Consider the following 72,089-nt stretch of genomic DNA (forward strand, 5'->3'; position numbering starts at 1 on the left):
TAGACAGACAAATAGAACTCCTTCAACATGCTATTTTCTTTTAGTTCACTCATGCAACTATGGTATGGTTTTAGTCACCTGAAAAAATCTTTAGAAGTGAAAGAGTTAACAAAGGATATGTTCAATCCCTCCAGCCTGCAATATCACTCCTAATCAGAATCAAACCATCAAACAGAAACAGGAGTACAAAAAGATGGAGGTCAACATATTAAATGGGCTAATAATATTTCACCAAGTCAATATTATACTGCAACGGGAAAAGTGAAAACTAGTAAAAACTAAATGGCTGCAGCAAGAAACTTAAACAGAATCAAAAGAAATTGATTATAAGAGTGGTATGGGATGAGGGACAGAATACTAGACATCCACAGCCATGAGAGAGTTAAATATAGATACCTGGTACCGTACAGATAATGTGACGAGCTGCTAAACAAACTGACATGACAGACCTGGTGCTCACTCACTGACTGCACCCGGTTCAGCATTGTCACCTCCCGTACCTCAACCAGGAGGTCTGCCTTGGCCTGCTGGTTGGCCCAAACATAACACTGTACAGCTTCCTGATGGCATCTTCCTCCAGGTCACTCTCAGGTTTTGTGCATCATTTCTGAAATATAACATGGTGGGGATATTTATACATCTCACTTATGAACACACCAGTAAAAAACACAAAAAGTTGGAAACATACCAGATGCACTGTCTTGTTTGAAGGGAAATTATATGAATGTACCATCATCCACTCACTTGATGTAGTGCTGCCTACTTCTTCCGTAGCCTGTATCATTCTTTTTCTGCGCCTGTCCTCCTCTTCCTATTTCTCCCATCTTTCCTGTCACTTCTTATTGCTTTTCTTTCCTTTACAGGTGGCTTTACATTGAGTGACAAGCCTAATGGTTTCCTGTAAGCCAAGAAACCATTTTACAACGCTGGGTGGTAACCATATAACCAAACCATACGTGCTCCCTATGTGTCAACGAGTGGGTTGGTGGAGGGTTAGTGTCCCTCCACGTAAAACAACTAACTCAAAGTCAAATGGCCACCCCTTACGGGATTATGGCGTCTGGCAGTAGATAGATAGATAGACAATACTATAGAGAAATGCTACTACTTTACATCAGTAACAGTTTTGTCTAATGGTAGGTGGAGTAAACTAGGATGAAATTTAGTATATAATGAAGGCATCTTGAATTGGTCTATTACTGGTATCTGGTTTTCATTTTTCTTGGAGGGAACAATTTTGCCCACTTCAAGCCTTTGGTTCCTACTTCCTTGCATTAAAAGAACTAAAAGATATAATATACTGTACATGAAGAAAAATGCACTATGAACTAGCTGCCTTAAATGTGGAAGCACATACAAAATTGTAAATCATCTCTAAAAAATCCTATCACCATACTACACTGAGAAATACACTGAGGTGGTCTGGACATGTGGAGAGAATGGAGACTGAATGACTAAGAGAGTGTATGCAGGTGTGATGGAGGGAGGAAGAGACCAAGGATGAGGTGGAGGGATGAAGTTGAGATGTATATAAGGGAGGGGGGAGTGAGCTAGGGGGGAGGGCAGTCAAATGGTGGGTGACAGAGCAACTTGGAGGCATTTCATATGGGACCATCCTTTCCGGGATTAGGGCATTGGGCTATTGATAGATAGACAGATAGATATACAGAACTGTAAATCATCTATAAAAAAAATCCTAAACTGTAAATCATCTATATAAAAAATCCTATCACCATACTGAAAGGGATTAACCCTTGCTAAACTACGAACTTCATATAAGGTACAATGAAGGTGTGCACGGGCCCAGCTGCAAGTCTGGTATGAGGTACAGTTTACACTGGCTATAAAACAATGATTCAGAGGAGGTAACCTATCTTACAAGCAATCAGTGTGGCAGGGGTTCATGCTCTCCTTCTCACTCTACCTTCCAGCACTCTGTCCACATGTAGCCTATACATCACCTCAGAGCCACTCTCCTTATCCAACCCACATCACCAATTCATTCTCCATCATATAAGAACTCATAAGATTTGATTGTTAGGAAAATTAATGAAATTTTGCATAAATTTACAGTGTGTTGGTAATTTCATCACTTCATATGAACTAAACTTTGAAGTAATAATTATATGTCCAAACAACATAGCTCATCATTTTAATAATGGAAAAGAGAAAGGAAAATGTCTTAGACTTCAAATCTGCTGCTGCTCTTAATACAATTGGATCTTCCTGCTTCTTGCAGCAAATGTATGGAGAAATTCATCCATATTAATTTTCTGAGTGTATTCAGCGAGAAATGAGAGTAGTACAAGGTTACTTTTTCTTTTATGGGTCATAGATCGTCTGTAAGGTGTTAGTAACGTGAGAGTGTTGAAAAGGATTTTTCACATACATCATTACTAGAGCCAAATGTGAGAGCAGCTGCATACAATTGGTAGACTTCACTGAATCCTTTTCTATAAGGAAGAAGAAGCAAGCACAAGTCGTTTAGAGTTTTGTGTACTTTGTCATCAAACTCTTTTTCAATAAAGGTCCTTGCCACTTGACATTCACTTTGGAGCAGAGATGAGTAAGTATTAAGACCTATGAGATAAGCTACTGGGGCAATTTTTTTAGGATCTAAGAAACTCACACTGGGTTCTGGCCAAAGGCATGAGATTGCAGCAGTCACTGCACTACTGCATTCACCAAATCTAGCATCAAGCTCCCCAAGGCAGTTATCTACAATGCTGCAATAAATCTGCCTGAAAAGTGTTGCTTCACTTTCTGCATTGCTAGGATCTTCTGAATGTCCTACACTGGCCTCAACAACTGAATCTTTTGACAAATGTGCAGGCAGTTTGCGGCTCCGCTTTGGAACCTTATGTACATATTCAGGTTCAGAGAGATTATGATCTGCAAGTTTTGTAATGATTCCCTCAAAAATTTTTACATCATTTCTCATGTCTTTTACACTGCAGACCACAGATTCAATTAGTCTAGTTCCAGTCATCAAATCACAATCACTTGATTGTAGGAGCTTATCAGCAGGTTTAATTAAACTCAAGACTGTCTGAACACAATATGCAATGAACATATACTTCCTAATTCTGATCTGCTTCAATAAACCTGCTGCCTCAATACAAATTACAGCATTACATCCATTTTCTTCACAAGATTCAAGTGCATTCACTATCCTTTCATGGTTTTCTAAGATAGCAGACACAGTATCTAAATGACCTGACCATCTCTGTTCCAAAAGTCGTTTGAGTTTTGTTCCATCATAAATCCTGTCTAGCTCTGGACGGTGTAGAAAGTCGTACACTCTATCGCACATGGCACACAACAATTGTACAACATTCTGCATTTCAACTGAATGTACCACAACCAAGTGCAGTTGGTGATTGAAACAATGTACATATGGGATTTCCTTCTGAAGTTTTTCTTGTAGCTTTTTTTGAACACCTCCATGCTGACCAGACATCACAGATGCTCCATCATAACATTAAGATAATATATTACTGCAATCAAGTCCACATTCATTTAGTGTTTTAAGTATTAATGAGGCCAGGCTTTCTGCATCAAAATAATCTGTTGTTGGCATACCAATTAGACTCTCATTTACTTTATCACCCTTTACATATCTTACAACTACAGATATATTTTCTGTGTTGGTAGGGTCACGAGTTCCATCAGACTTAATGCTAAAAAATGGTATGTCAGCCTCCTTGATATCATTAACAACATTCTCTATGACAGTGTCTTTCATAATGTCTATTATCTCATTCTGAATCCTAGCAGAAGTATAGGAGGCATTCTTAGGAATCATTTGAATAATCTCTGAGAGCTTCTTATCTTTAGACAATGTATACTGAAATAACTTCATAAAAGACCAGATGGCTCACCTTGAGACTCACTACTTGTATCGAGACACCCTGCTCCATTCTTACCATCTCCACGCATAGGTAGCTCATTCACACATAAAAACTGAATTACCCCTACCACTGATTTAATACAGTACCTGTTTTTCCCCAACTGCTTTTCATTTACCATTGTACTGACACTCTGGTTCTTCTCTATGCGCATTTTTCTCTCCTGCCATATAACCATAGTTTCTACATGAGTTTGAGAATTTTCGTGTTTTTGGAAACCTTTGTGTTTGTCTAATGCATGGCACCAGTTTGAGTAACCCTCTTTAGTAAATGTACGGTCTTTAGAAGAACTTTTAAAATGACTACAGGGAAAACAAAATGCCGCCCCCTCTTCTACTGAATACTCAAGCCATGTGCATCCATTATACCAGGATGCTGAGAAGTCTCTCTTACTATTACCATACTGCTTTGGATTAAAAGAAGCAATCTTAGGCTGTACTGGTTCATGATCAGCCTCCCCTAAATCTGAAGGAATTTTGATATCACTTGGTCCTGATCCATCTCTACCAGTCTTGTTTTTCTCCGGTTCTTTTTCTTTCTTATCAGAAGATGAATTTGGTTCCGGTTGCTTCCCATGTGAACCAACAGGCTTGAAGTATGAAGTAATAGACATTGCTGATAATTTTCTGAAGATTCTTCACATAAATCTATCCATATGGTCACAATGCTCCTGACCTGTGGATGAGTGACACCAAGCTCTTAGTAAAATCATATTATGGTATGTGGTAAAAAAATGTGTGTGTGTGCACAGTGGCAGAATGGCAGGTAAGTCATTTGGCTTTTTGTGAAAAATTAACAGAACTGGAATAGGCTAGGCCAATGTCCTTGGCTAGACAGGCTAGTTTAATTAAAAAAAAAAAAAAAAAAAGGGTAAATTACCCTTTAGCACAGAATAGGAATTACCAAAAAATAAATAATAGAAAATAAGTAAATAAATAAACCTTGTAAAAGTATAGGGGATGATAGTACAAAGTAAAATATTACCAAACAATAACATATTATATATAATAAGAATTCTGTAAGTCGGCCAAAATCCTTTGGCCTACCCTTAATAAAAACAGGACAAACCTTAATGTTATGGTTATTATTAACTTTATGTATCAATTTACTTGAATACAAGCTGCATGCCTATACTGTATCTAGGCCTAAAAAAAACTAGGCTAGACCTAAAATTAATGAAAAAAATAGCCTAGGCCTATCCTAGCCTGACCTGACCTCATAACAATGGTTAAGAAATCTTGACAAAACTTATGAAAATCATTTATCCCATACTTAACATAACCTATTTTGAAGCAGCCTAACCGTATCTAACCCTACCTAATCCTACCCAGTCTCACTTAACCATACCATACCCGACCTAACCCAACCAGTCAAGCCTAAAATGACCTAATCCAACCCAGCCTAACCCAACCAAATAAAACCCAACCCCAAAACCTATCAAAACCGACCTATTCTAAAGCAATCTAACCTAATCCGTCTATATCTAGTCGAACTGAAGCCAACCCAACCAAAAATTACCTAATCAGACCAAACCCTGCCCAAAGTGACCTAACCTAACTTTCGATCGGCCATAAACTCGCCAAGAAATTTTGCTGCCTGAAAGTCTACGAATGTCACAGTCCAAGTTTCGCCTCTTCTGTGTACACGTAAACAGTGTGTGTGTGTGTGTGTGTGTGTGTGTGTGTATATTTACCTATTTCTAGTATACAGGAATTGAGCAATGCTCGTGTTGTCCTGTCTCCATATCCACATTCATCAAGTCCACCTTTACACACATGAATGTTTTTCTCATGCACCACCTCTTTGTCTAAGTCGTTCCAAATATTTAAGTATTTACCTAATATACCTAATTGTGATATACACGGAATGTACTATGCTCGTGGGTTTCCGTCGCTGTTTCTCAATAAGTCGAATTTAGCTTTAAACTCGTTTAAGTTTTTAGACTGGACGATCTCTTTGTCCAGGCTATTCCATAAGTCTATACTTCTGTAAGGAAAGCTATATTTCTTGATATTCTTCAAGCAGCTTGACTTTTTCAATTTCATTCCGTGTCCTCTTGTTGCTCTCTTATCCCATACAAACAGATCTTCTCTGTCAATTTTATCTACTCCCACCATGGTCCTGAACACCGCAATCATGTCTCCCCTCTTTCTCCTTTCCTCTAACGAAGGCAAATCCAGTTTTTCCAGCCTCTCTCTGTATGACAGGTCTGTCAGACTGGGGACCATCTTGGCTGCTGTTCTTTGTATTCTCTCAATCTTGTTTATATCTTTCTTTTTGTGTGGGGACCACACTACCGCTGCATATTCTAACCTGGGGCGGATCATGGCCACTATCAATTTTTTCATCATTTCCTCATCCATATAATGAAATGCTACTCTTATGTTAGTCAAGAGTTTATAAGTCTCTCCAACTATCTTGTTAATGTGCTTTTCTGGTGACAAACTATCTTGGACCAGCACTCCCAAATCTTTCTCTTCTCTCCTTTTTGTGATTAATTCATTACCCAAAAAATAATTCAGTGATGGTCTCCTGGTACTTTTACCCATTTCCAATATTTTACATTTCTTTACATTAAATTTCATTTCCCACGTCCGGCTCCAATTGTGTATCCTATCCAAATCCTCCTGCAGTATTTTACAATCCTCCTCAACCTCTGTCTTCCTCAAGATCTTTACATCATCAGCAAACAGACTTGCATAACTGTTCACTCCATCTACCATATCATTTACGTAAATCAGGAACATTACTGGCGCCAACACTGAGCCTTGAGGTGTGTGTGTGTGTGTGTGTGTGTGTGTGTGTGTGTGTGTGTCTGTCTGTGTGTTGAGTCGTGTGTGTACGCAGGAGAGCCTGTGTTTGCGTCAGGCAGGGATACTGAGTGTGGAGGGATGGCTGAGTTCATATTAAGCCTGTGTGAATAGAGGTTTTTGTATGCATGTTAGTAAATGTGTGTGTGTGTGTGTGTGTGTGTGTGTGTGTGTGTGTGTGTGTGTGTGTCTGTCTGTCTGTCTGTCTGTCCGTCTGTCTGTGTGTGCTGAGTCATGTGTGTACGCAGGAGAGCCTGTGATTGCGTCAGGCAGGAATACTGAGTGTGGAGGGATGGCTGAGTTCATATTAAGCCTGTGTGAACAGAGGTTTTTGTATGCATGTTAGTAAATGTGTGTGTGTGTGTGTGTGTGTGTGTGTGTGTATGTGTGTGTGTGTGTGTGTGTGTGTATTTACCTATTTGTATTTACCTATTTGTAGTATACAGGAATTGAGCAATGCTCGTGTTGTCCTGTCTCCATATGCACATTTATCAAGTCTACCTTTACACACGTGAATGTTTTTCTCATGCACCACCTCTTTGTCTAAGTCGTTCCAAATATTTAAGTATTTACCTAATATACCTAATTGTGATATACACGGAATGTACTATGCTCGTGGGTTTCCGTCGCTGTTTCTCAATAAGTCGAATTTAGCTTTAAACTCGTTTAAGTTTGTAGACTGGACGATCTCTTTGTCCAGGCTATTCCATAAGTCTATACTTCTGTAAGGAAAGCTATATTTCTTGATATCCTTCAAGCAGCTTGACTTTTTCAATTTCATTCCGTGTCCTCTTGTTGCTCTCTTATCCCATACAAACAGATCTTCTTTGTCAATTTTATCTACTCCCACCATGGTCCTGAACACCGCAATCATGTCTCCCCTCTTTCTCCTTTCCTCTAACGAAGGCAAATCCAGTTTTTCCAGCCTCTCTCTGTATGACAGGTCTGTCAGACTGGGGACCATCTTGGCTGCTGTTCTTTGTATTCTCTCAATCTTGTTTATATCTTTCTTTTTGTGTGGGGACCACACTACCGCTGCATATTCTAACCTGGGGCGGATCATGGCCACTATCAATTTTTTCATCATTTCCTCATCCATATAATGAAATGCTACTCTTATGTTAGTCAAGAGTTTATAAGTCTCTCCAACTATCTTGTTAATGTGCTTTTCTGGTGACAAACTATCTTGGACCAGCACTCCCAAATCTTTCTCTTCTCTCCTTTTTGTGATTAATTCATTACCCAAAAAATAATTCAGTGACGGTCTCCTGGTACTTTTACCCATTTCCAATATTTTACATTTCTTTACATTAAATTTCATTTCCCACGTCCGGCTCCAATTGTGTATCCTATCCAAATCCTCCTGCAGTATTTTACAATCCTTCTCAACCTCTATTCCTCAAGATCTTTACATCATCAGCAAATAGACTTGCATAACTGTTCACTCCATCTACCATATCATTTACGTAAATCAGGAACATTACTGGCGCCAACACTGAGCCTTGAGGTGTGTGTGTGTGTGTGTGTGTGTGTGTGTGTCTGTCTGTCTGTGTGTGTTGAGTCGTGTGTGTACGCAGGAGAGCCTGTGTTTGCGTCAGGCAGGGATACTGAGTGTGGAGGGATGGCTGAGTTCATATTAAGCCTGTGTGAATAGAGGTTTTTGTATGCATGTTAGTAAATGTGTGTGTGTGTGTGTGTATTTACCTATTTGTAGTATACAGGAATTGAGCAATGCTCGTGTTGTCCTGTCTCCATATCCACATTTATCAAGTCTACCTTTACACACGTGAATGTTTTTCTCATGCACCACCTCTTTGTCTAAGTCGTTCCAAATATTTAAGTATTTACCTAAAATACCTATCTGTGATATATACGGAATGTACTATGCTCGTGGGTTTCTGTCGCTGTTTCTCAGTAAGTCGAATTTAGCTTTAAACTCGTTTAAGTTTTTAGACTGGACGATCTCTTTGTCCAGGCTATTCCATAAGTCTATACTTCTGTAAGGAAAGCTATATTTCTTGATATCCTTCAAGCAGCTTGACTTTTTCAATTTCATTCCGTGTCCTCTTGTTGCTCTCTTATCCCATACAAACAGATCTTCTTTGTCAATTTTATCTACTCCCACCATGGTCCTGAACACCGCAATCATGTCTCCCCTCTTTCTCCTTTCCTCTAACGAAGGCAAATCCAGTTTTTCCAGCCTCTCTCTGTATGACAGGTCTGTCAGACTGGGGACCATCTTGGCTGCTGTTCTTTGTATTCTCTCAATCTTGTTTATATCTTTCTTTTTGTGTGGGGACCACACTACCGCTGCATATTCTAACCTGGGGCGGATCATGGCCACTATCAATTTTTTCATCATTTCCTCATCCATATAATGAAATGCTACTCTTATGTTAGTCAAGAGTTTATAAGTCTCTCCAACTATCTTGTTAATGTGCTTTTCTGGTGACAAACTATCTTGGACCTGCACTCCCAAATCTTTCTCTCCTCTCCTTTTTGTGATTAATTCATTACCCAAAAAATAATTCAGTGATGGTCTCCTGGTTCTTTTACCCATTTCCAATATTTTACATTTCTTTACATTAAATTTCATTTCCCACGTCCGGCTCCAATTGTGTATCCTATCCAAATCCTCCTGCAGTATTTAACAATCCTCCTCAACCTCTATCTTCCTCAAGATCTTTACATCATCAGCAAACAGACTTGATTAACTGTTCACTCCATCTACCATATCATTTACGTAAATCAGGAACACAAGTCAAGAGTGAGAGCCGTGGAAATGAGTTATTTAAGAGGAGCCTGTGGAGTCACATGGAGAGACAGGCTGACGAATGAGGATATAAAGGAGCGTTGTGGTGCTGATGTGGATGTGATACGAAGCGTTATGAGGAACACACTGAGGTGGTTTGGCCATGTGGAGAGGATGGAGGGTGAAAGACTGACGAAGAGAGTGTATGTGAGTGAGGTGGAGGGGGAAAGAGGGAGGGGGAGGCCGAGGATGAGATGGAGAGATGGGGTGGAGAGGTATATGAGAGAGGGGGGTGTGAGTTGGGAGCAGGGCAGTGAAATGGCGGGGGACAGGGCGACTTGGAGGCGATTTGTTTGTGGCCACCCCAAACGGGATTGAGGCGTCTGACAATAGATAGATAGATAGGAACATTACTGGCGCCAACACTGAGCCTTGAGGTGTGTGTGTGTGTGTGTGTGTGTGTGTGTGTCTGTCCGTCTGTCTGTCTGTGTGCTGAGTCGTGTGTGTACGCAGGAGAGCCTGTGTTTGCGTCAGGAAGGGATACTGAGTGTGGAGGGATGGCTGAGTTCATATTAAGCCTGTGTGAATAGAGGTTTTTGTATGCATGTTAGTAAATGTGTGTGTGTGTGTGTGTGTGTGTGTAATTCTAACTCACAGAAGAATCGTGGAAGAGAAATACATGCGCTTCAGTTGAAGGTGTGGGATGCTGGGTCTCTTTGATCCCACTTGAACACATACAAGACTTCAGCATGCAAGTATAATTATGCAAACACACACACACACACACACACACACACAAAATCACGTTCACCTCCTGTGATGTTTGACTTTGGAAGGACCTACCAACAAAAGACCGTAATGCATAAATCAATTTAATTTAGCCCAGTCTCAACTAACCTACCTATATTTGCTCGAATTGAACTCCGCCTGTCCTCGAATGACGTAATCCAACTTAAATCAACCCAACCTAATCTAGCTTAACCTCACCTTACCCAGTCTAATTGTATTTAACCTCACAATCTCACCTAACCTCCTCACACCTAACCTAACAAATTCTGACGTAGCCTAACTGCATCTAACCCTACCTAATCCTACCCAGTCTCACTTAACCATACCATACCCGACCTAACCCAACCAGTCAAGCCTAAAATGACCTAATCCAACCGAACCTAACCCAGGCTAACCCAACCAAATAAAACCCAACAAAAAACCTATCAAAACCGACGTATTCTAAAGTAATCAAACCTAATCCGTCTATATCTAGTCGAACTGAAGGCAACCCAACCAAAAATTACCTAATCAGACCAAACCCTGCCCAAAGTGACCTAACCTAACTTTCGATCGGCTATATATTCGCTAACAAATTTTCCTGCTGCCTGAACGTCTACGGATGTCACATTCCAAGTTTCGCCTGTTCTGTGTACACGTATAACTTCGTTCTTACCTAATTGTTCTTACCTAATTGTATCTTTACAGGAATGAGTCAAGCTCGTACTGTCTCGTGTCTTAAACCATATTTATCGTACATATCCTTAAATTTGTGAATTGTTTTGGCACACTATTTCATTCGGTAGTGCATTCCATTGATCAATTGCTCTGTTTGGGAAACTGAATTTCCTTACGTCTTTATCACCTCTCTTCTTATGCAGTTTTTTGCAGTGTCCTCTTGCTGATGCTTCTCCATATGTTAAGTAATCATTTGTGTGTGTGTGTGTGTGTGTGTGTGTGTGTGTGTGTGTGTGTGTGTGTGTGTGTGTGTGTGTGTGTGTGTGTGTGTGTGTGGAGTGTGTGTGTGTGGAGAGTGTGTGTGTGTGTGTGTGTGTGTGTGTGTGTGTGTGTGTGTGTGTGTGTGTGTGTGGAGTTTTTGTGTGGAGTATGTGTGTGGAGTGTGTGTGTGTGTGTGTGTGTGTGTGTGTGTGTGTGTGTGTGTGTGTGTGTGTGTGTGTGTGTGTGTGTGTGTGTGTGTGTGTGTGTAATTCTAACTCACAGAAGAATCATGGAAGAGAATTACATGCGCTTCAGTTGAAGGTGTGGGATGATGGGCCTCTTTGATCCCACTTGAACACATATAAGACTTCAGCATGCAAGTATAATTATGCAAACACACACCCTTGAGTCAAGGGAAACTACCTGATATTTGGAAAAAAGCAAATATAGTCCCCTTATTCAAGAACGGAAATAGACAAAATCCTCTCAACTACCGACCAGTATCACTGACCAGTGTTGTAAGCAAGGTATTAGAAAAACTTATAAGAAAAGCTTGGGTAAATCATCTAGAAGAACACAGTATGATAACAGAAAGACAGTTGGTTTCAGAAAAGGAAAATCATGTGTTACTAATCTGTTGAGCTACTATGACAGAGTAACAAACACAATACAGGAAAGGGAAGGATGGGTGGGCAGTATCTATTTAGATTTCAAGAAAGCTTTAGACACAGTACCACACCAAAGACTTTTATGGAAGCTGTACCATCAAGGAGGAATTCGAGGCAAACTGTTTTGTTGGATGCAAGACTTTCTCATAAAAAGAGAAATGAGGACAGTACTAAGGGGAAACTACTCATCATGGAAAGAAGTGACTAGTGGAGTACCACAGGGTTCGGTGCTGGCACCAATCATGTTTCTAGTGTACATAAATGATATAAACAGTAACACTGGAAATCAGAGCTATCTGAATATGTTTGCAGATGATGCAAAAATACAAAGGAGAATTACTAGCACAGACTCTTGTAGGGGGCTACAAGAAGAATTAAATAAACTTCATGAATGGAGTAGTACATGGCAAATGGAATTCAATGTGGACATGTGTCATGTAATCAAGTTTGGTAAAAGTGGAAAAAGACCTGATTGGGATTATAAGTTAGGAAATAAAACCCTATACACATCAGAAAGAGAGAAAGACCTAGGTGTAATTATCAATAACAGACTATCTCCGGCTGACCACATCAGCGAGAAGGAGCGAGAAGGTACGGAACATGTATATACTGCTTGCAAATATGAGAATAGCATTCACATACATAAATGAAGACATGCTAAGAAGGATAATAACATCATTCATTAGACCAACCCTGGAATATGCATCAGTAGTCTGGAGTCCTCATCTCAAAAAGCATATAGACAAGATTGAAAAAGTTCAAAGGGCCGCTACAAGATGGATACCAAGCTTAAGGGACCTAAGCTACGAAGAAAGACTAAATAAACTGAATCTACCAACACTACAGGAGAGAAGGAAAAGAGGTGACATGATAATGCTATATAAGTGCATATCAGGAAAGGAGAAAATAGACATAAATGATTACTTAACATATGGAGAAGCATCAGCAAGAGGACACTGCAAAAAACTGCATAAGAAAAGAGGTGATAAAGACGTAAGGAAATTCAGTTTCCCAAACAGAGCAATTGATCAATGGAATGCACTACCGAATGAAATAGTGTAAAGCCAAAACAATTCACAAATTTAAGGATATGTGCGATAAATATGGTCTAAGACACGGGACAATACGAGCTTGACTCATTCCTGTAAAGATACAATTAGGTAAGAACAATTAGGTAAGAACACAGCTCTCTTTCTCTCTCTCTCCAACTCTCTCTCTTTTACTCTAGTTCATATTTCAAGTGCATATGTAAGTCTATGTCTGACCTTTCACCATATATGTCTGCCTGATTCGCCACGGCTACAATATATCATCTTGCCTGGTCATTACTTACAGCCTCGTATCTGCATAATAAACCGTGAAATACTGTAACTGGCGGACCGTGGCAGGAAAACGAGAGAAAAAGAGGCTGGATAAGAGAAAAGGAGCCGAGAGTAAAAGCAAAAAGAACAGGGAATGAGATAAAGAGAGCAGAGACTGACACAAAAAGCATAATTGCATGAATGGGGCCAGAAAAAGTGAAAGAGGAAGGACAGAAGAGAGGAAAAGGATAGACACCCAAAGCAGCACTACACTGAGTGAGTGGATGGTGAGCACAGGAAAATGGCACAGCTAGGAACAATTTTACAAATGCTGTACCTAGTCTCCTGTCATGACACCATCACTCCAGCAACCAATGTTTGTGCAGTGGGCATGGTGAAGGATGACCCTCCTGTCCTAAGGTGCTTTCAGCAGAGGTAAAATGGGTTTATAGCTTCATAAAAACCTATGCATTTGTGTCTCCTGTTGCCACTATTTGGTAACATGGAGGCACCTTTCATACTCAGAGGGTTAAGACGTCTTCCACAGTGGTACTGCATGTCATTACTGTACTTTCAAGTTTATAAATGATATATTTATTAATTTCTATAGTAACCCAGTGACATTAAGTTGGTGCTTTAATAAAGGCATGTTATTTATAAGTTAACATATTTAGAGAACAATTATGATGCTATAGCATGTGTAGGTCTTTTCACCTGATGGCAGCTGTCCATGGCACCACCACCATGCATTGTCAAGATGGCAGTTATGAAGCAGCATGTCATTACTAATGCTAGGTATTAATATCAACCACCCTGGCATAGTAAATGGTTCCTGGACTACAAAAAACCACTTGGTTTGTCAGTCGGGGTAGAATCACCAGGAGGTAGCACTACACAGTGTGAGTGGACTGCTGGTGCCCCAAATTATAGGAAGGCAAGTTATAAGTACACACTCACTCCCTCACCATTCCAGCCCCTGGAATCCTGACTCCACCTCATAAATATCCTCATTTAAATGCTTCATATTCTGGCATTAATATCCTGTATATCTCAGGAGTCAAGATGGAGAGATGGTTATTTTATGCTGTGTTAAGCAGACAAACAGACAGACTGACAAATGAGGAAGTAAAGGAGTATTGTGGTGTTGATGTGGTTGAAAATGTTAAGAGAAATACTCTGAGATGGTTTGGCTATGTGGAAAGGATGGAGAATGAGAGACTGACTAGAAGAGTTTGTGAGTGAGGTGGAAAGGAAGAGGGGGAGGGGGAGACCAAGAATGAGGAGAGGGATGGAGTGGAAAGGATGGAGAATAAGAGACTGACTAGAAGAATGCATGTGAGGTGAGGGGGGGGAGACCAAGGATGATATGAAGTGGAGACGATGGACAATAAGAGACTGACTAGAAGAGTGCATGTGGGTGAGATGGGAAGGGAGACCAAGGATGAGATGGAGTGGAGAGGATAGAGAATGAGAGATTGACAGGAAGTGTACATGTGAATGAGGTGGAGGGGGAGTCCAAAAATAAGATGGGGGGATGGAATGAAGAGAGATAAGAGAGAGGAAGGGTGTGAGCTGGAGGGAGGGAAGAGGACAGGGTAACATGGAGGCAATTTGTTAGCGGCCATCTCTTACAGGAATAAGGTGCCTTGCAACAGATAGATAGACACAGATGATAGAAAAATAGATAAAGTGATCGGATAGAGACATACCTGACACAATATATAGCAGACTGAGTGTGGAGATACCAGGCCATTCTCCAAAAGTGTTTATAGGAGCTGCAAGCCAGGACTGCTGCTGCCCACCACACTGTAAAATAGAGAGACATGATAATATTAATAACAACAATAATAATCATCATAATCATAATAATAATAATAATAATAATAATAATCCATCCATCCATCCATCGTCCAATCCTACATTGTCCCACGAGGTATAACATGTATAATAATACTGTACTGTACACTGAAAAAGATGTCTTTTATTTTCCTTAGTGTGGTGAACATGGCTGAAGTGGTCAGGCAGTACGGACTGCTTCTAGCTTTATCAAATTTTTTCTGATAAATAGGAATTTAGTCCAGTAGCTCCACGATTCCGATAAAAGCGAATTCCGGTCCCATGAAGTCCGTTATATCGAGGTTTTGCTGTACATGCTATTGCCATTATATACATATAAATAAAAAAAGAAGTACATATTGGAAAACAATATCTACCAGTCACTGTACAGGGTAATTCAACATACTTGCCATTCTATTAAACAGAACATTCTGTCTGACTTAAGGTTTTACAGTGGAAAATATTCATGAAATACATAAACCATCTCTCTTCAGCTGCTGCGTCTGGCCTTTAAGTAAACAGTATATTTAGGTGAAGTAAATATGGAGGCTAAGGGACTGACAAGAGATCAAGCTGGCTGGATGAATTTTGTGTGGAGAAGCACATGACCAGGTATTTGGAACCCCTTTTTAAAGTGGCAGCGTCCGGACTGACTCTATCGGATAAGTACACGTGAAGCTACAGAACGTGGTGAAATTTTTTGGCCTTTCAGATGAAACTGGGATTCTGTAAACTTGAATGGTGAGTAAGTGGAAGTGTGTCCCATTGAACTGGGCAGACTCTGGCTGTCTGGACGCTGCTACTCCTCACCCCACCCTGGGGTGGGATAGGAGGTCTGGATGATGATGATGATAATGATGATGATGAAATATGGAAGAGTAAAGAAGGTAATAACTTATACCATTATTTAGCAAATGAAAGTATTAATATAATAAATCAAAAAATATATAATAAAACAGGTACTGATGCTGATGAATTAAAATGTGATGAACAGAAATAAATGCAGCATCACAATGGGCATGACCTCAGTTGTAGATGTTATACAACTCATGAAACAAGTCTTCACATTTCAGAGTACTGAATGGTGGATAAATAAATGTGAAGGCCAATAACCCACGCACCTGACTGATTTTTATTCCTACTTGACCATTTTCTTACTTAATTTCACTATGCTACCCACATGCCTATGCTGGAGAATAGGGATGGGAAGACGATTATATGTAAGGTGAATTTCCCCATACACAAAACTTCCTTTGGATGATTTTAGAGAATGTACAAAGCAGTTTGCCACATTTATGTAAATGAATATGCTGAAAATATACCAGTAATCATAACATCAATAGACAAAAGCTATAGGAAAACTACAGGATGTATTTGTTAACCTAGAACCATGAGACTGTGCAAATAAGACAATGAATAACTACATCTTAAAACTCTTACCTTCTCCAGTCAATATTTTCTCATGAGTCTCGTCGATGGCCATTAGGTCTGTTTGGTGGATAATTCTGCTATGTATTCTCAGGCGTTGTTACCTGTGAGGTGGAGAAAGTAAAGGCATAATGAGATTCATAACATATCATATCATTTACAGAGGTTCCAGCATGCTTGCATACATTGGCCTTGATCACCTATTGGCAGCTCTCCATCCTGCTTGATCTCTGGCAGCCTTCCTGTTCAGTCCCTTATCCCTGAGGTCACCCTATGACCTCATCTCTGGTCTTTTTCAGTGTGCCTCTTGCAACCCTACCCTCGAAGTTCACTTTTCTTACTTTTTGCACCAAACTGTCATTCTCCATCCCCTCCACAAGCCCTTATCATCTCAGTCTACCCCTCCTCATCACAACACCAATACATCTCTAGTCCCATCCTTCCTCTAAATACTTTAGTTGTAAACCTAGCCCCCCCATGCCTTGCGTTCAAGGATGCACTACACATCCATCTAATCATTGTCAGCTCTGTATGTTTGAGCCAACAAATACAGCATCCTCTTCCTTTACTGCCCAGGTCTCACTACCATACAGCATTACATTCCTAACACATGCTGCCTACAAAGATCCCTTAGCATGGAAGGAGAGCCCTCTCAATGTCAGGAGAGGCAACAGCTCCCTGAACTTCTTCCAACCACTCCTTACTCTGGCCAAAGAGATGCTCCAGCCCCACCTCCAGTACATAACATGTCTCCCAAATTAATAATAATAATAATAATAACAATAATAATAATAATAATACAGTAATAATCTGGTCTTTTGTTCCTCAAAAGCACCAGTCCTTCCATAGGGAATTCTCTAGCTCTGGAAACACGTATACATTATTTTTACAGTTACAAGAATTGTGACATCTCTCATATACAATACAAACTTCATCAATTTAAAAAAAAAAAAAAAAAAAAAAAAAAAAAAAAAAAAAAAAGGAGGAAAAGAAAGGGGCAAAAATTAAATCATCTGTCATATACCTCTCCTCAGGACGTAGCATTTTAAAACAAGAAAGGCTTTCAGCTGTCTGTTAAAGGATTCAGCAGAAGAGAGCTGTCTCATGGACAATGGCAATCTATTATATAATCTAGGGGCTCTATACACAAAAGAACAATCAGAGAAAGATGACTGGTGAATGGCTCCTGGCTCATCAAGATGCATGGAATCATCTTCACTGCATAATATCACACTCAGTGTGCCAATGAGAGTTTTAACAATTCAGCATGATACTTCAGTTCACCAAACTTAAGAACCCTGAATGTAATAAGACACATTTTAAATTCAATTCTAGCCTTTACTGGTAACCAATGCAACTCAATCAGAAACGGGGTAGTTGAGGTTCTCGGGGGGAGACCAAAGATGAGCCGTGCCGCCCTGTTCAACACAGACTGAACCTTTGTTAGTATATTATTTGGAAGACCAACCCACAGTGAATTACAATAATCAACACGAGACAAGACCACTGCATGGACCAATGTTAAGAGTGTTACGAATTCTACTGTCTAGAGGAAGAAAATTCTAATTGTAACATGGCCAAACAAGTAACCCGTAAAAAGTGAACGAATCATATTAGGAATATAAAACTGAGCAAAAAGTTTGATATATATTACACATTATACAATCATTTAATAGTCTCACCAAGGTTAACACTGCCAAACAAGCTTGCAGTAATAATGGGAGAAACTTCGCTTTTCTCTAATTCGTCAAAACCTAACTGGTTAAGCAGAACAGTAATACCCTAATACATAAATATTAAAAGGTAAGGTTAAGCCATTAACTTAGCTGTAAGGTGACCACATGAACTAAAGTAAACCTCTGGACCACTTGTACACAATCGAGGAAACAGAAGGCAGGAGCTGTTCGTCTCAGAGGTTGCTAACACCACACAGATCAGTCAAGGAGTGAGTCACAGACGAACAGCTCCCTCCCTCGACTCCATCAGTTACCCAAGGTTACCAATGGTCTTTTAAGATGTTGCAAACTACTGTATTATATAAAATTTCAACCTTACTACAAAACATACTAAAGTTAATATAATTATAAACACAAAACTGGAGAATTACTAAATTCATAAATGAGTCCATAATGAATACTTATTACAGAACAAATAACTCAAAGTCAAATGGCCACCCCAAGCGGGATTGTGGCGTCTGGCAATAGATAGATAGATAGATGTCCATGACACCTTCCCCCTAAGATAAAATTTACTGGTAAATTTTATCATAGTCCAGATGAACCTAGTACCTATGAATATAGCTTTACAGTTCAGTGTATTAAACACGAGAAAGAGTATCAGCCAGGATATTCTCTTGCCCCTTGATATGCCTTATTTCTAAATTGTATGGCTGAATCAACAATGACCACTTCATTAGTCTCTGATTTCTGTTTTTCATTCTGTTTAGAAACTTCAGTGGATTATGATCGCTGTAATCAATCACTGGATACCTTGCATTATTTACATAAACATGAAATTTCTCTAAAGCTAGTATCAATGCCAAGAGCTCCTTTTCAATGGTAGCATAGTTTCTTTGATACTTCTTAAACTTGGTTGACATATAACACACAGGATGCAAAACTTCATCTTTTCCAAACTGAAGTAAAACAGCACCCGCTCCTGAATCACTGGCATCCACATGTAGACTGAAGGGTTTCTCAAAGTCTGGAGATCTCAGCACTGGAGCAGTGGACAACAAGGCTCGGATGTTTTCAAATGATGTTTGACATTCAGCTGTCCACTTGAAAATCTTCTTTGGACTGGAGAGGTCAGTTAACGGAGCAGCAACCTGAGAAAAATTTGGACAAAATCTTCTATAATATCCAGCCATCCCCAGGAAACGTAACAAGGACTTGCGGTCGGAAGGTGGTGGAAAGTTCTGAATGGCGTCTATTTTAGAGTCGACTGGTTTAATATGACCTTTCCCAACCACGTGACCCAGGAATACTACTGTAGGACGTCCAAACTCGCTCTTTGCAAGATTTAGGGTAAGATCCGCCTCAGCCAGTCTAGTAAACAGTGCCCTGAGTCGTTCAATGTGTTCTTCCCAAGTAGATGAAACCACCACCAAATCATCCAGATAAGCCTGCACTCCCTCCAGTCCTCTGATGACGTTGTTTACCAAACGTTGGAAGGTGGCAGGTGCGTTCCTCAAGCCAAAACTCATGACCTTATACTGATACAAGCCATCTGCCGTGATGAAGGCAGAAATCCTCTTAGCCCTCTCTGTCAGTGCAACTTGATAGTAGCCCTTCAATAAATCCAATTTAGTAACGAACTCTGCTTTTCCAATTCCATCAATCACATCATCCAGACGGGGTAAAGGAAATGAATCTGGCAGAGTAACGGCATTCACGCGATGGTAGTCGGTGCACAGTCTCATACTTCCATCTGCCTTTGGAACAAGGAAGCATGGCGAAGCCCACTCACTGTCGCTAGGTTCCGCCAGATCATGGGAAATCAAAAACGATACCTCCTCTTGAAGCTTCTTTCTCTGGGAAGGGTTGGCTCGGTAAGAGGCTTGCTTGATTGGCTTGGTGTGGTCCAGTAGGATGATGTCATGCATCACATCACGACATGGCCTAGGAACGTCACCGCAGATCCCTCTGAATTCCCTCATCAGATTCACCAGATCTGTTGACTGCCGAAGTGAGAGGTGCTGCAATTTAGGACCAAAATTAGACAAAAGCTCAATGTTAGATAGCTTAAGGGGATCAGCTTCAAAGAATTCTGGATCTTCAACTTCCACTTCGTGCTGTACCATGATTTGTCCTCCTCCTCTACAGTAGTATGGCTTCAGTACGTTTATATGTACCCGACGTTCCTGTCTTCCACGATCAGGAGTCTCTATTACATAGTTCACAGAGTCAACCTTTTCTTTGACTCTGTATGGTCCAAAATACTTTGCCTGAAGAGCATTCTTAGCCAAAGGAAGAAAAGCCAGTACTAAATCACCGGAATTAAAGTTTCTTTCCACTGCTTTCCTGTCAAAAGTCTCCTTCATGGGTTCCTGTGCACCCTTCAAATTTTCTCTGGCAAAATTTCTTATATGATTTAACCTGTCTCTGAACTTTTGCACATATTGTAAAAGAGGCATAGTGTTATCCTCTGATACCCAACTTTCTTTGACTAATTTGAGTGGTCCCCTAACCTCATGTCCATACACGAGCTCGAATGGGGCATAACCAAGAGATTCCTGCTTACTCTCTCTAATGGCAAACAGAAGCAGATGTATCCCTTCATCCCACTCTTTCCCTGCTTCCAGACAATACTTTCTCAGCATTTGTTTATAAGTCTGATGAAAGCGCTCTAAAGCGCCCTGTGACTCAGGATGGTAAGCTGTAACAAAGTACTGCTTAATAGACAACTCATGCATCACTTGTTGAAAGAGACCACTTGAAAAATTCTAGCCTTGGTCTGACTGAATGGATCTGGGTATACCATACTGAGTAAAGAATTTGGTCATTGCCTTAACAATTAATTTAGCAGAAATTTTCCTCAAAGGAATACATTCAGGATACCGAGTGGTAGCACACATAACCGTAAAAATGTACTGGTTTCCACTCTTAGTTTTTGGCAATGGACCTACACAGTCAATTATAATATGACTAAATGGCTCTTTCACAACCTCAATGGGCTTGAGAGGTGCTGGTGGAATAACACTGTTAGGCCTCCCTACCAGTTGGCAAGTGTGGCATGTCTGGCAATACTCTGAGACGTCCCATTTCATCTTTGGCCAAAAGAAATGTCTCATTAACTTGCTACAAGTCTTACGAACTCCTAAGTGTCCGCCTAGACTATCATGAGCTAAAGCTATTAAATCCTGACGGTAGACAGTTGGAACTACAACTTGGTACAAAACGAAAGTCTGATCATTAGCAGGTACATCTGTTGGTCTATACTTTCTCATAAGTATGTTAGAACGAGTGAAGTAACAGGTACTTGAAGAGGAGTCTACTTCATCATATGACTGACGAAAATATTTTAGCAGGTCGGGATCTTCTTGTTGTGCTCTAATAAGCATTTCTTTAGTGATAGGTAAATTCTTTATCTCGTCACTGTCATTAATACTTGTTTGTTTAAACAAATTACTAAGGTCATGTCCAAGATCATCTTCATTTTCTACAGCCTCATCCTCAGGAGAGGACTCACCTGTATATACTCTGTGTGTAGTCATACTTCTAGTTAGGGCACAACTAGGAAAAAGATACAGGTTTTAATTTTCTAATTGTTCTGTTGGATTGTAACTACAGGGTACAAGGGTTACTACAGGATCAGGTACCAGAAAATCACCAGCTATGTCATTACCCAACAAAAATGTCATGCCATCAACTGGTAGGGGAGAATCCTGAACTCCTACAGTGATATATTGCTGCACAAGATCTGACTCTATATAAATTCATGCTAAAGGAACAGTGACAACTCCACCAACACCCCTCAGAACCACGTGCTCACCAGTATAAGAGTTTTCTATAAATGGAACAGCACTCTTAACTACCACACTGTGTGATGCACCGGTATCCCTTAATATCTGAACTGGGTAAGAAATTTCTAATGAGCTATCACTTGAAACTAATCCCTGAAACATGAGTGGACCAAATGAGCCAGTCTTATCACTTGAGGAGGCTACAGCAGTGACATTTTCCTTCACTGTACTTAACACAAGGGAAGATTCTGATTTAGCTGCATTCTTTTTTGCCAGCTTTGGCCAATTAGCAATGACATGTCCTGGCTGTTTGCAGTAATAACAAGCATTAACTGATCCTAATGCAGTTGGTTCTTTTCTTGATCCTGAACTCTTAGCATTCTTAGACAAATTGACTAAGACCTTGCTAACAAGACTGAGATTCTTTAAGCTTATCACCCTGATCACTTGACTCCTCACAACCCCCCAGCCTCCTGCCAACTAGTCCATAGCGGTTCTGAGGTTTAAGCTTAGTACGATGTGTTAAGGCATAATTATCTGCTAATGTTGCAGCTTTACTCAAAGTGGTCACCTCACGTTCATCCAAGTACAGCCTGATGTCAGAAGCCACTGAACGTTTAAATTCTTCTAACAGGTATAGTTCTTTTAAGTCATCATAATTTTTTACATTTCTAGACCTAATCCATCGCTGAAATAACCTCTCTTTCTCTGCTGCAAACTCAACATACGTTTCTGACTCTGTCTTTCTTAAGTTCCGAAACCTTTGTCTATAAGCTTCCGGAACTAAATCGTAAGCTTTGAGCACTGCCTCCTTAACCTTGGTGTAATCTTTGCATGTTTCTTCTGAAAGGCTAATAAAAATAGTCTTTGCTTTTCCGACCAATACCGTCTGAACCAGAATTGACCAGTTCTCCTTTGGCCACTTTAAACTATTTGCAATCATTTCAAATTGCAAAAAAAACTCTTCAGGATCACGCTCATCAAATGACGGAATTAACTTGGCATGCTTACTGACATCAAACTGAACCTAAATATTACCTTCCCTTTTTAATTCTAACTCTAGTTGTAACTTCTTAAGGTCATGCTCCCTTTGTTCTCTCTCATGTTCCCTCTGTCGCTGTGAAGCTTCCCTCTGTTTAGCTGCCTAAACCAATTCCAACTTCCTCAAAGCAATCAGTTCTGAAACATGGCTGCCACCTTCACCCACAGGATTTGTATCACACAAAGTTAAAGCAGAACTAGGAAGTATATTGCTAGACACTAATGTTTGAATTACTATCCTTTTGAGTTCTTCTTTTCTTATTTTACTATCAAATGGTATTTCATAATAAGTAGCAAGCAAAACCCAATCACTTTTTTTCATAACTACATCCTGTAATAATGGCAATGAAGGGTCAGCAACAAATTCAGATAAATCAAATACTGCCATAATAACTTATAGAAATGCCAAAGTAAATCAAAATCAAAACAATGACAAGAAAGAGAAGACACTTCAAACCACCATTACTCGGAATTAAAACGTCTGGCAAAACGAAGAAAAGCTTCACTCAAGGCTTCAGAATTATCCCAGTCGGGCCCCCATATGTTATGAATTCTACTGTCTAGAGGAAGAAAATTCTAATTGTAACATGGCCAAACAAGTAACCCGTAAAAAGTGAACGAATCATATTAGGAATATAAAACTGAGCAAAAAGTTTGATATATATTACACATTATTTTTTCATTCATTCATTCATTGCCAGACACCATGTATCCCAGACGGGGTGGTCAAGGGCTTAGAGTTAATTGTTTTACAGGGAGGGGCACTAATCCTCCACCAACCCCACTTAACACGTAGGGATGCCAACAGCATCTGGTGTTCCCAGGTGGTCACCCATCCAAGTACTAACCAGACCCAGCGTTGCTTAACTTCGCTGATCGGACGGGAAGAGGTGTACTCAAGGTTAACACTGCCAAACAAGCTTGCAGTAATAATGGGAAAAACTTCGCTTTTCTCTAATTCGTCAAAACCTAACTGGTTAAGCAGAACAGTAATACCCTAACACATAAATATTAAAAGGTAAGGTTAAGCCATTAACTTAGCTGTAAGGTGACCACATGAACTAAAGTAAACCTCCAGACCACTTGTACACAATCGAGGAAACAGAAAGCAGGAGCCGTTAGTCTCAGAGGCTGCTAACACCACACAGATCAGTCAAGGAGTGAGTCACAGACGAACAGCTCCCTCCCTCGACTCCATCAGTTACCCAAGGTTACCAATTGGTCTTTTAAGATGTTGCAAACTACTGTATTATATAAAATTTCAACCTTACTACAAAATATACTAAAGGTTGGATGGTGAGGATATGGAGAATGTGAGTGCATTCAAGTACTTGGGTAGTGTGATGAGTAAGGATGGAACTTTGGGGGATAAAGTACGTGAAAGGGTACAGCAGGGAAGGAAGGTTGTTGGTACACTGAAAGCAGTGATGAGAAATAGGGAGGTGAGTATGGAAGTTAAGAAGTCACTGCATGATGGTATTGTGATCCCTACCCTGACGTATGGAAGCGAGGCGTGGACCTTGCAAGAGGGGAACAAGTCAAGAGTGAGAGCAGTGGAAATGAGTTACTTGAGAGGAGCATGTGGAGTGACGTGGAGGGACAGGTTGACGAATGAAGAAGAGAAGGAACGTTGTGGGGTAGATGTGGATGTGGTTGAAAAGATTAGGAGAAATACACTGAGGTGGTTTGGACACGTGGAGAGAATGGAGAATGAAAGATTGACTAAGAGGGTGTATGTAGGTGAGGTGGAGGGAGGGAGAGGGAGGGGTAGACCGAGGATGAGGTGGAGGGATGGAGTTGAGAGGTATCTGAGGGAGAGGGGGGTGAGTTGGGGGGAGGCTAGTCAAATGGTGGGTGACAGAGTGACTTGGAGGCGTTTTGTCTGCGGCCACCCTTTGCGGGATTAGGGCGTCGGGCTATAGATAGATAGATAGATAGATAATATAATTATAAACACAAAACTGGAGAATTACTAAATTCATAAACGAGTTCATAATGAATAATTATTACAGAACAATTAAAACACAAAACAACTGAACCCTATCAGGCGCAGAGCTCACACAAAAATTAGTAAGCATGTCCATGACAAGAGGCACCGTCTATTCAGGAATCTTCTCACAGAGTACAGATTTCTGATATGCAAGTTACACCCTCTTACAACCTGATTAATATGTTCTTTGTAATTTAACTTAGAATGAAAATAAATACCCAATTTTCGAACAGAACTGACTGGATGCAGCTGTGACACGCCAATGTTCAAAGCCAGGGCATTGTCAGTGTCATCACCCCTTCTGTTTCCTCTGATGATGATGATCTCAGTTTTACCATCATTCAGCTTAAGTTTCCTTTTAGCCATCCAAATCTTAATATCAGATATTAGAGATTCAAACTTTGTCTTAGTATCGTTGATATTTGACATCTTAACATAGAGCTGGGTGTCATCAGCATAAATATGATAGGACACATCATGAGCATCAAATAGACACAAAAAACTACTTGTGTAGATAGTAAATAGAATTGGGCCCAAAACTCATCCTTGAGGGACTCCAAATAAAAGAGGAGCAGAATCAGAGCTAGCGTAATCAACAACCACCCTCTGAAATCTGTCCGACAGATACGACTTGAGGAGCAAAAGGGACCTATCACGAACAATATAAAAATACAGATCGTCCAACAACAGTTTATGATCTACTGTATCAAAAGCTGCAGACAGATCCAACAGAACTAGGAGAGAGGACATCCCACTACAAGTGTTTGCCACCAAGTCACACTGAATCCTTGTTAGTGCACTTTCAGCTGAATGGTATTTTCTGTAAGCTGATTGAACAACAGGAACAACTCTGTTGTGTTCCAGTAGTGGTACAAGTTGATTGAGTATGGCCCGCTCAATAATCTTGGATAAAAAAGACAGGTTAGAGACGGAACGATAATTTGTTATGCTCTCGACATCAAGGCCAGGTTTCTTAATTAGGGGCCTAAGCAAAGCACTTTTCTCAGACCACACAAAATTACTTTCTAAGAAGCATCTATTTATTATGTTGCAGATAAAGTCTGCAGCGTGCTCATACACATCAGGCAGTTGTGACATGTTACATGGATCGAGTGAGCAAAATGTTTTATTAAGTTCTCTGATGTAACATTTGACTTTGTTTACATCCAGCGAAGGAAATGTCAAAAGCAAATGATCCCCAGTGCACCGTGGCTGGAAGTCAACTGAGTACACTTCACTAGGAGAACTTCTGTCTAAATCACTTCTTATGCAAGATATCTTACTTGTAAAAAATAAAGCAAAATCAGAAGCCAATTGGGTATCAGATACTGAAGTTGGTTTAACAATTACATTCCTCCGACCAACCAAATTGTTCACAACTGCAGACAGTTTTTTATTATCACCACCACATGAATCAAATTTATTTTGATAATACCTAGCCTTTTGGGCTTTTTCAGTGTGAATGACTGCTCTTCTCGCAAAAACATAACGCAAACGAGTTACTTCGGTCCGCTGCAAGCACCACTCAAGTTCTGCCTTTCTACATTGTCTCTGCAAGGAATTAATGGATGGACTATACCACGGAGAATCATCACGTACAGTAATTGTTTTTACTACCTCAGGACAATAATGGTCAAAAACTGACCTAAGCTCGTTGTTGTAAATATCAACTAACTCATCAGAAGACAGACTGGAAGAATCAATGGAGTTTAAACGTTGATCAATTTCAAGACACATCAACTGGCGGTCAACATTCCTGTAATTTCTGAACCTGATGACCTTTTTATATGAAGGGGATTTCGGGACATCAAAACTAAGAGTGATCAGAGCATGATCAGAGATGACGGGGTCAAATGAGTCAACCTCCACATCTGATACGCGCCTGCAACCAACAGGGGACAAGATCAAGTCAAGGACATGTCCAGAGACATGAGATGGATTACTCACATGATTGAAAAAATTGTTCTGGGTGATCAACTCAAGGAATTCTGAAGAAAATGGTTTTGACTCTGGACTGTCAACTCAATAATTGAAATCACCACAAACAAGAAGTCCTCCAGGTTTAAGAGAAAACCCTTCAAGAAACTGCCCAAACTCCTCCATAAAACCTCGATCTCCACCCGGATGACTTGGTCGATAAACAATTGCAATTCTAATGGTATTTTGATGGAAATTTATTAATACTTCCATAAATTCACATGAAGATGGGGTCAGATCTGAGTCAATGAGAGAGATGTTTGCAAGTGCTGCCGAGTAGATGAGAGCTACACCTCCTCCTGGATAGTCAGCAGCAGGCCTGGGAATACTAATTATAGAATGTGTCTTAGGCAAAGCATTACGAATAATATCGATATCAGACTCATACAACCAGGTCTCAGTCAGGCACAATATGTCAAGCTCTTGCTGATTTAGAGTTTCATTAATATAGTCTATCTTATTATGGATAGAACGAATATTTAAAAGACCCATCCTTAACTCGTTCAAGAGGGACGTAGTCAGTTTTTTGAATGGTCAAATTGGTGTTTTCAATCAATCTATTCCTATGAGAAATCATGATTGGACAGTCTCTACTTGATGCAAAATGATCAACCACCTGTGACTTTGAATTAGCATCTTGATGTCTTAAAGAAGACCAGTTGATGCATTTGGGAGAATTTCTGTTACTACAATCCTTAGATTTATGGGTTCCAGCACAAAAGACACATTTAGGTTCATCATTTTTCCTAGAACATCTCTCAAATGTATGACCAAAGCCTTGACAATGATGACACTGTGTAACCCAGAATCTATCGAAAGTGCGGCATCTTGTAAGATCCACATAGATGTAACTGCCCTGTTCTACAATGGAGGATCTCACCTCTGGCGACATCTTCAAGACAGCAGTTTTGGTGTCATTCCTTGTTCTTGTGAAGAAAAAGTTGAGGGTACAACCCCGATCAACGAGCATCTTAATTTTACTGTTTTTTTTCAGAATGTTTGGGATGATGTCAGAGTCACCCAAGGAAGAGGAAAGGCCTGTCACAGTCATTTTAGGCAACATTTTCTTTGGCTCTGATATGCAAAAAGTGCCCTCAGAGCCAAAATGATCACTCAGCACCCCAGTTGCCTCACCTTTGGCCTCAGCTGACAGAAACTTCATGACCAGCCCACCAGCCTTGGTCTTAAGAGAGCTATCAACCGGTACAAACACACAATTATATATCATGGGAAAAGTTAAACTTACATAAATGAAGTGCCTACCACTGTAGCAGTAAGGGTAAAAACACATGTAATATTATTATCTCAATACAGACCTTCAACATTAATATGCAGACTAGACAATGACACACACAAATATGTCAATAATTACTTTCAAACACTAGCTGAAAGAATTTCTACTACTGTTAAGGCACCATCAATTTAACAATGAAACCACCAAGACATGGAGTACTTGGAGAACACAACACCTAAACCCTTCAATCATCAAACTCTTGCCCTGTGACTGTGACCTTTGACTGATCATTCCAAATACAGTAATGTGCCTTACTTGTAACGATGGCTTTTTGTACCCTGGCTCCCTCTCTGCACCAGCTTCAACTTGTTCTTCAATTTACTCCTCAGACCACCAGCTTCTTTCATCACCTTAGCCACATCTTTCTTCTCTTTGGTCATCTTTTTCTCTTCTGCTTCCTTCATCCTGCAAAATCAATTATCATAATCAGTACAACATTGCCATTTACAGTTGTATTCTTGGTGGATTTGGATATATCTCAGCACCTCTTTCTGAGCCATTCATTGTGCACATTTCATCTCAGTATGCTTTTGTATATTACTGATGCCAACACTGTCACTGTACAAGCACCATAAATAACAGTGCATAATGCTGAGGTGTAATATACAAAAAGGGTGTTATGAGAGAGGGTTGTATACAAGAGAGGGGCGTGTGAACTGGGAACACAATAGTGAGATGATGGGGGACAGGGCGACATGGAGGTGATTTGTTTGTGGCAACCCCTTATGGGATTAAGGCGTCTGGCAACAGATAAGACAGATGGATAGATAGGTTGTTAAGGAAGGGCTGCTATCAGGCCACCTATGCTCCCTACACCATTTAACCCTTTGACTGGACCTGATGCACACAGTTTTTATTCAAGCTAACACCAAAGTATTTTATAAAACTATGACAGTTACAAGCAGCCACAGGCTCATGAAAACTAACTAGAAATAAACTCTTTCTCTGTAACTGATCCATCTAAAAGTTATATTTAGGCAAACACTACATGATTATACTCAGGTTTAAACTAGTGCACAACAGTACATGATTGTAAAGTATCATATGCATTATATACCAGAGTATGCACTGTGCATATATAAATTGCTGTATATAAGTGGTGTATATGCTTTTTGTGTCTTCATTGTGTCTTGGGCATTATGGATACTACTTCCTGCTCTTTGGTTTGATTTGAGTGGTGTCTGGGGCAGTCTTAGATCAGTGCTGTTAAGTTACTGTTTGGATTTGGAGAGCACCCATTTCTTACTATTTACCAGTCATCATTTGGGAGGCAATGGTGTGAGTACTTTATTTATGAGGATTTTTATGTACTCTTCATAAATAAAATTTTTCATTTTATATTGTGATCTATTGCAACAGACATTAGTTTATTATGTGTAACACAATTATTATTATGTGAATGTGTTCCTTATCCCCAGCTGTGTTGCGACACTGTCTTGTTATAACTTATCCGCTTTGTATGTTAGCCATTATGTTTCATGTGACTGATATGTCCTTGATGTAACGAGTTGTAATATAAACGTGTCAAGTGGGGTTGGTGGGCATGTGGAGAGGGTGGAGGATGACAGTTGGGTGTGGAAAGTGTGAAGTGTGAACGTTGGGGGTAGGGCTGTGAGAGGCAGACTGTCACATTTATAATAGCACTTAAGTTAACTGAGGAGGGAAATACCACTCCTGAATGTGTGCTTTTTTTTTTTTTTTAAAGTAGGATTAGTGCCCCTCCCTGTAAAACAATTAACTCTGAAAATGATGGTAGGTACCGTAGGTAAAATGGCTTGCACATACATGGTGATGGAAGTCATCTAAAATAACTGTTAACGATTGTGTTGATCACAGCAAATATCTAGCAGAATTTTTAAACATATTTTCATGGACTATGGAAAATTTAAACTTCAGTGGTGTGGTCTTGAGACAATTTACAGTAAATGAGTTATAAGGCAGCTTCCAATATGGTAATGTAGAACATTTACTTTTAATTAATCATCCTTTGCAGACATAGAGAGATATGATTATTTTTGTAATGTTAGCATTACCCACAGTAACGTTAGGATACTTGTTAAGTTACATCTATTTGCATAAGGCTGTATAAATACTGGCAAGTTTTTACAAGTAGGCAATAAACAGTTCAGGAATATTATATGTGTATAGTATACAGTACTCCCTCAGGATCAGTGAACCCCCATAATCCCAGTTGGAAATAATAACCAAAATAATTCACATAACCTAACCTGAACTGCACATTGCCAACTTGTAAAATACCTAAATACCATGGTGTCAAATGAGGTCATGTTAGAGTTATTTTACCAAGGTGCTGTTCATGTTTTGGAACTATAATCCAGGCTCTATCATCATTTACAGAATCATCCACAACCAAAAGGCAGAAGCAGATTACTGAAAGGAATAGCAGGAAGCTTGCTGCAGAATTGGTGTGGAACTCAAGTGGCTCAACTACAATTCAACCATCCCCTGATAATGATAGGCCATCAGATGTCTGATGTACACTGAATTTCCTCTTAAAAGGTACAGTAGCTGTATATTACTGTATTACAAATTACAGGGGCAGTTGCAAACCAGCTGCAGATGGGCCTGCTGGCCTGGCAGGACTGGGGCTAACCAAAACTAACAACAACATTTTGCATGCAGAAATGTCAATAAGGATTTTTGCCCATTGGCAGTAATTAAGAAGTAAAGTTAGCAAGATTTTCACACATTGCTTTTTTCATATTGCTGGTACCTGTAAGTGATTTAAACTTTACAAAAAAATGGACAGGTTTATTGATTGAGCAATAATTCATATTTTGGACCCAATTACAATATAGTTTGGGTACCATATACTGGAGTGAATGTTATTTATTTTTCATAAGGTTCATTATCACCCCACTGAAAAAACACTAAAACATTAACTTTCACAGGTATGGTTATGCTTCATTTAAAGTAAATCACATTTAGCTTCTTGTTTGTTTCTTTAGTTAGTTGTTTTCCGGGGAGGGGCACTAACCCTCCGCCAACCCTTTTAGTCGCCTTTTACGACAAGCAGGGATACTGGGGGAGTATTCTTGAAACCCCCCTACCCCCAGGGGGTTTTAAAAAGGAGAAATGAATTCCCCGTGCTACGCAACTTAGGCCATATAGCTCCGCTGGGGTTACAGGAGGGAGCTACCCCTCCCGGCAACGGCAGCCCGGGGCGAGGCTCGAACTTGCGACCTCCCGATCACAAACTCAGCGCGCTACCACTGTGCTACCGCGCCCCCGAGTAAAGTGATGGTCTTTGAGAGAGGTGAAGTCAGTGAATGTACAGCGAGGTTGGATGGTGAGGAATTGGAAAATGTGAGTACGTTTAAGTATTTGGGTAGTGTGATGAGTAAGGATGGAGGTTTGGAGGGTGAAGTGCTTGAAAGGGTACAGCAGGGAAGAAAGGTTGCTGGTTCCTTGAAAGCAGTGATAGGAAACAGGGAAGTGAGCATGGAAGTAAAAAAGTTACTACATGACAGTATTGTGATACCAACTCTAACGTACGGAAGTGAAGCTTGGACATTGTTGGAAGGACACAAGTCAAGAGTGAGAGCAGTGGAAATGAGTTATTTAAGAGGAGCCTGTGGAGTCACGTGGAGAGACAGGCTGACGAATGAGGATATAAAGGAACGTTGTGGTGTGGATGTGGATGTGATAGGAAGCGTTGTGAGGAACACACTGAGGTGGTTTGGCCATGTGGAGAGGATGGAGGGTGAAAGACTGACAAAGAGAGTGTATGTGAGTGAGGTGGAGGGTGGAAGAGGGAGGGGGAGACCGAGGATGAGATGGAGGGATGGGGTGGAGAGGTATATGAGAGAGGGGGGTGTGAGTTGGGAGCAGGGCAGTGAAATGGCGGGGGACAGGGCGACTTGGAGGCGATTTGTTTGTGGCCACCCCAAACGGGATTGAGGCGTCAGGCAATAGATAGATAGATAGACATTTAGCTAGTGCTCATACCTGGCACTGATGGGGAGTGTAAACCATGAACATTTTCTTAAATGTTATTCACCTTTTTAAAAGAAATAAGAAAAGATTCTTTCTTTCACTCTTTGCTCTTCCTTCTGCCTATGTGTGACTCTACACTGAGTGCAAAGCCAAGTGGTTTCCTGTACACCAGGAAGCCATTTACAATGCTGGGTGGTAACCATATAACCAAATTATGGCTTCTGGTGATTTAGCAGGTAGTTAAGGCACTCCAATCGGATTGAGCCAGTGCAGGTTTATGTCCATGGGGTGGTTGGGGCTAACATAATGCCACTCAGGGATGAGTAAGGCTGGTCACTCTCATCTTAAATGTCAGGACCAATTTGCCCAGCCCCGGGCTGCTATGCTCTTTGTGGGGCAACGTAGGTATGGATGATGGATGGGATGAACAAAAAAGATTTGGGGAGAGAGCGAAAGAGAGAGAGAGAGAGAGAGAGAGAAGAAAAATAAGGTGGTCCCAGGTTGCCCTGATGATTACCTGGTGGAACTATGATTTTTGGGCTTCCTACATAATTTTAAAAATTTAGCCCAATTGTCTGACGGAAATTGACATATGCCAGAAGAAGCGTCAATGGATAACTGAGATTACCGTATGGACCAAAATCACAAAGCTGAAAACATGAAAAGTGTATCAAAGTAACTTGATACAGCCTACTATTACAAGGAGACGTGTTACTCTGAAAATATTGTATTCTGATCAAATCAAGATAAAAAATGAAACGCATTAAAGTCAAAGTCAAATGTTTATTTAGCCACAGAGATTACAGTAGTTGACATAACACTTAGTTTACAAGCGGCTGAGCCTTTTGAGAGTCCGGGAATTCTCTTTCAAGGCACCTTGTATTTCTTTCACTTTTGGTAAACATCAATTGTCTAGTAAGGCTAAAACTACGATTTGACTAATCAGCTGTATGACTTTTAAGTAATGATGATCATCCCCGAAAGGCAATATTTAAAGATTTTAATAAAGGGTATATACAAGATAGCACTACAACAAAACGGAGGTAATTTTTATATTAATACCAGTAATAATGGTCATAATAAGAATAACTACAACAACAACAATAATAATAATAACAATGAAAGTCAACTAATTTGAAGAATTAGTACTTTGATAGCAAGTAAGATTTATAAGAAGATTTGAAAGATACAGCCTCGCTTAGTTCCTCAATGGCCATTGGGATACCATTCCAAACTTTGGGTCCCTGATAAGTGATATGTGACTGGGACTGGGTTGAAGCCATGACTGTTATTTTTAGATTACAGTTATTTCGGAGATTATACCGATCATTCATATTCAAATCGAAGTAACTGTTAAATGATAGGTTGTGCAAAGACTTGTAAACAAACAGAGCAGTGCAGTAGGACTTTATATCAAGCAATTTTAGGATACCCAATTTCTTGAAAGATGGGTTAGTGTGGTCATAATTGCGTAAGTTTTCCATTATACGGACCGATTTCTTTTGGGCTATAAATAAGCGGTTTAATTGAGTTACTTGAGAGGAGCATGTGGAGTGAAGTGGAAGGACAGGTTGACGAATGAAGAAGTGAAGGAATGTTGTGGGGTGGATGTGGATGTGGTTGAGAAGATTAGGAGAAATACACTGAGGTGGTTTGGACATATGGAGAGAATGGAGAATGAAAGACTGACTAAGAGGGTGTATGTAGGTGAGGTGGAGGGAGGGAGAGGGAGGGGTAGACCGAGGATGAGGTGGAGGGATGGAGTTGAGAGGTATATGAGGGAGGGGTGGGTGGGTTGGGGGGAGGGTAATCAAATGGTGGGTGACAGAGTGACTTGGAGGTGTTTTGTCTGCGGCTACCCTTTGTGGGATTAGGGCGTCGGGCTATAGATAGATAGAATTGTGTCTTATGAGCACCACTCCATACATTGTTACAATAAAACAATAAAGGAAAAATCAGCAAGTAATAAATGAGCTTAAAAGACTGTGTTGTTAGTTAATCACAAATTTGGTACATGATCCCACACTGTTTGCTAATCTTTGTATGGAGATACTGGATATGTAAATGCCATGACAAACGTTCATCAATTATAACACCAAGGAATTTTATACTGTCCACTCTTTCAATTGACTGGGCACCTAATGTAGATGTTGGGTTGATTTGCAATGCTTTGTGTTCTTCTAAATATAATGTAATGAGATTTGCCTACGTTTAGTGTGAGTTTGTTGCTTGTTATCTATTTTTTAATATCTGTTAGGCTGCTATTTACAACATTTGTTAGTTCATTGAGATTTTGGTGGCTGGCATAAAAGGGACTATCATCAGCAAATAGTACTGGCTTCATATGTGAGGTAGCGTACATGATGTCATTTATGTACAAAATAAACAAGAGTGGTCCTAAGACCGACCCCTGGGGAACTCCAGATTCTACTGGCATACAGATAGACTGGCACTGTTTGTATTGCACAAACTGTTTGCGATTGGCTAAGTAGGAAGCAAACCATTGATCTGAAGTGCCTCGTATACCATAGTGGTCAAGCTTCTTTAGTAATACAGAGTGATTTACAGTATCAAATGCCTTAGCCAGATCTAGAAATACACCCATAGTAAATTTATTTTCATCAAATGAAGTCAGCATGTCCTTGGTGAATGACAGCAAAGCACTCTCGGTAGACAATTTTTCCCTAAATCCAAATTGTGAATCAGTGATAATATTGTTGTTGGTGCAAAACTGAATTAACCTACCATAAACCAATTTCTCTATTATCTTACTGATTGCTGGCAGGACTGAGATAGGGCGATTATTGCTTAACAGCTTACGATCACCAGATTTAAAAACTGGAATGGCTTTGGCCAATTTCAACATGTCAGGAAACTTTCCAGTTTCAAAAGGTAAATTAAAGAGGAAGACAAGTACAGGAACTAGACTGGCCATTATTTCCTTAACGATGGACATGGGGATATCGTCATATCAGGGATCAACATTCCACAGATTTTTTATAGTCTAACTTCATGTTCAGTAGTAGGTGACAAAACGAATACACTGTCTTGCCTATTGTGTAAATATGAATAGAAATTAACCTCAGACTCTCCAACAGACTCAGCAAGTTTCTTAACAACACTGACAAAGTAATTATTAAAATGGTCAGCTACTTCCTTAGGTTCATATACCTCATTATTGTTTACTAAATAAAAGCAATTATTTCTTTGTCGTGAAGAAGGCTTATTAAGGATGGAGTTTATTATACACCAGGTTTTCTTACTGTTACCTATATTTTCACTTATTTTATTCTTATAGTAATCTGACTTTGCCTTTCTGATTTTAGCTGTGATTTCATTGCGCAGTCTGCGATGCTCTGCACCGTACGTAATGGGTTTCTTGGCACACTTTCTTTGAAGCTTGTTTCTTTCTCAGATCCCTTGCCTTATGATGGATATTAGATTTCATTCCTCCAAGTCAAAAAGTCTTCCCTAGCCTGAATAAAACAACCTTAAGACAGCAGGAAGAGAATAAAAAAGAAATCACCACACAGGAGAGGTTAGGTAAATTTTCATATACAAGATATTCTGTGGCATTTTGCAGAACTCAGGAGGTCTGAGTAAAAAAATGCTGTATCAAGATGGGTCCCATTCTCAGCCATTACAGAGCCACAGTTACAATGGCCTTATGGGCTAATCATGAGGAACCCCACTTTCAACCATCAGGTCATCAGTAACTGTAGCTCTGTAATGGCTCAGAACTGGGCCAGGTGACACAGCATTTTTTACTAAATTTTACCCTTAGAATAATCTCCTTAAGTTTTTGAAAATTCTTGCAGGACACCCTGTATATCTCAACAAAATGCCTGATATACCAGATATTATATTAAACACTAAGAGATGCTTTACAGATAAACGGACTACAATTTGTTCATCTTAACTTGGAAGAGACTTTCATAATTTTTTAGCTTATTTCCTTTAGTTCAGTGACAACACTTCTAAAGCTCTACATCCCTTCCACAGCAAATTTTCAGGACTACCACCATATTCCTTTGTTAAACTACTGCTATCACTCAACACTCGAGGCAGAGAGATGGCAATTTTAGGCCAAGTTATACTGAACAGAATATAGCATGATATTCCACTGTTAATCTTGTTACACCACATCAGTCAGTATGGGGAGATGACAATTTTATGTCAGGGTAAAGCAGAATGGTATAGATGCCAGACAGGCACCATATTCACTATACAGTGAATGTTGTGTGTGTGACCGACTTTCATTACATGAAAAAACAAGCTGGCTATAGTGTACTCACCATACAGTGTGCCAAGTGTGTGGTCCTGCGGAGAAACTCTGGTGCCCCAGGTCCAACTTGTTGTGTTCCCAGATGAACATGCATGGAACCCACACACTTGCTGAGCCTCAAAGTCACCAAACAGTGACCCTCCCACCACACCTGACAGAAAAATCATAATACTGTAAAATCATCATCATCATTACTGTTGTTATTATTATTATTATTAATATCATCATGGCAAGAGTAACAGCAAAGGCAAGAGTAACAACAAAGAAGAAAGGTACAGCATGGAGGGATGATGAGGTTAAGAGAGCAGTGGAGGAAAAGAGGAATAGTGGCTAAAGTGGTTATAGGTCAGGGGTTAAGTAGAAATAAGAACTGAATATACTGAGAGCAAGAAGCACGTAAAGAGACTAGTAAAGAGGAAAAAGAAGGAGGTAAATGATGATCTATGAAGAAAAATGAATGCCAACTACTCTGAAAATAGGAAGTTTTTCTGGAAAAAGGTGTGGAAATGTAGAAGTGACAGTGGAAAGAAACGTGAAAGTGTGAAGGATGTAAGTGGTAGATTATTAACCCATGGGGATGAAATACAGACTAGATGGAAAGAATATTTTGAAAGCCTGATGAATGGGAATAGAGAGAGCAGAGTGGCTGTAAACATGACTGGTTTTGGGGGTGTGCAGAGAAGGAATGCAGTGCCAGGAAACGTGACACTCGCACAGGTGAAGAGTGCTGTGAAGCAGAAGAAAAATGGGAAAGCAGCTGGGGTTGATAATGTGTATGCCGAGATGATTAAGTGTAGTGGAGAGAATGGAATGAAGTGCTTGTTGGAGATATGTGGGAGGGCATCAATGAATGAAACTGTGCCAGCAGAGGGGAAAAAGGCTGTGCTTGTACCCCCTGTACAAAAATAAAGATGAGCCAAGTGAGTGCAAGAATTATCATGGCAAAATATATTGACTGTGGTAGGGAAGGTATATGGAAGAATTATTATTGCACCACTCTACTCTATCCCTACACATCATCCTTAGTCTCCTCTGCCCTCTCATCCCCTCCACCTCACTCACTTACACTTTCCTAGTTAGTCTCTCACTCCATCACATGGCCAGACCACCTCAGTGTATATCTCCTAACATTATCACATCCACATCACATCACTCCTTCATTTCTGTTGCATGTCAGTATTAGCCACTCTTTTAACAGCTTAGCCTTTATATTATTTTTTTCTGTAACATTCCAGATTTGGTGCTAGGAAATGCTGTCGATTTTTTTTTTAACCTACAAATAACTGGAGTCAAAAAAAGAATATATTGCCTGATTTTAGTGTTAGATTTATCCTAATTTAGACCTGCATTTGAGTATTCAGTGACAAACATGTTCCTCATATTTTAATTTATCCCTCCAGTGAAGTATTTTATTTATTCTTGTTACATCTAATTGATTTTATGCAGCATCAGGAAGACCTCATTTAGGGAAGGAGTAATTGAATGTTATATACAGTATGACCTTTCCAGTTCTAACTCCATCTTGTGCAGTGCTTGTGATAAGTGGGTGCATAACTCCATCTTGTGCAGTGCTTGTGATAAGTGGGTGCATAAGAGATGAAGTGGTATTAGAGGTAGACTGCAAGGTAATGTTGATTTCATGTGTGTGGTGTGTTGGGGAGAGCATTTAAGATTGTCAGGTTGAAAGTATTGATCATGCTAGTGAGTCTCTTGAGTATATAGAAGAGTTTTGTCATTTGGGGCACCTGTTATGTGCTGGAGGTGGGGCTGGAGACAGCTCTGTGGCCAGAGTGAGGAGTGGTTGGAAGAAGTTCAGGGAGCTATTACCTCTCCTGACATGGAGAGGGTTCTCCTTTCATTGCTAAAGGACCTTTGTATGCAGCATGCATTAGGAGTGTAATGCTATATGGTAATGAGACCTGGGCAGTAAAGGAAGATGAGATCTGTAGGCTCATATGTACAGAAATGACAGTGATTAAAAGGATGTATAGTGTGTCCTTGAATATGAGGCCTGAGGGGCTGGTTCGTGATTGAAGAGTTGAGAGAAAGGCTGGGAGTGGAGTGTATTGGTGTTGTGGTGATGAGGGGTAGATTGAGATGGTTTGGGCATGTGGAGAGGATGGAGGATGACAGTTGGGTATGGAAAGTGAGAAGTGTGAATGTCGGGAATTGGGTTGTGAGAGGCAGACTGTCACACTTATAATAGCACTTCAGTTAACTGAGGAGGGAAGTACCACTCTTAAGGTGCAAAATTGTACAAATGCCTGAATTCACAGCAGATTATTATATAATACTGCTTAGAGCTTATGAGAAAGCAGCATACAGAGGTGGTATATGGATGTAAATACATAACTACACCCACCGCAAATTGATTTAGGACCTACACACAGAATTGCTGTGGGAGAGTTGTCTGTCCTTGCTTTGTGTTTCCACCTCTACCAAGTGAGTTTTGGGGGCAAGAAGTAACTGGCAACTCATTTGGTGTTGGTGGGAGGTGGTGAAACACTCAGGATGTCCGTGCTTGCCCAGAAGCGAGATTGGGAGTACATGTTCCCGTCACTCCGAGCTTGCACCTCACTCTTTTTTCGTATGCACTACTGTTTGCCTTGTTTTTTTTTTCCTAGAGTCGAGTTTTCATGCCTGGAAAGTACTGCTCAAGGGATGAGAGGGTCCGTATCATTGCATGGTGACGGGATAATGTCCCTATCAACACGATTTGTGAAGGTACTGGACGTGAAAAGTCGACCATCATGAAGAGTCTTGCTGCAGCTTGCAGCCTGCCACCTGAAGCCATACCATAGCACAAGCATGGTGGTGGAAAGAAGAGGACAACTTTCAGAGGTACAGATACGCTTCTAAAGAGGGAAGTAATCAAGAATCCTCGTCTGACAGCAGTAGAATTGAAGAGAATGCATCCCCAGCTGTTACGAGACATCTCAATTTGAACTATCCAACACTGCTTGCAGAAGGAGCTGAGTTTGCCAAGCCACACAGCAGCCAAGAAACCGCTTCTCACTGACCGCACGAAGAAGCAGCGCATTCAGTTTGCCAAGAAGTATGCACACTGGACATCAGATGAGTGGAGAAAAGTTATGTTTTCCGATGAAAGCACATTTCAAGTGTTCCAGGTGCATTCTGCCAAGGTTCGTCGCCCTGCCTCCCGTGATTTGGGAAGGGGAGGCCTCTACTTTCTTCCTAAGAACTTGATGATGAATGGTGGCCAGTACATTCAAGGTCTGAAACATCATTTGTTAAACCTTTTTGCTACTCTTGGATGCGACTTTTTCATGCACGATTCAGTTCCATGTCTCAAGTCAAGAAAGGTGACAAAATGGCTTCAGGACTATCGGATTGAGGTCCTCGACTGGCCTGGCAACAGTCTGGATCTAAATCCGATAGAAAACTGCTGGGCAAAGATGAAGAAAATCATGGCAGAGAAGAAGACACCCAATCTGGTCAACCTCAAGACTAAACTGACAAATGTTTGGTGCAAAGAAATTTCCTTAGATTACATTAGAGATCTAAGTGATTTCATACCAAAATGCATCCAACTGGTCCTGAAAAACAGGAGAAACATGATTTCATATTCATGAATGGCATTTCATGAACAAACATTGTGATATACTATGATTTCTGTGTTTTTTAATACTTTGTGGGGGGAGGTCCGAAGTCAGTTTGCGGTAGCTGTACATACCGTACATAACTCTGAACTTTGGTAGAGATTGCTAGCACACTTAACATCACCCTTCAGGTACAAAACTGAAAAAAAATTTGCACATACACCTTAAATAGTACTGGACTAAGTATGACAGATGACTATTTAAGATATTTCAAGCACTAGAATGAAAAAATATATATACAATACACATGATTATAGTCACCAATACTGTATTCATATACTTTGGGAGTTTTGCTTTTTTTTTTTTTTTTAATGCGATGAAGAAGGAACCAAAGGCCATGAGCCTGCAGTAACAGTTCCCTCCAAGAGAAAAACAAAATACAATAGAGAGCCAAATTCAAGATCCAATCAGCGCTGTTGACATGCTTGACAAGAGAGGGTGGGAGAGGAAAATGGTGAACATATAAGAAAAGCAGAAAAGACATGTAGACTACATTACATTTGTACATAGGAAATTATATCCTATACTTAAGGCACAACACTGTATACCGTAAATGCCTGTAATCACAGCGGGTTATCACATAATACCAAGTTTAGTATACCCAGTTCAAAATTAATATCTTTAACCCACTTATTCAAAGTGGAAATTGCAGGAAGAAGCAGTTTCCAATTGTATCACATCCACCTGTAGCACTTAGCACTCACACTTCTTATAGTCAGTGCAAAGACAATATCATCACCAGTCCAGTGTCTTGCAGATCTTTTAAGTTATCAGACATTTGATTTGAGTATCAGCGAAGTATGGTTTCAGATACTCCTCAACAGCCTTTCTTTGTGTGTGTGTGTGTGTGTGTGTGTGTGTGTAGTTTTCATGGACAGTCTTGCATTGTTAATGGCACAAAGTAGATTTTCTTGGTCAGCTTTTAACATTTTATTCATATATATTAACCTTAAATTCTCCATCTTTAGTCTTTCAGTATCACTTCCTTGTTTCATGAACTGTAGAACTGTAATTGTGTATAATTTTCATCAACTGCTGATAATGGCAGTCTAGATGGGATTATTGACATACCACTAGTGTTGGCTGAAGGCATGGCAGGGGCTGATGGCAGGTGATCTTTGTTGGTTGAGAGCATGTCAGGAGCTGATGGCAGCTGATAGGTGCTGGTTGAAGGCATGGTAGGGGCTGACATCAGATGATCGGTGCTGGTTGAAGGCATGGCAGGGGCTGACCGGTCAGTGCTGGTTGAAGGAATAGTATCCTTTACGGTAACCTCACCTGAAATGAAAATTATGGTATCAACAGACCCACCATATAACCCATTCAGGCCCACTATCTATCACAGGCATACTGAATGGTCACAGTTCCCACTGAAAATTGCTCTAATACTTCCTTCTCGCTATATGACGGGTCATCAACATATATATAGCATCTCCCAAGGAAGATCAGTTGTGTAGGTCCATGATACATATAGCTTCTAGTATGATGCTATACAGTTAGAGGGCTCAAAACTGATCCTTGGTGCATTCATTTTCTCACTTCATGTGAACCCTCCATTTACTCTAACATGGAAAAATCATGCAGAAAATACAGGCAAAAATAATGACAGCTGACAGTGCATGTAAGCAAGGTTGGCCAGTGTAAATCAAAATGTTTTTAATTAACGATTTAAATCAGTTGACTTTGTTAAAGTCAGTGCGTATATGAATATGAAAACCGCCAAAACTACTACTATAATAAAGCATTGTAGTACAGTTATGTATAAAGACTAATGATATATTTTATCTTCATGTCTGGTATAGGCTACAGTGTCATGGCACTCATAGCTCTTATTATAATGATGCTGGGGTGTCTCTATGAACCTCTTTATGACAATGAAAATCATACTGTACCAGCCACTCACCTGAACTGAACATATAGCTCTTGTTTCTGTGTTGCAACACTTCCGATTTCAATAATTTGGTGTAAAATAAATACTTCAAATGCTTCTAGAATACAATGACATTCATCTGGTCATGACAGCTAAGTTGCTGACCCAAAGCAATTAAAAACTGAAAAAGTACATCCATTTTGAAGTACAAAACACAAGTCAACAGAGGGAGGCCAAAGTATCTTTTGCTTCCCCAAGTGATGGAACTTTTCTCCACTAAAGGAAGTACTAAGTTATTTTCTAATTTCTCTACCAGTGGCTGCGTAAATAACCTAAGAACATGTCCTCATACCCAGTGCATATGGCCTCAAAATGCACCTGAAATTGGTCATATATCAAAAATTTTCTCTGTGGATTTACCATCCCCACCCCCACCCCCACAAACCCTTCCCCAGACTCTGATTTTAGACGATATGTACAGTATGTATATCCTAGTTATGGCCCCGGTTGGCCACCCCCCATGATGGGGATCCACCTGTCTCAGACCATACCGTAGTACACAATATTACTGCTACTCTGCCTTTTAGAAGGAAATTAATGTATTTCAGACTTCATGGCATCCAACAAATTCTCATCTACTCCATACATTCTTAATCCTATCCACAATCCTTGTCTATCCACCCTGTCATATGCTTTCTCCAAATCCATGAAGGCTGCATACAACTTTTTTCTCTTCTCTGGAAACTTTTCCACTAAAGATCTAAGATGAATATCTGATCTACACAACTGCTTCCCTTCCTAAAACTTCCCTGTTGTTCTCCAAGTAATTCCTCTGTTATTTCTCAAACTCTGTCAATAAGTATCCTACCATATACTTTTCCTCTTTCCACACTAAGAAGATAAATGCCTCTATGATTACCACATACTTCTTTTTCTCCTTTTCCTTTGTACAAGGGAATAATTATACCTGACTTCCAGTCCTCCGGGACTCTACTTTCCTCCCAGGCCAGTCTTCACATCTTCCACATCCATTCTACTACTATCCCTCCCCCATGCTTTAACATTTCACAACATACTCCATTAATTCCTGAGGCTTTCCCCATTTTGACTTTCTTCATTGCTTCCACAACTGCCATCCTACTGATTTCTTCCTCTCTTCTCACATCCCTCTGTCTCCAGCCATTCCCCAGCCAATTACACTCCTATTACTGTACTTTTATTCTCTATGTTCAACAGTTCCTTAAAGTGTTCTCTCCATCTGCTCACTTTTTCTCCCTTCTCAACTAGTAATCTACCATTTTATCTTTCACTCCCCAACTAACTTCTTTAACACCCTGTCCAACTTTCTTTATCTCTTTCAAGAACATTATCTTACATTCCCTCCACTTTACACTCAGTTCCTTTCAAATCCCTCATCACTCATTTCTTACTTTCTCTTACTAATCTTTTCACCTTCCCCTTCCTCTCTACATATAACTCTTTCTTCCATCTCACAACTTCATCCACACCCCTGTTTCTCATCCACTCACCATATGCTTTCTTCTTTTGTGCCACAGCCTGTCACCTCTTCATTCCACTATGCTGTTCCTTGCACCCCCTTTCGTATTCTCTTCACCCCACGCACCACTTCACATGCTGCACAGATTCCTTCTGTGAATATCTTGCACACACCTTCCACGTCCCCCATCTGCCGCAATCCATATTTACCCAATCACTCCTCTACTTCTCTCTCATATTCTGCCTTTTCCCATCCTCTTGTAACCTTTCCACTCTCCTTGTATGTACTCCTACCTCCTACCCTTCCCTTCTTCTATTCCTCCATTTCATTTGGACCTTGATTCTCGAAATAGAAACTATTCAAGCTTTGCAGGTTGTCAGCTCCAATTATTCTTTTGCAAGTACAAATGATTATGCTGAGCGATTCATTTCAATGTTTCCAGAGTCAGGCATAGCAAAAAAACAACAAACAAGAAGAGACAAAGGTGAAATATTGCATTCAGTGTGGTATTGCACCATACCTAAGGAACTGTGATAAATTGATGTAGTTCATTGTATTAATATAATTTTTTAAGTGCCAGCATTTTTTCACATTTGCTAAACAAAATTAGATTTGCAAGTAATGACCAAATTTAGCACTAGATTCCTTACACTCAAAGAAAGACAGCAATAATTAAGTTGTGTATATTATTTAATTGTATACATTTTTCTGGAGAGTAATAGAAAAAATTTAGAGAAACTAAATTATTGCTCACAGCCCGTGTACCACTGAAAGTAAATATTAAGCCAAAGTCATAACATTGATGGAACACCGCCAGTGTGTTGCATATACAGTACCATGTGCCTCTCAAGTTCCTACCAACCCACCACAGCTCCTTGACAGATTGCTGCTGTCTCAGTCTTTGTGTCAGGCTTGATTCTAACCAAAGTGATATAATACTGTATTAGGGTCTAATTATTTCATGTGTTTTGGTTCAAGCATTATACCATTTAAGACAGGTCACCTTTGTAAATACCAGCAAATATTTATGCCTGTGAGGTGGAGTCAGGATTCTGGAAGCTTAAATGGTGAGAGAATGAGAGTGTGGCCCATTTAACAGGGCTGCTGGTTCTCTTGTTTTGTTTTGTTTTTGTTTTTAACCCTACCTCACCCCATCCTTAGATGGGAAAAGAGGTTTGGGTGATGATTATAATTATGTTGTTTGTGTGTGAGGTGTGGAGTGATGATGATGAAAGTGATGAAGACAATAATGATGATGATGATGATGATGGTAATCATCATCATCATTCATCTTCATCATTTGGAACTCCTTTCCCACCCTAGGGCAGGGTGAGGAGCAGCAATGTCCAGACAGCCCAAATTTGCCCAATCCAATGGGCCATGTTTCCATTCACTCATCATTCGTGCCCCAGGAATCCTGGGTCTCTCAGATATGCCAAAAACATTCGCCACGTTCTGTAGCTTCACATTAACGTATCCGATAAAGTCAATCCAGATGCTACCATGTTAAAAAGGGGTGCCAAATCCCTGAGCATGCACCTCTCATCACAACATTCGTCTAGCCAGCTCGATCTCACGTCAGTTCCCTAGCCTCACCGATTTCCAAACCTCTCTTCCTCATACACTCATCCACCACATCTCTCCACCTTCTCCTTGGCCTACCTTGCCTCCTCCCTCCTTCAGAGTCGCTCAGATATACCTTTTTCACCACTCTATTGTTATCCATTCTCTCCATACGACCATACCATCTCAGTACACTCTCTTCGATTCTGGTGTCCACAGATTTCCTCACTCCACATCTTTCACGAATCACATTACTTCGTATCCTGTCCAATCTCTGTACACTACATACGTTCCTTAGCAGTCCCATCTCCACTGCTCTCACTCTTAACTTTTCATTTTCATGCCACACCATAGTCTCACACACTCTTTCATGTAAGCCTCGTGCAGCTGCAGCACTCAAGCCTCTGTTTCTTATCAAGGCCTTCATTGCACCAGCTACTCTCTTTCCTTGTGTCACTTTATTTTCAACTTCTTTTGCACATTTTCCTCTCTTTTCTATCACTATACCGAGGTATGTATATGAGAGGTGGGTGTAAGTAGGGAGAAGGGCAACAAAATAGCAGGGGATAGGGTTACATGCAGGCAATTTGTTTGTGGCCACCACTTACAGCATTAAAGAGTCTGGCTATAGGTAGATAGATATATAGATAGACTGACAGACAGATAGATGGGTAGATAGATAGATGGACAGATAGACAGTGCAGACTGCCTGCCTCATCCAACATACTTGACAGAGTGACTTATGTGGTGCCACAGCTCAGACAGGATGCACAACTCAGGGTCTCTGGAGGTCCATGTAGAGGTCAACCTGAGAACAACAAATTAATTATTATTTCTACGCATTTCACTGATATCCCATACTGATGACCTTATCTAAGTCACAGTTCACTACCAGTCTTTAACCCAACATATACTTGTGTGTACTAGCTGACAACCATAAATATTTCTATCTATATATCTTTCTATCTGTAGCCAGACGCCATAGTCCTGTTAGGGGTGGCCATTTGTCTTTTAGTTGTTTTAATGGGAGGGGCATTAACCCTCCACCAACCCACTTGTTGACAGGTAGGGAAATATATACATACATTCATTAAAACTCTGCACTGTTTCCTCTCAAGGAATCCCCATATTGGTGTTGGCCATGGTACAGCCAATGTTTCCTACGGACTGCAAGCTAAACCAAGTGCCAAAACCAGCTAATTACTTCCCAACAGTTGCTGGAAGCTGATGGGTAAAAAGACATTATAGATGTGTGATTAGCAAACAATATGACTCTCACCTTCAACCTAGATTCTGTGTAAAGACAGTTAGAAAAGAAGATCAGCAAATACTTGTACAGTAACACCTCGATACACGATACCCCTAGATATGATACCCCGGCTTTACGATGGGGGTAGAAATACCACCATACCCCACCTAACGATGGCCAAACCCTGGTTTAACGATGTGTTTTGATTTTTTTTTCAATTCTGATGATATTTTAGACTAAAATTGTGTTTAGGTTGATTTACAAACTCTTTTAGACTTAGATTATTGTGTTTTAGCCACAGGTGGGGTGAACATTGTCATTTTGGGGTACAGTTTACTAAACTTGATTTTTCCGGACTATATTTGACAATTTTCATATTTTATTTGTTGGTTTTAGTGAGTTATTTACAGGTGTTAGCTTAGGTTAGCTTCTTTTACAGTTGTTAGGCCATTTAGATTGGCTTTAAATTTGTTTTTCGGCTCATTTGGGTGAGTTTTGGACTTGGTTTGGGGGGAAACTCAAGGCTGGTAAATGCTCCCCATTACTTTACATGTTAAAAGTACACTGATATAGGGGTTTTACCTAAGCAGTTACTGTATATCATTAAACTGGGGTGAATGTTTGCTGATTAAGAGTGATGCTTGTGTACGTAATTACCAAGTCTGTAGCTACAGTCCACTGTCATGGTAGTAGCTGCCAGGGTCAGGGCCTGGAAGAAGGGGTTGTTAGTGGTACCAAAACACCAGCCGGGTCCAAAGCGGGTCTGCAAAGTAAGGCAGTAGTTACTTACTGTTCAATAATACATCTTATTGATGTATTGAGTGAGGTGGAGGGGGGAAGAGGGAGAGGGAGGCTGAAGATGAGATGGAGGGATGGAGTGGAGAGGTATATGAGAAAGGGGGGTGTGAGTTGGGAGCAGGGCAGTGAAATGGCGGGGGACAGGGTAACGTGGAGGCGATTTGTTTGTGGCCACCCCAAACAGGATTGAGGCATCTGGCAATAGACAGATAGATAGATAGATAGACAAATATCATGTAAATGTAAACAAACAAAATGTATCAAACAAAATGGCCAGTTAAATGACCCATACATTCATTCACATGTCATTCAAGCCTTTGATATCTTGGCTCTACCATACAAAATTATCTGCAGTGCAAGTGCAACAATGCACCAGAACCAGCCAATTACTGTACTGCCAATTACTGCTGCAAACTACATGAGAGGGGACTGACAAGTTCATGGCCTGAGGCAGAAGGAGATGAGCTATACAGTACAGTTTTCACTGAATGTGAGTCCAGTTCATCTTGGTGAATGACTGCACAGATAATTTAAAGTTACTGAGTTATTTTTCTGTTAGAGACTAACCTGCAGATGCTATGAAAATATAAAATATCAGCCATTATGTAGCGATGCACTACCTCACTGTCAAGAGGTATCGTCCCCTAGTGTAGCCACCATGTCCTCAGGAATCTCCTTGGTTGTTAATCCCTTGAGACTTAGGTAGCAGATGACTGTACTGACACTGATCTGTGGACAAATGAAATTATTAATATCAGTTGCTATGCATCCCCACTCACATACACTCTCCTGGCCTCTCCACATGGCCAAACCATCTCAAAGTATTTCTTTTAACACTTTCAGTTGCATACACTCTTCTAGTCAGTCTCTCATTCTCCATCCTCTCCACATGGCCAAACCATTTCAAAGTACTGTACTGTATTTCTCTTAATACATTCAGTCCCATGCACAGCAACACTACAAAGCTTCTCTACTTCCTTGTATATGCCTCTGCATCACTTTCACATGCTAATTAATTACTATACCTAAACTGTCCTGTAATTTACTCTGCTCAGGGGGGGGGGATTTCAAAAACTGGTCATTTCAAACAAAAAAACAATAAATCACACAAAAAAGGCAGGAGAAAATTACCTAACAAAGCCACAGCTACCAGTACTTCATGATATAGTTTAGTTGATTGCGAGAGAGAGAGAGAGAGAGAGAGAGAGAAAGAGGAAATGATAAAAAGGAGGAAGAGGAGGAGGAGGAGGAGGTGGAGGAGGAAAAGGAAATGACGAAAAGGATGAGGATGAGGAGGAAAAAGATAAAGAGGGGGAAGAGGGCGAAGAAGGAGGAAGTGGAGAATGATAAAAAGAAAGAGGAATGGACAGGAGGACAAGGAAAGGAGAAAGAGGAGGAGAAAAAGGAGGAAAAAAGACAGAAGAAGACAGGAGGAGGAGGAGGAGGAGGAGGAGGAGGAGGAGGAGGAGGAGGAGGAGGAGGAGGAGGTGGTGGTGGAGGACAGGAGAGGAAAGAAGAGGAGGAGGAGGAGGTGGAGGTGGAGGACAGGAGAGGAAAGAAGAGGAGGAGGAGGAGGAGGAGGAGGAGGTGGAGGACAGGAGAGGAAAGAAGAAGAGGAGGAGGAGGAGGAGGAGGAGGAGAGGAAATGAGTGTAATAAGGCCGAGCTACACTGCTTAATACATGATAGGCCTACAGTCTTCCCCATACTTTTCAGCATTATAAAAACAATAAGAACAAGGATGACGAGGTTAATACAAAATAAAATGAAGAATAAAGAACAGTTATTAACACTACACCAATATATCTAACTGTCTATAGCATGACGACTCCATTCCGTAAGGAATGGCCACAAACACCGCCTCCTTATCGCCCTCCCCCCCCATTTCACTCCCCTCCCCTGCAGCTCACAACCCTCTCTCTCTCAGATCTCCATCTCATCCTCGGCCTCCCCACCTTCTCCTCCCGCCCTTCCACCTCACTCACATATACTCTCCTCGTTATTCTCTCGCTCTCCATCTTCTCCACATGGCCAAACCATCTCAGTGTACTTCTAGCTTTCTATCACATCCACACCACAACGCTCCTTCACTTCCTCATTTGTCAGTCTGTCTTTCCATTTAACTCCACATGCTTCTCTCAATAATCCTCTCTCCATCCCCCACCCTCAGCGAAACACAAATTCCTCACTTGCCATATGACGAGACTGGCGTTGCACTGGTATGGGTATAGGGTAACCAGACAGCCAGGCACCGCGGAGCTGGGCGGCACGCACCTACATCGACCCCCTGACACGCAGTAACTAAGCGAGAGGCGGCGACCGTTGTTCGGCCGCTTGGGCATTGGTAAGGGCGGGTACTGGCGGGTAGGGATGCGTCTTGGATGCGTCAGCTAGACAGCGTGGCGTCATGGAGTAACGGACGCTGATTTACACCTACCCTTTGCAAGAGCGACACTGAGGGGCACCGACTGGGCATGGGGGATTTATGGGTGGGGGCGCTGTGCTTGCAACAAACAAAATCCCAGAAAATAGAGGGGAACCTTATGGAACTTCGACGAATCTCTATACTGTTCATTGTCTTTTTTTCTCTCTCTCTCTCTCTCTCTCTCTCTCTTGTTCTTGCGTTTCTTAATGGCGATGGTCTAATATAAATTTCCATATGGTTCGACATGTGGACTTCTCAGTAGATTGTGTTTTGCATACTTTCCAGCTAATCTACAGTTTATCACATCTTTCCTGGCTTATTTCCCAGCGATTTCTCTACTGCATTCGGATTCTACACTAAGTTATTGGCTGCTTAATCAGTTGCTTTGTACTGTGATCGTATCGCATCGTTTATAAAGGCTCCAATAAGCTTGCATGCGTCGGGCTTGGTCACATGATGGATTTCCACACTGCTTCATCTCTGGCAGCCTCCCTATTCAGCACCTTATCCCTGAGGTCACACTCTATGACCTCGTATCAGGTCTTTTTCATAAGAACATAAGAAGAGAGGATAACTGCAGTAGGCCGGTTGGCCCATGCTAGGCAGCTCCTAGAAGAGTAACTGAACTACTAGAATGAGATAAGGACAGCAAAGAAGAAGGCCTCTCTCAACCCAACCCCCAACGTTCACACTTAGATCCATAATATCTGAATGACTTGTCTCCTTTATCATTGGTAGAGGTTCCCTGTACTGTGTGTGTGTGTGTGTGTGTGTGTGTGTGTGTGTGTGTGTGTGTGTGTGTGTGTTTACTGACACATTGGAGGAATAACTCTATATGGCCAAATCTACACCTACTGAAACTCAAATCTACCCCTTCGATGTCACCCTGTCCTTCACACACACATACGTCTCCACCTCATCACTCCAGCTCATCCTTGATCTCCTGCTCTTCCTCCACACTCTCCTAGTCAGTCTCACATACTCCATCCTCTAAGCATAATCATCTGAGCATAACAGTGAGGATATAAAAAAAATATTGCAGTAATGACCTCCTAAAGAACTCAAATACCTTACTTCATTTGCTCCACCACCTGTTACCTGGCCATCAATTAGAAGACAATTAACCTGACAACACCTGAGTAGTAGTAGTAGTTGTTGTTATTGTGGTGGTAATAGTAGTAGTTGTAGTAGTAGTAGTACGAGAGAGAGAGAGAGAGAGAGAGAGAGAGAGAGAGAGAGAGAGAGAGAGAGAATAAAAGGTACAGTCAACACAAACTAAAAAAAAAAAGCCACTAGTGTGCCAATAGAGGGCAGGTAAATGGCCAGTGTTGACCTGACCCGCTGCCCCTGGACCTCTCCTCAGTTATGACGGTACACACACACACACACACACACACACACACACACACACAATGTTTGTTTTGTGTTCTACTAGTGCCCAACAAACAATACGTGCACACTCATGAATTCCCGTCGCCCTGTACCCCGCCATTTCACTGCCCTGCTTTCAGCTCACCCTCCTCTCATTTGCTCCTCCACTCCATCCCTCCATTTCATCCTTGGCCTCCCCATCCCTCTTCCCCTCTCCACCTCACTCACACTCTCCTTGTTAGTCTCTCGCTCTCCATCCTCTCCACTTTGCCAAACCGCCTCAGTGAATATCTCCATGATGGACCTATTTCCTTTCCAGAGTGAGCATCAGTGGCCATACCACCAAAAATACTTAGTGCTGATAAGCACACTTAGCAGACGAAATTTTTTTTACGACTTGCAAGTCAGTCTGGACAGAATACTTAAGTGACAGGTACCAAACTACTTTTTGGCCTTAAGTAGGCTACACTTTGTAGACGACAAACTTAAGTTCCCCCAGTGAGGTTACTTATGTGCTTCTCATTTTTGAGGTGGAGGAAAGGAGGGGGAGACCAAGGATGATATGAACTGAAGGAGTGGAGATGATGGAGAATGAGAGACTGACCAGAAGAGTGTGAGAGGTGGAGGGTGAGACCAAAGATGAGATGGAGGAAGGGAGTGCATAAAGGTCGAGTCACAATGGGCAAAAGTGACTAACATGTTAGCCACTTTTGCGAGCCGCTTTCATTTAAACTTATCTCCTGTTCTAACTAAATATTTCATTCACAGTTAAGAACAGTTGAAAAGTCGATATTTAGCTCATCTGAGTCCTTATCACAGCAACCAACCTCATATCAAGCTGGATCCCACTGACTGTTGGTCATTCGGCTTGCAAAGCGGCTAACATACCGTTTCCTGGCCAGTGTGACACTGGCTTAACTTGTAGCCTATCCATTATCCTCGCCTGTCGTATGCAGAGGAAGGTTTACTTAGATCAGGGGTTCCCAACCTTTATTTACCCATTACCCCATTTTCCACACCTCCCTTCACTCATTACCCCTCATTGCTTATGTTTCCACAATTGCATTTTAGCTGCTTAACATTTTGATGCCTAGATTTTAGTTTGAATGTAGGACTTAATTAAAGGTTAGGCTAAAACCAAGAGAGTTATTGCAAGCAGTAATTTATTTTTATTATTAACACTGATACCCAATAAACATGACTTTAAACATTCATCTCTGAATTTTAGTATAGGTCTGAAAGTCTATCATAACTGGTATGATTTTTAATTTTTTTTTTTTTTTTACCTCCCCCATTACCCTTCACAAAATACCAAATTACCCCACGTGGGGTAATTTACCCCAGGTTGGGAACCCCTGACTTAGATTGTTATACACACACTGGGCAGGGGATCGAACCCACGACTTTCGGATGACAGTCAGGAAGTCTGCCTTTGTTGTCTATTAAGTAAGAGGTAACAGATTTTTTTTATTTTTTTATTTAACAGTTTGAATACTAAGTTAGGTAAAATTCGATTGGTCGTCGCTGTGATACAGGGATTAATCTCCTTGGTTACTTAGTCAAATTTAACTTCTTGGTCATCTCCTGAGCTAAAAGGGGGCTGGGAATCCATGTCAGGTGAAAAAAATGCAGTGTAGCAGATACTTATCGAGCCAATATTGTTGTAAGAGTAGCGAAGACAAAATCAAGCACGGTAGGTGATATTAATAACATACGAGAGATTCTTTACGTGTAATATGCAAAATTAATCGCTCCTGTGAATCATAAACACAAAATTCAATTGATTTATCTAGCATCCAATGAAAATAAAATCCTTGTTCTACTTTTATTAGGTAAAATTATTAGCCTCTGAAAAGGGTGATGATGATGATGATGATGATGATGATGATGATGAGAGAGAGAGAGAGAGAGAGAGCGAGAGGGGAGGAAATCGTAAAAATTAGTACCTTTTTAAAATGCCAAAATTTCACCATGATTTTTCTTATACAATTGCACTAAAGGTTAATTGTGGCCAATCATAAATTAGCAAGATTTTTGGTGTGTGTGTGTGTGTGTGTGTGTGTGTGTGTGTGTGTGTGTGTGTGTGTGTGTGTGTGTGTGTGTGTGTTTTCAGTTTTCACAATTGCCTTTCATCTCCCTCTGTGTGTGTGTGTGTGTGTGTGTGTGTGTGTGTGTGTGTGTGTGTGTGTGTGTGTGTGTGTGTGTGTGTGTGTGAGTATAGGTCCATTGGCAGTGGATCAGTCCAACACTGTGGCTAATATAAACCCACTGGGCATTAAGGTGTGCCATTTACCTGCCTCGACTGGCACACTGGTGGATTTAACCCCGTCCATTTATTTGTGTTGACTGTACCTTTTAGTCTTAGTACAGCGGCTAAGGACCAACTTTTGACAGAATTGTGCACTTTTTGACAAAAGCAAGGAAACTGGCACAGATGTAGCCTATGGTATGTAGATTAATTTTAAGCTAGGTACCCATTGTTATCACCATGGTAACTGGCCGCTACCTTGAATTTCAAGTTGGCCGCCTTTAAGATCTGAAACTTACAATACCTCAGCTAACTGCCACCATAAAAGCATGATCTTAGTGTCTAAACAAACATTTTCAACACATTGGAATCCATTTCTGGCATTAAAAAGAAAAATTATATGGTGCTAAACAATGATATGCATGGATAAAATCAAAATTAGCTATATTTAATTTGCAACATTGGCAATATATGCATTGTCATGATCCTGCTACCCCAGGCCACACAGTCAAATGTACAAAGCCTTCACCTCAAGAATGGTTAATTGTCACTGCATCCACCGCCACGTTTTCAGAGTTCAGTACACTGAAGGGGGGATGAGTGGCATTTACATTTTCCCCTGCACCCTTACCTGCACCTACAGCGAACCAGCTTCTCGTTGGAACAAGCTTCCTTCTGGATTGAGGCCCAGAACCATTCTCCCTTGACCACGTAAGCCTCTTCGGAGGAGAGTCTGGTGGCTTCCCTGTGATGGACTGGTCTTCTATTACCTGAAAAATATTATTAAAGTTACCTACATCTTCTTTCACATCATCATCATCCTAAACCAAATCTACTTTTATTTCAAAGTAGTGAGTGGGATGCACAAAATGGAAATTGAGAACAAAACAATATCCCATTATCTTCTGAAGAGGTTGGTAATATCTTGAAAACGCATGAAATAATAAACGGAAAAATTATAAATAGACATCAAAGCATTATAATAAAAGAATACAGAATAATGTATGATAAATATCATTCAAAGAAAACAACACATTATGACACAACAGCTACTGCCATCCAGAACAGATTAAGCTACTACACCGAGGAGGATGGAAAGAAGGAAGCCAGAGAGGAAAAACAAAAGAAGGAAAAAAGAAAAGGGTACGGTATGTATGTTTATCTATGTCAATCAGTCTACAGTATCTATATACCAAATATAAATGAGAGGAGCATGTAATCACGAATTTTACATGTGTTGGTTTTCAGACTGGAAGCCACTATGGACCCTCACAGGCTAAAACACGATGACCCTAGTGTGTCATGCCAAGACTGGGTTTCCATTAGATGACATTTTACAACTTAGGGATTTTTTTCCAGGATTTTTAAGACAATATTTTGAAAAATCTATTCCATCCAACATATAATCCTATGTTGCCCCATGAGAAGCATAGGAGTCTGGGGCTCGGCAAGTTGGTCCTGACATTTAAGATGACAGTGACCAGCCTCACTCATCCCTGAGTGGCATTAGATGAGCAATAAACCCCAACCATCCCTTGGATATAAACCTATACAAGCTCAATCCGATTGGAATGCCTTGATTTCCCACTAAACCACCAGGCGCCATAATTTGGACACATGGTTAAAACCGAGCATAGTAAGTGGCTTCCTGGTGTACAGAAAACTGCTTGGCTTGTCACTCAGTGTAGAGTCACCCATAGGCAGAAGCAAGAGGAAAGAATGAGGGAAAGAACAACAGAAGAGGGAATATACTGTACTGTATTACAAATTATTTACATTTAGAGTAGACATTCAGCAGAAATACACCAGATTACACTACCACTACTGCTATTACTACTACTACTCCAACTACCACTACCATATACCTCAACTTGCCCAACAATGTCTTCAGTAACCCATTTCATACATAGTTCAGTGGCACAGCAATGCAGTGCTACAGCTAGTTATCCTTTCCACAGCACTTCTTTGTGATGAGCATCATATGCTAGTGTTTAACTATTGTTCAAACTCAAAAAATTCAAGATGCTGAGAATTTTCAAACCAGAATGAAGTGTATAGCAGTTTTTTAATAGGCTTTTGTTACAGTTCAGTTTTCAAGACTGGGAGTTGTCACTTTTAGACCAAAGTAAAGTGAAATGAGTATAGTATATTATAATGTTCATCCTTACAAGATCATTTTCAAGATGAGGGGCAGTTTAGGCCAAGTTCAAGAAAAGAGTATGGCTGCTTGGTTTGATAGGTAGGCCTAAATTTGTCCTTTTGCTGCTTATTTGTAGCATTTCATTTTTTTAATTCATCACCTACATTGCCCCATAATAAATGAAAAAAATGACATGCTACAAATGAGCTGCAAAAGGACAAATTTAGGCCTGGCTATCAAAGCAAGCAGCCATACTCTTTTCTAGCACAGAGGCAAAAAGACAATATGATAAATCTACATCTCATCCTTAACACTTCTGGACTAACATCATATTCAAGTTACTCATGTTACAGCTCAGGAATACGGATGGAAAGAGAATTTTAGGCCAGGTTAGGGTAAAACCTGTATACTGCCATTTACAGTAGACTGCTTCATCATGGTCAAAGGCTCAGCAAACATTTTAGCCCCTTGATGCCAGGATTCCAGGGGCCTGAATGGTGAGAATGGCCATGTGGCTCATTCAACTGGATGAACACTGGTTAGTATCTCATTCTATCAAGTTTTTTTCTGCCTCTCTGGACCCTACCTTGGGGTGAGAAAGGTGTGGATGATCCCAGTAACACATCAGCCACATATTCTTGCTCCTATAGCCAGTTTTCTAATAAAGGGTCATTCCCATGACTAACATGAAGATGTGGTTGCATGGACTTTGACAAACCTTACTCATATTACTCTATCATCATCGATCATCCGGACCTCCTTTCCCACCCAAGGGCAGGTAACTTGGTCTAAATTTGCCATCCCTCCATCTTAAATGCTAAACTGTAATACTAGACAAATATCAAAATATAAGGCTGGTCACGAAGTGCTATGGGATGAATGTAGAGACAAACCACTGTCTTTCTACCAATAAGCTCTGTGAAATAACCCACAAATGAAAATATGAACCTAGTTACTGTAATGCACCTATAGTCAAACTAACCTCTCAAACTGAATACACTTGGCCATCAACTAAATGAAAAGGAGCTAGGGATCTTTACAAAGTTGTTGCATGGAAAACTGAGCCTTACGTATGGAATGTTTCTCCTTGGTTACTAGTCAAAATTACTCACCCAATCTTACTACACCTGGCTGTAAATTAACTGAAAAGGGACAAGGGATCAGTGTTAAATAAGATATTCTATACCAAATTTAGAATTCAATTTGTATCATCGTATCAAAGGCACCAACATCCTTGCATGCATCAGCCGTGGTCACCTAATGGCGGCTCTCCACGCTGCTTGATGGGTTTCAAGTCACGCCAGCCCCTAGTTTTGCTGGCCCTAGCCACTCTGGCCTCCCACCCTAGTCACACCGACCCCCCTTTCCTGACAGAAATCCAGTCGTTACAGCTGTTATTATTACTCATTTTTAGCTAACCTAATTATTATTATTAGCTAAGGGTCGGAGTGACTAGGGCGGGAAGAGCTATGGGCCGGAGTGAGTCATTTCCGCTTGATCCACCATTACATCTCCTATGCAGCCACTTATCACAAACACTGACCAAGATGAAGTTATTTCCCACACCCTTGCAGCAAACTACACCTGGCCACACTTCCTCTGCTTTGACAGTATTGCCACCTGCCCTACATATCATCACTTTTGTTGGTGAAAGTCTGCTGTATGTATATCTAACCCCTCTAGAAAAGCCTCTTAAGCTATATAAAGCCATATGGAAGTAGCAGGCACAAAAAAATAATAGATATGGTTACGGCATACTGACCAAAGTCGTATCCAGCTAAATGTCCTCTCCAGCAATAGTGTTATGATGGTTGTGGTTGCTCTAGTAGTGGCTATGATAGTTCTGGTAGCTGTGGTGGTGGTAGTCCTGTACAGCTAAATGCCTTGATGCCAGAAAGGTGCCCACAAATTACTTCACCTCCATGTCATGCAGTTTTTTGCCATCATGCTGTCCTTCCCCCCAAACTCACACCCCTGAAAAAGAACATTCATATAAGCCATGACACTAAAAACTCCAGGAAAAATATCAATGGGTAAGCTTTAGAAATACTCAGGAATGTTTGCAAGACACGCTAAAGTCAATATTATCAGCATAAAAACAATTAATGGGAAGAAATAGGAAAAAAAATCATATAAAAAAATGTAAAAATCCTTCACCAGTCACAGCTCCAGCCAGGCTGACCAAAGCTGGCAGATTCCACCAATCTCAACATTCTTTCCCTCCACTTGTTTCCTGCCCCCTCCATCCCCCCACCAGTTCCCACCCCCTCTATCCCTCCCTTCATGTCCATTCTTCCTCCTTCCTGCCTCTCCTCCACCCCATCTCTCTCTCCTTTCTTCCTTTCCCCTCCTTGTCTTTCCATTTCTGGTCATCCTTCTTCCCTCTACCTCTTCCACTTCCCTGAAAAGCAGCTTCCTCCATCCCCCTCTCCCTCCTCTCTCCCCCTTCATCCCCCCTCCTTCCTGCCCCCTTATGCCCTCCCTCCCCTCCACTCCCTCTCCCTCCTCCTCCCTCTCCTGCAACATACAACAAGGGGGGGATTAGAAGCAATAGGAAAAAAGGGTGTATTAAGATACAAAAGTAGATACTACTGTCTGTTCAGTCACTGAGGTTCATTTTATCATTTACTTGATAAAAAAAAACTGCCTCCTGAAAATAAAATCACTTTAATCCTACTGGGGCTCTATGAGGCAGAACCTGGATGAAAATTTAATCACAGCAGCAAACATGTAAGTTTTGTAGGTTGTCTTGATAAAAAAATCCAAGTGAAATGTGCCAGTGATATACAATAGGGCCCCCATTTATGCGACAATTTGGTGGACAAACAAGCACACATAAATGGAAAATGCATAAATGGAACTGCAGGCCTTATGGGAAAAATGGAGTTTGGTGGACAGACATTCCCCACTTTAGGGGCTAGACTTATGATTATATTATTTTCACACTCACATGGACATTAATACTCCTCTATTATAAAGAACAATGATATGTATTCCAACTAAGGTACAATAATAAACAAAGAACAATGTACAAATCGTTGTTTACCGTAATTCTACCAAGTTGCAGGGAAGGGTGGGATTCCGCTGCTGTGGGCGAGGTTACTGCTCATCCTCTTCCACACTACTGCTATCACCTAACACTGCCCCAGAACACCTCATAGCATCCACCTCTTGAATGATGCCTTCAAAATCGTGATCACTCACAACAGACATTACATCATCAATCTGGTGCAATGGGCCTGGCTTGGTCTCGAATAGTGCGGCGGGCTGGGCTGGCTGGACAAGATGAGCAATTTTTGTTATTAATGTTTGCTTCCTCCTGTTCAATTTTTTAATGTGCTGTTCTTTGTAGATGTGAAACATGTTGTCAATGGCATGAATCACTTCTGTTTTGCGAATGCTTGACTGCTCATTTGCCATTAAGACATCCTTCAATTCATCTACAGCTACCAAGATAACACAAATGTTTGCCATAGCGAGTTTTCCTGCAGATGTGACTTGCAGGGATTGTGGCTGATCCTGTAGACTGTCCTCAATTGCTGTAGCACTCATGATGTCTTCTGGGGTAGTCACTTCACCAGCTGCACTAATCTCTGCTATGTCCTCAGGAGTCATCTCACTAAACCCGGGAACCTGCCTTGCTGCCTCTACGGCTTGTGTAACACTGTCACCCATGTTCTGCACTTGTCCGCGCTGCTCACTAACTAGAATGGGACAGAGAGGCTTCCAGGCATGATAAATTGTAGCATCACTGATCTCGTTCCATGCCTTAAGAAGATTATCCACTGCAATCTTAACGGTGAACTGGCACCGGAACTGGTGCACACTCAGCACTTAGTGGTCAGCCTGGGGTAGTGGTTGAGGATCATCAACTTCCTTATCTTCTTCAGCCTGGAGCTAAGGGTCGTTAATGTCAGCATCCTCGTCAGCCTCAGCAATGATTTAACAAATTTCTTTCCCACTCTCAGTTCTTGACCTCTGAAGCTTATAGACATGCATTTGATAAAGCACTTTCACATTAGCAATGATTTCTTGATCTAACGGCTGGACCACACTTGTAGTATTAGGGGGAAGAAACACAATCTTGACATTGGGATGAAGATCTGAATGATAGTCAGGGTGGACAGGGCAGTTGTCCATTATTAGCATAACTTGAAAGGGTATCCCCAACTGCTGACACTTTAACTTTGCATCTGGCACAAAATGCTTTAACAGCCAATCCTTGGTTGTTGACGAGTTCATCCGGCCATTCTGGGTCACCCTCCAGTAAACAAGTGCATTGCTCATGTCTCGCAGGTGCTTGAAACACCTGGGATGCTTTGCTGTGTGTACCACCATAGGTTTCATTTTGTGAGTGCCAGTCAAGTTAAACAAAAGAGCACAGTTATTCTAGACTTATGTGCTTTTCTGCCGCGAGCTTGCTTGATTTGTTTTGCGAGGTAGGTTGACTTGGGCATTCTTTTGTATCGTAATCTAGCTTCATCCATGTTATAAATGCAGTCAGGACTATAGCCTCCCTCGTCGATTAGCTCCTTCAGATAAGTAGAAAACATCCCAGTTGCCACACTGTCTGCTGAGGCACTCTCTCCGGTCAGCTTCACATTACAAATTCCTTTCCTTTCCAGGAAATGCTGTAACCACCCATTTGATGCAGTAAACTTGCCTGGAGGGGAGTTCGACTTGTGGCAAATAATTTGGTAAAATGCCTTTGCTTGCTGTTTAATTTGACGCTTGTCCAGTGGTACCCCCTCTTGTTCTTTCCTCGATATCCAGATGTTCAGAAACTTCTCCATCTTTACCACTCAATTGTCTGTAGTGTAAGTGTGAGAGTCTAGGCCAGACGAGCCACAGGCCTTGATGCTTTTCAAAATTTCCACCTTGTTCTTCCAAATTGCTCTCACTGATGATTAACCCAACCCCATAGCTTTACCAATGGCTGTAATACCCTCACCATTCTCTTTTCTCTCGATAACATCTCTCTTCATCTGTAGAGCGATACTCTTACTTTTCCCTCCCTGACTTAGTGGCATAATAGCAGCCAAACGATATGCAACTCAGACTGTGCGAAAATAAGCAAAATTGTGCAACCAGCAAACAATCACAAGGTCAATGGAGGGCAAGCAAGGGGCAGACTGAGCACTATGTTCAAATGGCGGGAGCGGCGGAATACTGCCCAACTATGAAACTGTCTCACAAGTGGCGCAGTAGCTACGCACAGCCAGCCGACGGCAACTACACTCATTCACTAGTGATGGGCGATACTCACTTATTCCTGTAATTGATTATTTTGATTACTTTTACCTTAAAATAGATATTACATGAATATATTGGTAGAGAATAAAGTACTGTATAAAATTTTATGAACTTCGGTGAACACTCTCTCTCAGCCAGGCACAGCCAGGCCACCACAGCCTCGCATAAAATGATGGAGTGCACGCATAATTGTGTTTCTCCCCGAATTTAGGCCACTATGTGTAGCAAGCCGCATAAAATGACTTAATTTCACATAAACTGATAACTATTGAATGAATATTTTGCCGCTTGCATAAATGTAGAAATGCATAAACTGAATATGCATAAATGGGGGCCCACTGTACTTTCAATACAGGTGTCATTAGGCTTATGCCAACAGTTTCTCTGACTGCCAACAGGTTTTTTAATGTTATTTTGGGGCATCCTTGAGATATCTGAATAGTGGCTTGCTGTCATACCAAAATTCCCATGGGACATTATTTTGCTGAACTTTCTACATGACTAAAGGCCTCATTCACAACTATGACAAGCTGCAAAACGATGACAATCTGGGACAAGTTAAAAGGAATGAACTATAGTCAATATTCAGCATGCACTGTTTGATGACTGTCACATCCATTACTAAATTATACAAGATTCTGCCAATGGATGAAGAATCGGGTCAGTCTAATTTACCATCAAATTAGAACAGAATGTCCCAGCAAATGCCACCATCCAAGTAAACACTGGCCTGGAACATCTTGCTGACCAGTTTGATGGTGACAAGCTGGCTGCACTACACCAAAGTGCTGGCTTCAGAGAGGGTGTTCTCTGCCCTGAAAAATAATAATAATAATAATAATCTATATACCTCTCTACTGTATCTATAGCCAGATGCCTTAATCCCATTAGGGGTGGAAAAAAATGATATTAATGTCTTCAAAGGGGAGTGTCGTCTGCCTTGAAAAAATAATAACTTGTCGTTTCGTTTTTGAAGGTTCCAACATGCTTGCATGCATCAGCCTTCATCACCTAGTGGCGGCTCTCCAAGCTGCTCAATCTCTGGCAACTTCCCTATTCAGTCCCTTATCCTTCAGGTCACACTCAATGACCTCATCACAGGTCTTTTTAGGTCTACCTCTTTACCCCCAACATTAACACTTCTCACTTTCTGTACCCAGTTATCATCCCTCATCCTCTCCACATGCCCAGACCACCTCAATCTACCTCTCCTCATCACAACACCAATACACTCCAGTCCCATCCTACCTCTCACCTCTTCCACTGTAAACCTAGTCCCCCAGCCCTTGCACGCAGATACGCACTGCACATCCACATGACCACTCTCATTTCTGTACATTTGAGACTGCAAATATCCTCTTCCTTTACTGCCCAGGTCCCACTACCATACAGCATTATAATTATAATAATAATAATAATAAAAATAACAATAATAATAATAATAATAATAATAATAATAAAATAATAATAATAATGATAATAATAATAATAATAATAATAATTGATGGTAGGTGGGGGCACTCACCATCCACTCACTCGATGTAGTGCTGCTCTCAGGTGTCTGCCCATTCCTCTCTTCCATCCTTCTTTCCTTCCATCCTTTTCTGTCTTTCTTTCCTTCATTCTTTCCTTATCCTTCTGCCTACAGGTGACTTTACACTCCCTCTTCTGTCTCTCTTTCCTTTTCCTTCTGCCTGTGGGTGACTCTACACTGAGTGACAAGCCAAATGGTTTCCTGTACACCAGGAAACCATTTACTACGCTGGGTGGTAACCATATAACCAAATTTTGGCACCTGGTGGTTTAGTGGGTAATTATTGCGCTCCAGTCGGATTGAGCCGGTGAAGGTTTATATCTAAGGGGTGGTTGGGGTTGATTGCTCATGTAATGCCACTCAGGGATGAGTGAGGCTGGTCACTCTCATCTTAAATATCGAGACCAACTGCCTAGCCCCGGGCTCCTACGTTCCTCATGGGGCAATGTAGGATTGGATGATGGATGGATGGATGAAATAATAATAATAATTCATTCACTCATTCATCATCCAATCCTATGTCGCCCCAGAGAGGAGTGTAGAACCCGGGGCTAGGCAAGTTGGTCCTGACAAAAAGATGAGAGTGACCAGCCTGACTCATCCCTGAGTGGCATTACATGAGCAATCAACCCCAACCATCCCTTGGATATAAACCTTCACCAGCCCAATCCGATTGGAGCGCAATAATTACCCACTAAACCACCAGCCGCCAAAATTTGGTTATATGGTTACCACCCAGCATAGTAAATGGTTTCCTGGTGTACAGGAAACCATTTGGCTTGTCACTCAGTGTAGGGTCACCCACAGGCAGAAGGAAGAGGAAAGAATGAAGGAAAGAAAGACAAAAGAGGGAGTGTAAAGTTATCCATAAGCAGAAGGAGGAGGAAAGAATGAAGGAAAGGAAGACAGAAGAGGATGGAAGGAAAGAAGGATGGAGGAGAGGAAAGGGCAGACACCCGACAGCAGCACTACATCTAAAATTTTAAAAATGTATTCAGTATCATTATACTCATCACCACCACCATCTTGAACTCTGTCAATTCCAGGATTAACTGGAATGTGCCATATTCAAGAGGGGTTGTGTGGTCTATGAAAAAAATATATATATATGTATCATCATCATAATGATCACCACCATCATCTCAAACTCTTTTTGTTTTGTCCCCTACACTCTTTAACCTTTACATGCACGACATACCCACACCCCACACACCACAGATACACACAGCTTCCTATGCAGATAATATAACCCTTACATGTACAGTACACACCAAAATGCAAACACAGCTGCACACATCCCACAGCACAAAGAAGCAGATAAGAAAATACAGAAATGGTTCAATACAGAATGTAAAAAATCAAAAGAAAGAAGAGATTTGTTGTGGAATAGATACAGAAGACACAATAGTGAAAGGGCGTATAATAATTACAAACAGGCAAGAAACGACTATACAAGAATAAGGAGGGAAGCCCAAAAACAGTTTGAGGAGGATATAATAAATAAAAGTAGTGATTAACCAAAGCTGTTTTACAGCTATATCAGAAGCAAAACCAAAGTAAAAGATATAATACAATCCATCACGGACGAGGGAATCACTTATACACAAGAGAAAGATATTTGTGAAGCACTAAATAAGAATTTCCAATTAGTTTTTACAGAAGAAAAAATTTTGAGAGGGAATATGTGGAACACGCATGTCCACACATACTACCAGATATACAAATAGCAGAAAAAGTAATACAGGAGGAGTTAAGTAGATTAGACAGAGGAAAAGCAAGTGGTCCTGATGAAATTTCATGTTGGGTGTTACGAGAATGTGCAAAGGAGTTAAGTAAACCATTATTTTTAATTTTCAAGAAATCCTTGAGTCAAGGGAAACTACCTGATATTTGGAAAAAAGCAAATATAGTCCCCTTATTCAAGAAAGGAAATAGACAAAATCCTCTCAACTACCGACCAGTATCACTGACCAGTGTTGTAAGCAAGGTATTAGAAAAACTTATAAGAAAAGTTTGGGTAAATCATCTAGAAGAACACAGTATGATAACAGAAAGACAGTTTGGTTTCAGAAAAGGAAAATCATGTGTTACTAATCTGTTGAGCTACTATGACAGAGTAACAAACACAATACAGGAAGGGGAAGGATGGGTGGACAGTATCTATTTAGATTTCAAGAAAGCTTTTGACACAGTACCACACCAAAGACTTTTATGGAAGCTGTACCATCAAGGAGGAATTCGAGGCAAACTGTTTTGTTGGATGCAAGACTTTCTCATAAAAAGAGAAATGAGGACAGTACTAAGAGGAAACTACTCATCATGGAAAGAAGTGACTAGTGGAGTACCACAGGGTTCGGTGCTGGCACCAATCATGTTTCTAGTGTACATAAATGATATAAACAGTAACACTGGAAATGAGAGCTATCTGAATATGTTTGCAGATGATGCAAAAATACAAAGGAGAATTACTAGCACAGACTCTTGCAGGGAGCTACAAGAAGAATTAAATAAACTTCATGAATGGAGTAGTACATGGCAAATGGAATTCAATGTGGACAAGTGTCATGTAATCAAGTTTGGTAAAAGTGGAAAAAGACCTGATTGGGATTATAAGTTAGGAAATAAAACCCTATACACATCAGAAAGAGAGAAAGACCTAGGTGTGATTATCAATAACAGACTATCTCCGGCTGACCACATCAGCGAGAAGGTATGGAACATGTATACACTGCTTGCAAATATGAGAATAGCATTCACATACATAAATGAAGACATGCTAAGAAGGATAATAACATCATTCATTAGACCAACCCTGGAATATGCATCAATAGTCTGGAGTCCTCATCTCAAAAAGCATATAGACAAGATTGAAAAAGTTCAAAGGGCCGCTACAAGATGGATACCAAGCTTAAGGGACCCAAGCTATGAAGAATGACTAAATAAACTGAATCTACCAACACTACAGGAGAGAAGGAAAAGAGGTGACATGATAATGCTATATAAGTGCATATCAGGAAAGGAGAAAATAGACATAAATGATTACTTAACATATGGAGAAGCATCAGCAAGAGGACACTGCAAAAAACTGCATAAGAAGAGAGGTGATAAAGACGTAAGGAAATTCAGTTTCCCAAACAGAGCAATTGATCAATGGAATGCACTACCGAATGAAATAGTGTGTGCCAAAACAATTCACAAATTTAAGGATATGTACGATAAATATGGTCTAAGACACGGGACAATACGAGCTTGACTCATTCCTGTAAAGATACAATTAGGTAAGAACAATTAGGTAAGAACATCCTCCAACCTTACCTCGACACACTACACCAATGGTTCACCACAAACAGGATCAAAATAGCCCCAGCCAAATCTAGTGACCCTTTTCACAAACTGGACAGCAGAACACAGTCACATCCCACACCTCACCATAAACAACACTCCCCTATCACACACACACACACACACACACACACACACACACACACAAAATCCTTGGTGTAACATACAATACATCAATGTCATTTAAACAACACATCACAAACATTAAAAATAAAATAACATCAAGACTCAATGCCTTGAGGTCACTTGCCCATACAACATTCGGACACAACAAAGAAACCACCACCACAGTATACAAACAATATATACGTTCAGTGATGAATTATGCAAGCCCTGCCTGCGCTTCTAACCTCACCAAAACACACTACAACACTCTACAGACCATACAGAACAAGGCTCTAAAAATAATCACAGGCTGCACAGCTACTACACCCACAAACCACCTACATCACAAAACCAATGTCCTCAAAGTAAAGGATCATCTAGACGTGAGAGGCACCCAGTTTCTTGCTGCAGCCTCCACAAACCTACAACATCAACTACAGTACATAGCAGCACATCCACACACACCAGTGAACATCAAAACAACACCCAGAACACGATATCATACACAAATATTGTACTGTCATCTCTCCCCCACTGCTCGCCTCAGACCAGCTTCCAGAAGCATATCCATACTCAAATCACTCACCACTCCATTCAGTCACTTAAAAACAACACAGCTGCATGCACGGCCTCCTGCTATCCACCCTTCAGAATCCTACCTCCCTCGTGAGGACAGGGTCCACCTGGCCAGGCTGAAATGTGGGTATCATCCAGCTCTCTTAAGTTACCAGAAGAGGCTGGATGACTCCGTCACTGATGCCTGTCCAGGATGCAACACAGCACCCCATACTATTAAGCACATTTTGAAATACTGCATTGCACATAATCACCTATGCCAACAACACAACATACACTCCTTGAGAGCTCTGTTGGAAAGCCCGGTCTCGGCCATGGCCTTCCTTAGGGACTTGGGGCTGTTTGGCCAGACTGCCTAGGGAACAACTACTACTACTACAACTCTTTTTGTATCATCATCATCATCATCACCATCATTATCATCATCATCATGTTCCCTAACTTTTCCTACCCTCTGTCAATTCCAGGGTTAACCTGAACATGTTGTCTTCAAAGAGGGAGTTGTGTGGCCTGCAAAAAAAAATGTATATCATCAATCGTCATCATCAGCACCACCACCATCATTATCACATTTTTTTTTTTCCCTCACCATGGTAAAATAAACTGATGACCTTTTTTTATTTTTATGCAGCACTACACCATCCACTCACCTGATGTAGTGCTGCTCTCGGGTGTCTGTCCTTTCCTCTCCCCTATCCTTCTTTCCTTCCATCCTCTTCTGTCTTGCTTTCCTTCATTCTTTCCTCTTCCTTCTGCCTGTGGGTGACTCTACACTGAATGACAAGCCAAATGGTTTCCTGTACACCAGGAAACCATTTATTATGCTGGGTGGTAACCATATGACCAAATTTTGGCGCCTGGTGGTTTAGTGGGTAATTATTGCGCTCCAATCAGATTGAGCCGGTGAAGGTTTATATCCAAGGGGTGGTTGGGGTTTATTGCTCACATAATGCCACTCAGGGATGAGTGAGGCTGGGCACTCTCATCTGAAATGTCAGGACCAACTTGCCTTGCCCCGGGCTCCTACGTTCCTCATGGGGCAACATAGGATTGGAAGATGGATGGATGGATGCTGAATGATGGATGGATGGATGCTAGGAAGAAGGAACCAAAGGCCAGGAGCCCATAAACTGTTCCTTTCAAGGATATTGTGTAGGATACTGCCTGTTCATAGGCCTATCCATACGATATGCTGGGTATTGCCGGATCCTTTTGAATCACAGCCTCAGGCATCAGCCGCAACCGTCCTGGCTGCTCGGCATAAAGCCAAGCACACGCAGCTGTGTTTCTCTTGACCCCCACACCATGCTTCTTTCCTCTTCTATCAATTCTAGGATTAACTTCTCTAAGCCAGGTTACAGTGAACATACTATAGGAACTCTATCTCTATCTATTTATTGCCAGATGCCTTAATCCCATATGGGGTGGCCACAAACAAATCGCCTCCACGTCGCCCTGTCCCCTGCCATTTCACTGCCCTGCTGCCAACTCACACCCCCGGGCGCCTATACCTCTCCCCTCCTTCCCGCCATCTCATCCTTGGTCTCCCCTCCACCCCACTCAAATACACTCTCCTCATCAGTCTCTCACTCTCCATCCTCTCCATATGGCCAAACCACCTCAATGTGTTTCTCCTAATGCTTTCTATCACAGACACATCCACACCACAAAGCTCCTTCACTTCCTCGTTTGTCAGCCTGTCTCTCCATGCAAATCCACATGCTCCTCTTAAATAACTCATTTCCACTGCTCTGACTCTTGACTTCTGTCCCTCCAACAAGGTCCAAGCTTCACTTCCATATGTTAGAGTTGGTATCACAATACTGTCATGTAGTAACTTTTTCACTTCCATGCTCACTTCCCTGTTTCTTATCACTGCTTTCAAGGAACCAGCAACCTTTCTTCCTTGTTGTACCCTTGTTAAAAGCCTTGCCTTGGTCACCTAATGGCGGCTCTCCACGCTGCATAATTGGCTTCAAGTCACTCCATCCCCTAATTTACCAGCTCTAGTGATTTAGTCACTCCAGCCTCACACTCTAGTCACACCGGCCCCTTTTTCCTGACAGAAACCTACTCATTACGGCCATTACAGTAATACCTCGATATACGACACCCCTAGATGCGATACCCCAGCTTAACGACTGGGGTAGAAATACCACCATACCCCGCCTAACGATGACCAAATCCTGGTTTAACGATGGGTTTTGATTTTTTTTTTTTAGATTTTGATGACATTTTAGACTAAAATTGTGTGTTTAGATTGATTTATAAAATGTTTTTAGACTTAGATTAAAGTGTTTTAGCCATAGGTGAGGTGAACATTGTCATTTTGGGGTACAGTTTACTAAGCTTGATTTTTTCCAGACTTATATTTGACGATTTTCTGATTTTTTTTGTTGGCTTTAGTGAGTTATTTACAGGTGATAGGCTTAGGTTACCTTCCTTGACAGCTGTTAGGCCATTTAGATTGGGTTTAAACTTGTTTTGGGGCTCATTTGGGCTTCATTTTGGTGGAAACTCAGGGCTGAGAAAAGCTCCACAGCCTCATTCCCTCAATAAGACCATGACTAACGAGACTGGATCTGTACTGACCTTGATGAGATTCTGCTGGGGATGGAGCCAGTGTCATCCAGGAAGGAGCTGTCTGCTGAGATGCATGGAAAGTCACCCATCAAGGATCTTCTCTTGCTGTTGTCAGGAACAGTGATGTGATGTGGTTCTGAAAAGATACTAAAATGTATACCGGTACATCATATATTCAGATATATATGCCTCCATCTACTAACTGAAATCCCTGTGCTACATGCAGCAAGCCCTTTATATCCTGCAGACAAATGCATACACACAAATATACTGTATATCATGGGAAAAGTTAAACTTACATGAATGAAGTGCCTACTACTGTAGCAGTAAGGGTAAAAACACATGTAATATTAATATATTGGTACATCTCAATACTGTTGGAATGTTGAAATCTGTTTGGAATAATAATATGCTTTCGGTACATACTAAAGTGAAAATTTACAAGTTCATGGTTAGACCAATTTTAATTTACGAGCATGAGTCATGGCACAGTACAATTGCAAGAGATCAGAGAGTATTAGGATTTGAGAATAAAATACTGAGAAGGATTCTTGGGGTAAAGTGGCAAGACAGAGTTACAAATGCAAGAGTAAGGGATATTACGAGAGTGGAACCAGTTAATGAATATGTGAGACTGTCTTGCTGGAAGTGGCTGGGGCACATATACAGAAAAGAAGGTAGTTTAATACAGGATGTGCCAGAGTGGACTGCTAGAGGAAGAAGAGGTGGAGGTTGGCCGAGGGAAACCTGGTTGAGGACAATGAAAAAAGAAGCAGGAGAGGAGTGTTGGTGGGACCTGAACGAGATGGCAAGAGACAAATATTAGTGGAGAGAGTTCATTGAGGCCCTATGCATCCCGTGGGATGCCACAGGAAATGACTGATTGATTGATTGATTGATTGATTAGTAAGAGATGTACTGGAAAGGCCCACACATCGAAACCATCCTCTCACACCCGAGACAAAAGTGTTGATACTATTAAGGTTCCTTGCAACTGGAAAAATGCAGCAGTGTAACTGTGATGACTTTGGACCATCGCAGCCATCAGTGAGCAATGTGATAACGGAAACACTCTGTGCTCTAAATGCTCCACACATTGTTAAGAGGTTTGTGAAGTTCCCCCATACAATCCCTGAACTACAAAGAACTGAAAGAAAATTCAGGCGAATTGCTGGCTTTCCTGGGGTAGCTGGTGTGATTGATGGGACTCACATACGAACTGTGGCACCAAACCAGTATGAAGAAGTGGGTATAACTTTAGAAGTAACCAACGTTACCGATTTTCATTATATTATGTCCCTGAACTGTTCTAACCAAGACTTACCTTTTAAGGCTAGTTTGAGCTGGGGGAGCTAATTTTGTAGGGGTCGTCATATAGTGGCTTAGGTTAGGCTATCTCTCCTTATTCCTTCTTGCAATGCTTTTCACTTTACCACATGCACTGATGGAACTGGGACACGATAATGGTCTTTGGCTTCTTAGTCACATTCTATACCTGAAAGATTTGAGGAAAATTAGTCATGAAGAACATCATAGGCCAAGTTACGTTTCATCATAAACAAGACCAAGTCTACTAATACATAAAAAAATATACAGGAAAAAAACACAGCAATTTTTAAATTCGGAGGAGTGGGATGGAGTGAGTACTTGACTGTAAATCCATATTATAAGAACATAAGAAGAGAGGATAACTGCAGTAGGCCGGTTGGCCCATGCTAGGCAGCTCCTAGAAGAGTAACTGAACTACTAGAATGAGATAAGGATAGCTGGTGTTAGAGTTCTGAAGTACTGACTAATTCCCTATCAATGGTACTGCTATCTGGGTGACAATGCTACATCAGCTACATTTTGAGCTACAGAACATTAGCTGGCAATCTTTCCAATATTTACTATGGAAAAAAAAAAAGGGGGGAGGGGGGGAGCAGCATAAGAAGTCTTACTGTACATCCGTTGCAGCCTCTTGATAAAACCTTATGGATTAAACATATGGAAAATGAAATACAGTAGTCTTCCATATCAGCCAGGGATACTTTATAAAGATGCCTGTTGATGGTCGAACAATGAATATAGCATCAGTGGTCCCCCTACCTGGCATAAACCCAAACTGCATCTCATCAATATTCACTCTTTCTCTAATCATACCTTCTAAAACTCTCTCCATTACCTTCATTATCTGATCTAAAAGCTTTATACCTCTATAATTTCCTCTTTCCAGGGCATCACCCTTCCCTTTATACACATTTACAACTACACTCTTCAGCCAATCATCTGGGACAACACACTCATAAATAATCCTATTTATCAGGTCAGTGACTAAACTCACCCCTATATCGCCTGAGGCCTTCAACATTTCGGCAGTCAACCCAGACACACCTGCTGCCTTCCCCACCCTCATCCTGCCTATTGCCTCACTCACAGTAGCAGTATCAATCAAAGGCCAAGGGCCAGACACTGGATCTGCTGGCTCCAAACCTTCCCTGTCCCAGTCAAACTCCTCATTCAACAACCGGTTATAATGCTCTCTCCATGCATCTTTAATATCTTCACTGTTCACCACTACCCTTCCTTCATCATTCTTCACACACTGCTCACCTATGATATCCCGATTATCCCTCTTCACCTGACCTGCCACCCTAAATATATTTTTCCTTTCCCCATGATTTAGGTTATCAAGTAATTCTCTCTGTGACTCAGACTTTGCCCTGTATACCTCTCTCCTAGCCCTACGCTTGGCAGCCAAATATTCCTCTTTGCTACCACCCTTCTTCCATTCCCGGAAAAGCCTTCTTTTCTCCTTAATTGCAGCTTCTACACCCTCATCCCACCACCAAGCTACTTTATGTCTTGGTGGTCCTCTTGTCCAGCCGCATGTTACATCAGTAACTCTCAAGAAATTGTTCTTGAGGGCTCTGTACTGTTCATTAACGCCTCTGTCTACAGCTCCCTGTTCAACCACCACTCTCCTCAACTCGCTATACAAGGCATCCCTTACTACTTGGTATTTCAGCTTCCATATTTTCCTCCTAGGTACATAAGTCCTCTTTTTCATCAATTGTTCTTTAAGCACCATATCACAAATCAATAGTTTGTGCTGCTGCACACACTCCTCACTTCCTATAACTTTAACATCCCTCACTAACCTCCTATCGGCCCTCCTAACCAGAAAATAATCTATCTGACTGCTATTTCCCCAGACTCATATGAATTAAACCCTGCCTAACCTCGAATGACCTAATCCAACTTAAATCAACCCAACCTAATCTAGCTTAACCTTACCTAACCCAGTCTAATTGTATTTAACCTCACAATCTCACGTAACCTCCCCATACTTAACATAACCTATTTTGAAGCAGCCTAACCCCATCTAACCCTACCTAATCCTACCCAGTCTCACTTAACCATACCATACCCGACCTAACCCAACCAGTCAAGCCTAAAATGACCTAATCCAACCGAACCTAACCCAACCAAATAAAACCCAACTCAAAACCTATCAA

General features: G+C 40.9%; 1 protein-coding gene and 1 pseudogene across 1 annotated transcript; both read right to left on the reverse strand.

The window, feature by feature from the left end:
- Positions 1 to 18,727: 18,727 nt before the first annotated feature.
- Positions 18,728 to 49,357, reverse strand: LOC145389849 (uncharacterized). The gene is made up of 7 exons (XM_080264984.1): positions 49,205 to 49,357; positions 47,674 to 47,745; positions 46,876 to 46,981; positions 41,110 to 41,316; positions 36,429 to 36,569; positions 22,286 to 22,501; positions 18,728 to 20,787 (listed from the first exon to the last, which is right to left on the reverse strand). The coding sequence occupies exons 1-7, from the start codon at positions 49,355 to 49,357 to the stop codon at positions 18,728 to 18,730; spliced, it is 2,955 nt and encodes a 984-aa protein (XP_080121110.1).
- On the reverse strand, positions 23,715 to 23,831 carry LOC145389851 (5S ribosomal RNA; annotated as a pseudogene).
- Positions 49,358 to 72,089: the final 22,732 nt, after the last annotated feature.

The sequence above is a fragment of the Coenobita brevimanus genome, unplaced genomic scaffold, assembly GCF_032717465.1.
Source record: "Coenobita brevimanus isolate Jiangsu-jjx unplaced genomic scaffold, ASM3271746v2 jjx.HiC_scaffold_2549, whole genome shotgun sequence".
Taxonomy (NCBI): domain Eukaryota; kingdom Metazoa; phylum Arthropoda; class Malacostraca; order Decapoda; family Coenobitidae; genus Coenobita; species Coenobita brevimanus.

What these genes read in the sequence shown, in the direction of transcription:
- LOC145389849 (XM_080264984.1), bottom strand. Translation starts at nt 49,357, where the DNA reads ATGCCCAAGCGGCCGAACAACGGTCGCCGCCTCTCGCTTAGTTACTGC. An exon ending in AGGAGATTCCTGAGGACATG is followed by an intron (nt 46,982 to 47,673) that starts GTGGCTACACTA and finishes CTTACTTTGCAG; the next exon opens with ACCCGCTTTGGACCCGGCTG. An exon ending in CACACTTGGCACACTGTATG is followed by an intron (nt 22,502 to 36,428) that starts GTGAGTACACTA and finishes TATACCTGTTAG; the next exon opens with AAGAATTTAAACGTTCAGTG.